General features: G+C 37.3%; 2 protein-coding genes and 1 long non-coding RNA gene across 3 annotated transcripts in view; 1 reads left to right on the forward strand and 2 right to left on the reverse strand.

Annotated features, from left to right (window-relative positions):
* Positions 1-17,367: 17,367 nt before the first annotated feature.
* On the reverse strand, positions 17,368-44,638 carry LOC118492487. The gene is made up of 3 exons (XR_004893987.1): positions 44,551-44,638; positions 43,716-43,834; positions 17,368-17,412 (listed from the first exon to the last, which is right to left on the reverse strand). It is a non-coding gene; the product is annotated as an uncharacterized LOC118492487 (long non-coding RNA).
* A 416-nt stretch (positions 44,639-45,054) lies between these two features.
* On the forward strand, positions 45,055-55,311 carry LOC110941060. The gene is made up of 5 exons (XM_022182665.2): positions 45,055-45,220; positions 49,495-49,616; positions 50,561-50,955; positions 51,638-51,923; positions 53,847-55,311. Exons 2-5 carry the CDS (start codon positions 49,509-49,511, stop codon positions 55,038-55,040), a joined length of 1,983 nt encoding a protein of 660 aa, XP_022038357.1. The 5' UTR covers positions 45,055-45,220; positions 49,495-49,508; the 3' UTR covers positions 55,041-55,311.
* A 15,539-nt stretch (positions 55,312-70,850) lies between these two features.
* Positions 70,851-72,089, reverse strand: part of LOC110941059 (cytochrome P450 77A2) — a 1,733-nt gene continuing 494 nt past the window's right edge. The window contains exon 1 of the mRNA XM_022182664.2: positions 70,851-72,089. This exon is cut by the window's right edge and continues 494 nt beyond it. Coding sequence (XP_022038356.1) covers positions 70,972-72,089 — 1,118 coding nt within the window. The 3' untranslated portion in view covers positions 70,851-70,971.

Consider the following 72,089-nt stretch of genomic DNA (forward strand, 5'->3'; position numbering starts at 1 on the left):
TATTATTACCATTATTAGTTTAATTTAAAATGGAATTTAATAATATAAATAATGATGATAATAACAGCATATCTTAAAGATTTTTCTTTAGAGAACATGTGTATATAAAATCTTTAATATATTAATTATTATAAATGTTGATTTTATACATAATTCAGAATATTACATAATTTATCAAATTTTGATAAATAATATTTAATATTTAATGATAAAGAATTATAAAGTGATTTACAAAGTATTTTAAATTATTATGTTTAAATAATGTTGAAACATTATTTTTTAACATAATTAATATAATTGTATGTTTTATCAAAATTTTGACAAATACATATATTTTAATTTGAGTAAAATTATATCATAAATTATAAAATATATTGCTTTCATTAATGATATTTTAGGGGTATCATACCTAAGGGTATTATTTATGTTTAAGATATTAATGCCAATATCATAATATTATTATAATTTATTTTGAATTGTATTCACATAAATATGTGGATACAGGATTAAATATTATATTATGAATATATTCTTCTAACATATTGTAAGATACAATAGGAGTTACATATTCGGAGAAGTTATAAAATCATTTAGGTATAACATATATTATCTAAATATTTATATCATGATATTTACAAAGTATCATATCTGAATTGCATTTATCTTCTATTAATATTAAAATGCTAATATTAATATTCTATTATTATTATTATAAAAATTATATTGTATTATATTCTCACATATGGATATAATAGATATATAAGATGTCACGAAGTTTACTAAGACATGATATTATTAATATATATATATATATCATTTATATATATATATATATATATATACTGTAGCATAAGTGTAAAACACAGATATAGGTAACACATATTGGGAATTTAAGATTCGTTAAATGGTATAAAATCATAATAAACACATTAAGATTTTTATGTTCACAAGGTAACACATAAGATATTAATTTCCTAACACAAATGGTTAAGGGTTTAGGTATTAGAAGAACACCTAAATGGCTTAAACCAGTGGCATAGCTCTGATACCACCTTCTGTCACAACCTCTGACCCCTGTCCCAGGGAGCGGGCGGCCGTGAGCCAGATTAAGTGGTATCGGTGTTTATCAATTTGCCAGCGGAAATTTCATCAGGACCGTAGTTAGGAAATATTTTTATCAGAGTTAAACACCAAAAATATTTAAATTAAAGAAATGGGATAGACCCAAGTCTCTTTGATAATACATTTATAAGTGGGACAAAACCCGATTTTCATTTTGATACATCTATAGGGAATGACCCCAATTATTGAAAATAACTCTCATTTTTAATTAGGTAACTTTATTGCCACTTTTCTAAGACTTCAGTGCTCTCCAGCTGGCTTTTATTGGCTTCACACTAAGTTACCTAAAACACGTGTTTAAAACATTTTATCAGCAAGAAATACTGGTGAGTGAATCTCAGTTTAATCAAGTTTTAATAAAAACCATTGTATAGTATTGAGGGCGCATCTTCAATTACATTTGTTTCCAAGATACAACAATTAACATCCGTGGTACTGTCATACTCAACTTGTGGAAATGTTACCCCTCCAGTAACAAATTTCGTATACAAAACCCCAACATACCCACGATAATTGTATTCTTACAAATACTCAATAACTGCTTAGTATATATTTAGTTAAGTGAGGTTTTGTAAAAACAATTTACAAAAAGGAGATTACTCACATTGCTATTATAGGGCTTTCCTTTGTGATTCCCTGGTTATAATCTAATTAAATAAACAATGCACACGTGTTAGTATAATAACCCATTTTAACATTAGTAATACCCTCCCCGAGACGGCATTCCAACGACTACGTCGGGCAGAACCACAACAGCCGTTACGGAACCCTAGATCAATCGGTCAGAGTATCTAATATGTATCCAGGGGTTATGATACTTACAACGAGGCAGAGCTTCGCTAATTAGGGGGGTATAATGCCCGGGTATAGGGCCTACACTACAGAAATTGAGAGAGAAATTGAATTCTGAACGAATTGGAATGGACAGCCGATGCCTCCTATTTATAGTTGCTGATTTCGAGTTTTACGCGGCCCGCGTAAGATGTAGCTAAGGGCTACGCGGCCCGCGAGAGATGGTAGGGCGGTTTCAGTGTGCTGAGTCATCGACACGTGGCGGCACCAGGTTTTCGCTTATCGTTGAGCTGTCGCGGCCCGCGTAAGCCGAAGGCTATGCCTTCGCGGCCCGCGAGCGACCCCTGAAATTTGTTTTATTTGTTTTTTAATGAAATAAAGGTTATTCGGGGTCGGTTTTCGTATACGGGGTGTATTTTAGGACATATAGGGGTATTCTAAATATATTAGGGGTATCAGAAATATTTTAGGAGGGTTGATATATCTTGGTATAACTCCTGGTTAATAAAATATATAGTGCACTCACATTAAGTATAGTAACCCAATTCCACTTTATCCCTACGTCATGAGACAGAACCCCAACGAATTTAGGCAGAGCCTTGGCATACGTTACGGGGCCCTACGTCAGTCGGACAGGGTATTAGTGATCAAGGGTTAAAATACTTAAAACGGGGCATGGATTTATTATTATTATTATAGGTAAATTATTAATAGAAGTTGAATCATATATAATGAGAGAAAGGGGCGTGTGGGAGATGGAGATAGGGGTTTGAACAGTTTGCCTGAAGACTGTGCATCTTATTTATGCTATATTCAAGTGCCTTTAGAGGCCTACACGTAGCCATCATAATAAATGTTGAGAACACGTAAGTTTGCATGAATGTACACTTCTTCAATTCATAATCATCATGCATACATAATGGATAACTTTTGATATTGGTTATTTGATTTTTATTTTAATGTTTATTATGACAACCATAAATACTAACAAACATGAAATGTTTTGTTAGGTTTTTAATTATTTCATTATTATTATATATTATAATTAATTCAGCTGCTTCATTTATTTGACGCGTATAACTTCTAAAATATGACGTTTTATAAAACAATAAATATGTCTTTAGAATGAGAATAATGTTATCTATATTTTAAACCAAGTTTCACTAAAAAAGGAGTGGGTTCAAATATAATGTATTTCTGTAATTAAATTATTAAACGGTTCCTACGGTTGCCAAAATACCTTATTTTCTATTGGTCAACTTACGCATGATTTACTCGGGTAATAACTTTATTTAAAATTTTGGGAATGTCACAAAACTACTCTATTTACACTTTCAATTTGTTCCTGCTTTGTTGTCTATGACCTTCAGAGATTAGCCGGTGGGTTTGAACGCCAGCCAAAACCGAACCCGGCCATCCGACCTCCATCGTCAGTATTTCTCTTGTGCGTTCATGAGATTTCGAGTAGGGATGGTGCAACTTGGTTGCAAATGGGTCATGGGTTCAAGATGAGACGGTTGGACAGATCAATGTACAGGCATTATAGGTTCGATTAGGCGATCATGAACCCGGTTAGTTTAGAGACTAGTTGCAGGTTTTGCTCCGGTGGTCGGAATATCGCAGGAGTGGTCTGAACAACGCCGGAGAAGACTACTTTAATAAACAGGGTGAAAACGTGTCAACGGAGGTAAAGTATAAGGTGTGAATGTGTTGTTTACTCTAATTCTTTTTTATTATCAGGGGCAAAAAACGTCTTTTCACATGCTAAGGGGGTACATTAATGCAATTAGGCAAATGTGGGGGATAAGACATCAAATTTTTTTAAATAGAGGGTAAGAGTGTAAGCACCCCCAAACCACATGGGGTAAAATTGCAGTTTACATTTAATATATGGGTTCATATACCAACACATTTAAAGGTTTATTTAAACGTTTTTATATGTATCTTTATGATTATAAAAAAATGTTAGATCTAAACTCGGATACCAATTTTTAGTTTTGATATAACTGTTCATTTCCGTTAACGAAATTATTTTTCTTTTGAACTTTTTATTGACTCTTCATTTAAGTGTTAGGACCATATACAAACTAAACTAATTCTGAAAACTATAAGAACCAATAGAATAGTAACACATGGCATAACTCAGATTCAGGGAGGGTATAGATTGCAACTGATGGCGGAAACATCGGAGTGAGACGAAATAGATTGCAAGAGACTTCATAACACTATTTGTGACAAGTATTTAAATAATAAATTTTCATTTCATTTCTAAAGAGTCAATTACAAGGATTTGAAACAATTACAACATGAATGATGAAATACAATACAATAAGAATACAAATTTAAAGTGTGTATCTAAGCATCCTACTAGATTTCATGCATCACCAATATCATTGCTAAACCTGCAACATGTTTTAAAAGTGTAGTTCAATACAAAAGGTATTGGCGAGCATACAAGTTTGGTGCGTAGAATATAAGTATAAAAATAATAAGGAACAATCCACATGGCAAACCTAGTTATCAAGAGTACCGTATAAACTGGCATGCGATTTACAAGTCAACCATCTGTTTATGCAAGTATGAATGAATAAACCTAACATGACCTCTCGTTCACGGGTGGTGCGTTACTCCTATAGCGCTGTACATGTTAAGTGGAGGCTTGTACGAAGCTAATGACAAAGTCATCACATAAGAATCACCCAGAAAACACGAATCAGACATAACAAATAGTAAGCATGTATTGGATTGTTTGTTTGTGTATTTGCATAAGAATATGTGTACTAAGTGTGTTTTGTATATAAAAACATGTTACACCCAAAAGTGTAAAAACGGTAAAATGGGTCAAGTATACTCACAATATTGCTAATTCTTCCGATTATCCAAGTGTTGACGAGTGTATGAGATTGGTAGGACAAATGTATACGGGTTAAAGTTCGAGGTATGTTTAGAGTCGAGATTCAGAATTTAAAAGGAATATGGAAAGTACATATGCAAAAGTAATCATCTTTAACACATAATGTTTTAGATGATGTAATCAAACACCTTGACAAATGAACACAAATTCGTCATCAAAGGTTCGATTATTTGGAATATACATATAAGTAGTATGTAGTGTATATTATATCATATAGGTCAAGTAGGAGATAGGAGGATAAATCCACCATTTAGGAACCTCTTTGTATCATGGAAGTCATGTAGGAGGTAGGAAGAACAAGTCTTCCATTTAGGTACCTCTAGATGTTCACCACTACACTTGATGTTATGAACATTCAAGGAGGGTCATGAACTTACAAGTAATAATGGAATAAGAACAACTAATCTAAGAGAAAACATTAAGCAATGTGTGGATTTTCAAGTAGGATAGCCCAAGCTAATCCTAAATCACACATTCATCAAGCTTAAGGCTTGAACATCACTTGTAGGTTTAAACCCTTGACCAAAACAGAAAGTTTGTGAGGTTTGCACCTCTGATTTTACATGTCTCAACCTTGTTTTTAAGCCTAACTAACTATAAATGTGGTTATAAGCATAAGGACATAGGTTTGAGATGAGTTTCCTCAAGTTTAATCAAGTTTATCAAAGTTTGAATCAAGAACAGAAAAATCAGTCAACTTTGGAGCCCTTTTGGCGACATTCTAGGGCCTGGTTTTCTAGGAAAAACCAATGGAAACGTAGCTAAGGTCAATACAAAGAAGTAGGAAAAAGAATCGAGTGAATCGAATAAGAAATGAGTGAGTTATGCTCACTTTTGTGAATGTTGGTATTTCTACTCGAACTTATGGAATCAGCTACGATTTGGAGAGAGTTTGAGAGTGTTTTAGTGTTGCAAAAGTGGTAGGGAGACTGGTTGTAAGTGGTATTTATAGGGGGAGGATTAGGGTTAAGTTGGGTTGGCATTTAATACAAGTAGGTGAGAGTTTAAGCAATAAAAAAGAGATATAATTCAGCAATATATGGCTGAATTGCAAGGGCTGTTTGGCAGCTTTTTTTTTTGTTACTTAAATGATGTAAAATGTATAAACAAGATGTATTTTATATATGGTTAACATGTCCTACAATGTCTAGTGTGTATTGAACATGTATCAAGGCCTAAAGGTATATTAAAGATGAATTAAAGTAAGAATAAAAAAAAAATATGTTATGCATAAGTATGTGTAACAAACCAATATAACAAGTATGTACGACATGTGACTTGAGGTATCAAATAAGCGTAAAGAACATGAATTTGCGTCTTGCAAAATGTGACCAAATGTTTGTTTAAGAATCACAAACACATGGTAGTTGTTTGCGAGGTAATCTTCGTAAGTATGCATTAAGTATAAACAACATGAATTTCATATAAAAGATCAATTTTTTTTACTACAACCGAAGTCTCGGATTTACAATGGCTTGAAATGAATTACGATTATAAAGGAGACGGATTTCCGAAAGTAGAAATATACGACAAGTTTTCTAATTAGGGAAAGTGCGGAAAAGCAGGGCGTTACAACGACCACCGCCGGGATGGTAGGGAAGAAGAGCAGCGGTGGTGAGGAATTTAACATTAGTGCGATTGGTATGGGGCTAGAGGATAAGAATATCCAGGATATTGATGAGAATCTGCATAGCAGACAACTTGCTGTGTATGGTCGTGAGACTACGAGGCGACTCTTTGCGTCTAATGTGCTGATTTCTGGGATGCAAGAACTTGGTGCTGAGATAGGTAAACATGTCACTTTCTTTTGATATTGTGGTTATAAAGTAATAATTTTTATTTCCTGCTAGGAGTCTGCGATTGTGGCAGTAATTGGTTTTGTGTATGTCGAATATGAATATATTTTTGATTATTTGATTGTGATTACACTGATTTTTCGATTGCAGTTAGTTCAAGTGTTCTTGTTTATGAGGTTGAAGATGATTGTGAGAGGGTGAGGTGGTGGTGATTTTCTGGCGGGGTGAGGTGGTTGTGGAAGGTGGATGTGGTGAAGATTGGGGAAGGTGAAGAAGATGGGGTGGGTGGTGGGTCCCACATGAATTTTTAAATATTAACTATATTTCTTTTAACATTTTTGTTATTTATTTAACAGTAAGGGTATTTAGGTCATCTCACACCCACTAAACAATGAAAAATACTAAGTTAGGGATAAATGACTTAATGTGTAGGGGTTTGCTGTAACACCCCGTGTTTCGGAGTCAAAGTCAAAGTCAAGATTGAAGTCAAAGGAAGAAAAGATTGCTAGTTTCAATCTGTCTCTCCTTGCTCAATCCCTGTTTTGACTTCTTTGACGTATAGTTAGTCTAATTTATGTTTCGCGTTAGTTGTATTATGTGGATTAATTGTAATCGCAGTAATCGATGAATATTTATTACTATGAATCGCTTTACGAGTGTAAACAATAGGAAGTAACAATGCGATAAAGTCAATTAAACGCTAATCAATCTAATCTAATCAACATCGCGCTCGCAACTCGAATTACGCATTTTTTGGTGATTATTATACGTGTGTGTGTGCCTTATGTGTTACTTGTGCATGCTTAATTATGTTATGTGTGGTAATCAATCGAATCGCAATCGAATTCAATCACAATCGAATTGCAAACGCTAAACGAATACGAAATAAGGATGATTGTATGTTGATATAGTATGATAATTAGTGGAGAAGAGATAACGCGAGATATGAGTAGATGGGATTAAAAGTAATTTGATTAGGAAACTCTATTGCATCGCAACACTCGCAATCGAAATCGAAACAACAAAACTCGTCGAATCGAACACTCGAACCAGGCGACCGATCGATCAGGCAACCAGCCGATCGACCAGCCGTCCGATCGGACAGGCTGTCCGATCGAGCTGCATGGCCAATCGGCCAGCCCTTTCCTCTTTTGGAACTCTATAAATAACCATGTCACTTTCATTCTTTCTACTTTCGGAAACTCTCTGACCGACCAGCTCGTGCTCCTCGCCTTTTCCTCGATTTCTCTCAATTCCGGTAAGATCTCATCCTAAATCTTGTACTTTCTTGATCTATACACACTCCTACACCATTCTATCTTTTGAATCTTAACTTCTAACCGTGAAATCACCAAGATTCAAGGTGTTCTAGGATGACGTCATCATGTGTTCTTGAAGAACTTCATGTTTTGGCCTCAATCCACCAAGAACAACTTAGATCTAACCGATTTCCACATAAACAACAAAGATCTTTCATAGATCTAAACATATTCACGGTGAAAAGGATTGAGAGAACATTTTCCAACCCTCTTTCAACTCTTTTACACTCAATGCACTCAAAAACCGATAGAATCGGAGCTTGTACCGACTTCCTACTCATTCTTGTGGTTGTGTTGGTCCAAGATCCGGATCCCATCGACGAGGGTTACCGATTACGGGATAAACCTGGAACACCGTCTTGAATGGTTAACTGACCGGATTTGGTGATTCCTGTCCGACCAGGAATACCAAGTATTGACAAGGTTTCTGTTGCTTAACACGTTATCAAAAACATCTCGATAAAACGACAAACAACCAAAACAACCAAGTGTAAGACGACAAACAACCAAAAACATCTCGATAAGACTGTTGTCCGAACGGACAGTCACCCGAACGACCGGTCAGCCGAACGGCTTGCACCATGGGACCCACACTTCACCACTTTTGCCAAACTATGAAGTTGAGTGTTGAACGAATCGCTGTCCGATCGGACTACCACCCGATCGAACTGCCGTCCGTACCATGAAACACCTAAGCTTCCACACTTAAACAATTTTCAACATGTTCAATGCACTAGGAATGCCACCCGATCGAACTGCTGTCCGATCGAGTGACATCCTGCTGAGAACTTGTTCTCGCTGAACTGCCCAGCCGAACGGGTTGCCGGTCGATCGAACGACCGTCCGATCGACCGACCTGAAAGGCAGAGGTACTTCAATATTTTCAAAATACAACAACAAAAACTTCAAAATTCAAACCATCATACACAAACGCATCCTTCCTAAAGGAAGAAACAATCCACTCGAACGGCCATCCGACCGGACAGCCGTCCGAATGGACTGTCACTCGCACGATCAGCTGTCCGATCGGACTACCATCCGATCGACCAGCTGTTCGACCCACCAACACTTGTTATCGTTTTACGCGACACTTATCGTTATGCTATCGAACTATTCAGGCTAACCTTACTCTCAAGCGCTCCCTTCAATCCATCAACCGCTGTAAGTATACTCGATCCCTTTTTGTTTTATGCACTTTTGGGTGTTACATACGTTACTTATACGAAATCACATCGAACACACTCCGCAATACTTTAAACGCTAACCGTTACCGCATGTTATACGTGACTTAATGAATGCTTGTTTGTTATGTTTACACATGGGATGCTGTCTACCTGCCTTAACGATGATAGTACTATAGTTTGGACTCAACACCCGTTCACACGGGGGTTGTTAAGGACAATTACTTGCATGGATTACAATGGTGATCATGTATTGCAAACTGCCTTGGGCAGTCAACCCGCAGTCATTGGTATCGATAGGTTCATGTCGATAACTAACATGCTTCGTTTTCCTCTGTGTACGTGTTGGTTATGCGTAAACGATTTCGAACTCTATATGCTATTATCAAACTTGTATACTCGCCTTCACACTATGTGTATTGACTTTATTTTAACGTATGTGACAGGTGTTTAGGATGCTTATCTGCTAGGAAAACGAGGCTAGAATAAGGTCCTAGAGGCCAACAAATAGTTGTCTGTACAAATGAAATCTGAGTTGTCAAAACAGAACTATTTGCCTAGATTTTGTCTGTAATAATTGTACTATCTTTTATGACATGGTATGGGACATATTGCTTTAAGTAATTGATAAATATAATTGTTATGGAAACTTCTGGACAATCTGTTTCGCTCAGTGTCACGCCCCGATGTTTCCACCATCGGTTGGGGTGTGACAGATTGGTATCAGAGCCATAACTATAGGGAATTAGGCAAGACTCGACCTAGTCCGGGTCGATGTCTTAGAGACCTAGTCTATAGTTAGGACTCAATAGACCAACTCGTGCATGTCCAGTAGGGATTATGTATGAGCTTACTAGCTATTCTTCGCCATTCTCGCCTACGCTACACTATCACTGCACTCGAAATTTCAATTTTGGATAGGCGATTAAGTCGAGATTAGGTGTGAAAACCGCAAACTCTCGATTAAATTGCTTGTTTAATCTGTATTTATCTATAAAACGCGAGAATTCGCGTTGAACCAGGAGTGAAATCCATACTTTAGCGCGGATTTTCGTCTCTATTTTTAAGAAAGAAGTTGTTAAGCCAGGGGTGAAACCCTAACCTTGACGACTTGTTCATAAGTTTTACAAAACTCTCACCAAAGTCTTGACGGACTCCAACGACCTGAACTCACAATATGACTAGAGGGATGTGTGCTGGATGCCTAAGAATCGAGGCAGAGGCCCGATCCTGAAAGTCGAAATGTGTACGACAAGTCCTTGAGAATAGTCGAATCGCTTTGGGTAGTCAATGTCTAATAGCCGCAGACAATCTATTTCTCGATTTTTATATGTTTCGATTCTGAGCCCGCAACTGCTGACTCTGATGACTCGTTGATTTTATGTGTTTGTATGTATCTACCTGCTTATGTGTTTAAATTTTGGAGACTTATTCGATTTTTGCTTTCACTTCGATCGACACACATGACTCGCATTGCTTGCCTATCTCAAAACGTTAACAAATCGCTACTACCATAAGGAAACGCCGTACGCTATGATGCTCGCTATACTATACGCTTATGCTATACTAATCGCTATGCTAAACGCGATCGCTATATTCGAACGCTCACGGATTTTAAATGATAGGTTTCTGTATTCTGACTGCCTCTGTGATTACATGCGTATGTGCTTCTGTGATGCTGTGCCTTACGTGCTTATGTGCTTTTGTGATGTTGTGCCTTACGTGCTTATGTGCTTTTGTGATTCTGTGCCATACATGTTTATGTGATTCTGAGAATTTGTGTTTTCATGACTATATGTTTACGTGATTATGCGTGTTACTGAGCTTTAGTAAGTGTTAGACGTGTGAGGTGAGATTTGATTATGACGTGTCTGAGACCTATGACGATGTTTGTTGCAGACAATGTCAACCGGACCATCATCAGGACCTCGTCACCCATGACTCACTTGTCACACCCCAACCAATGGCGGAAACATCGGGATGAGACGAAGTGTGAAGATTGCTCGAGACATCATAACGCTATTGGTGACAATAATTTAATAATCCAAATTTCATTTCCAAACTTCAAGTAGTCATCAATACAAGATCCCAAATAACCACAAGTTTAATCAAAATAACAAACCAACATAACCAAAATTCGATACAACATATTAAACCTAACGTCTAAAGTGTGTATCTAGGCATCGTGCTACCTCTTTCATTTCATCATCATCAACCTGTAACATGTTTAAAATACAATTCAATGCAAAAGCAAAGGCGAGTATACAAGTTTGGTACATACATAGCATAAGATAAAAGTGTGAACAATTCCTCATAGCAAGCATGCGATTCAAGATAAACATTAAATATGGCATGTGTCTAACATATCAAACCAAGAAAACGCAACTTGCTCATGACATAACCAAAGTTTCAGTAGAGGCGGGTCGTTAATCCTATAGCGCTACATATGTCAAGGTTTGGCTCGTACGAAGTTAATGATAAGTTCAACACATAAGAATCACCCAAATTTAAAGTATCAAGCCATCACATATACAAGCATTGTTATAGGAATGTTCGTGTGTTTAGACAAAAGTTCATGTGTAAGTTTCAATAGGTAAACATGTTACACCCCAAAAGTGGTAAAAGTAAAAGGGGAAAAGTACGAGTATACTCACAAAGTTTGCATATGTTTTCCGATTATCCAATTGTTGACGAGTAGAGATTTAGAGTCCGAATGTATAAGGGTTCAAGTTCAAGTATGCTTAGAGTCGAGATTCGGAATAAAACAACATGAAAGTATTATATCAACATAATCATCTTCAACACATAACACTTGTATGACACTTGGTAACCACGAGGGTTATAATAATGTTTTCATGAGTTGAACACTCATAAGAATCATAACAAGGTTTAGGTTCTAGATGATGTCCTACTACTTTGACAAATGAACATAAATTCAACATCAAAGGTTCGAATGTACATAAGTATTATTTAGGTTATGAAGTATATATAAATAAGTCCTTACTACAAGTATTTCAAGCATGAGGTAGAAGATTTAATCTTCATTTAGGTACCTCAAATGTGTCATAGAAGTCATGTAGGAGGTAGGAAGAACAAGCTCCCATTTAGGCACCTCTTATGTGTTCACCACTACACTTGATGTAAAAACAAACAAGGAGGGTCTTGAACAATATTAAGACAATAATAAGAACAACTATACTATGAGAAATCATCAAATCATGTGGGGATTCTATGTTGGATAACCCAAGTTGATCCATAATCACTCCTTCATCAAGCTTGAAGCTTGAACATGACTTGTGGGTCAAAAACCCTAAACAAAACAGAAAGTATTTGAGGATTATCCTCTGATTTTGTATGTCTCAACCTTGTTTTTAAGCCTAACTAACCATAGGAGTGGTTATAAGCATAAGGACATAGGTTTGAGTGAGTTAAACTCATGTCTAGACAAAGATTAATGAAAACAAACTTAAACAGTGGACTTTGAAGCCTTTTTGCCGGAGTTCCAGGGACTTGTTTGCTGTGAAACACCCCTAGAATCAAGGCCAAGGTCAAGCCAAGCGTTCTGGAAAAAGAATGGACCAAAACGGATAAGAAATGAAGAAGTTATGCCCATTTTCGTAAAGCTTGATGAATCTGCTCGAACCTGAACTTTCAGCAACGATTTTGAGTGATTGAGAGAGTTGTGAGGGTGTTTCTAAAGTGAAAATGGCTTGGGGAAGCTTGGGTTTATATAGGGAATGAATTAGGGTTGGGTTAGATGGCATTTAATATAAGTAGTTGAGTGTTAAATAAATAAAAAAAAGAACAATTAAACACAGCTACTAGCTGCGACCGTAAAGGCTTTAAAGCCATTAAACACTTTTTTTTTGACATATTATTGGTGTATATTTAGGAGGCATGATATGCATTTATCATTTTTATAAGTAAATCGAGGTTGGATTCTAAAACAAAACAACTAAAAATTAGTCCCAAGACTTGCGATGGGACCTGTTGTCCATTTTATATTTTTTTTAACTAATATTTTTAACACTTGTTTTCTTGTTTGACTCGTGCATAAGGGATACCAAGCAACAATTATTTAACTCAATACATAAAAAAATACTTTTTTTTTCTATTAGCATTTAAATATCGTACATGAGTACAGTGAATTTAGAAACATTCATATGTGATTTGTTGTTCAAAAATAAGCATATTTTATTAAGAATAATCAAGAGAAGATCTTGTTATTGTGTTATTTACATGATTTAGTATGGTTTTTAATAGATATTATTTATAACTATTATAAAATAGTCTCATTAGTCAACAACAGCTCGTGCATAACGTTACTCATTAGCAATCATTTGTTATATTCCTATAATTGATACATTTTATATGAACACAATGCATATTCTATCAAATGTAAGTGTTACAACTAAACGGCTATAGTAATTGCTACATACATATTAAAAAAAGGAATCAAATGTATGCAAATATTAAATGTTTAAGCGTGTAAAAACAAACGAATTATAATTCGTATGAAGTAGTTAGTTTTATTACGATCGAAGTCTCAGATTACAATGGTTTGAAACGAAATATGATTACAAGAATACCAGTTTTTTTTTTCCGAAAATAGAAATATACGAAAACCTTTCTAATTACGGAATGTTACAAAGAGCGGGACGTTACAGTCTCCCCTCCTTTAAGAAATTTCGTCCCGAAATTTATTAAAGAGAAAGACCTTGTAGAAGACATTTGGACTAGAAGATTGACTAGAATAGAAATTTGGGAGTTTGAGATGTGTTGAAAGGCCTAAAACTATTTTTTTGGAATTTAAGGGTAGGTTTTTAAAAGAATTGGTTTGATTAAGACGACTTGAGGCATCTAAACGTGCATGTGTGTGTATAGGCCAGCGAGCTTAAACAAGTCTGAATAACTCAATGAAGAGGTATTTAAAATATGTTACCTAAAAAGGAAAACTTTCGTATAAAATGGTTTGTGTTCTGATGAAAAGTGGGGTAGTTTATAGGGGAAGTTTTCGTAAATATTGTTTATTGAGAGGAACGGAAAGGTTTGGTAATTTGAATAAAGCGTTAAAGGTATACTAAGTACATTTACACAAGAATAAAAAAAATAAGAAGACGGTTTTTAGAGGTAATGAGATAAGTTAGGATTTGAATGTTTAAACAAGCTTGATTGTGAACGGGGTTCGTATGAGAGAAAGGATAATGGAGAATAATAGGAGTATGGGGCGAACGATTGACTCTAAATAAATGCAAGTATATGAATGATATAAGTATTAGATAGACGAAAGTAGCATGTTAAAGATGAAGTCTCGTCCTGGATAATCGGATATAATACGTTTGTGAGTTGTTTAAAGTTTGTATTAGGTCAAAAGGTCTGCAAAACACTGAATTTCTCATGGCACGTTTTAAGAACGTTTGGTAACATGGTGAAAACACTTATATATAGGATGTACCAGCGGCGTATCCACCATGTTTTGACCATGTTACGTTCGTTTCGTGTTCGGTGTCATGTTACGTTCCGTGTCTTACCATACACAGTAGTACACCCTATGGTTTTTCATGAGCCAATCACTATAATCCCGTGTGCACCCGCGATTATCTTGATCGTCGCATGATCCGCATAGCTTGTACTAGTTGTGTATGAATCGGGGTATACATAAAAAGTTTAGAATGTGTACGTACAAGAATATGGTATATAAGCAAGTCCATGTTTAAGTATGTGTGGGACCCACGCAAGCGAATCCCTCAGGTTACGCTCGCGTATAGGTACGAATGTATGAATCATGAGTATAAGCAAAATTATGAGCATAAGTTTAAGTATGAATATGCATGTAAGTATGAGTAAAAAAAACATAAATCTTATGAGTAATATGAGTATAAATATAAGCATAAAAGGTATGATTATAAGTATGAAGCGTATGAGTATAAGTGTAGGCACGATTAATAAGGCTACGTATATAGTGTATGTTGGAGTATAACGAATTCGGCCATATACAATGCTTGAGAATTTGAAAATGTAAACCGAATGATGTAAGCGAACTCGCCGCAAGGTGATGATTAAAACGTGTTATATGATTTACATGTATAGTTGTTTGAGTTTATCGAATCAAAATAGATTGAGTTGATGGGGAAGGTAGAGTATAGTTTGTATAGGTAAGGGAACATAAAGTACCCATTGGTCAAGCATAATGTATTTTGTAATGAATGGAATGCCACTTTTGTTCCAAAATAGTTTACGTACACCGAAGATGATCGGTCCCATGAAGTCTTCTTGCCCACGTGGTTTGTAAATTGGTGTAGGAAAAGGCTTTCGATAAAAAGTAAGTCCGTTTCATTAAACAAGAAATTATGAATTTAGGAGGTTCTTTGTGAAATCGAGGATCCTTAGAAAATAAATTTAGCAAAAGGGCGTAGTGATTGTTAAAAGTTTTATCAAATGATTCGTTCATATTGAAAAGAGTATTTGGTAAAACGACCATATAACATCTATGAGGTCTTATAAGTAATTGGGAAAGGTTAGTTTGATTTCGATTAAGAGTGGAAGTCTCTAGTATGATGATATAATGTGAACGTGTTTTAGTAAATAAATTGGATGTGAAGTTCATGGGCAAGAGATTTGTTAGACCGATTAAATTGATAGGTGACATTTCGTAAGGTTTGGAAATTCGTGTAGTAAAATGTTTAAGACATGATTAAGAATCTCGTGTATATGGTTTATGTGAAATATATAATGGAATAAGGAATACGTTTGATAAAATATTAAATTTTGAAAGTCGCATAAGTAGTGATTTGATTAATGACAAGCAATTTAGGTATAAAATATGATCGAGTTTGCATAATAAGGTATTTGGAAGAGACGTTTTGGTAACGATCACCTAGGTAAGGGAATCACCCCTAACTCGTTGGTGAGGTCGTTTTAAGGGAAGAGGGGTGGAGTCAATCGTCAAGGTAAGGAAGTCACTCCAATCTCGATGATACCTCTCCACTAGTTGTTACAAGGAATATGAATTTAAGTTATATGAAAATCATGCATATATAAATGTATCGAAAAGGTTCGATATGTTGTGCGTGTGAAAAGAGAAATCAAAGGTAAACTCGAGGTTGAAAGATTGCATCGTATAAAATGAACAATAGAAACACATGTTTGACCAAAGTTTGGAGTGTTCCAAAACGGAACTTTGACTAACCAAAGTGGTCGAAAAGTCTTTTGAATTTGAGGAGCATGCTTTGGCCTAATAGGTAAAATACTCTCGCCGACAAGTCGGTTAACGGTATTTACCCTTCCGGTTACTACATGTCCCAAATCAATCGAAATTTCGAGACTTGGCGGGATTTATGAAAAAAAATGCCAAGGAGTGGAACTAGTCGACAAGGTGCGGGTTTCACCCCTAACTTGACGATTTCGTATCCTAAGTGTGGTTGGTACTCGTCGGGTCAAAATTTAATTTCGACCTGTTGACGAGGGTCCACTAGAATTTGAAATTCGAATTTCTCCATCAAGGTGAGGATTTCACTCCTAACTTGGTGGTGAATTCCGTGTAAAAAGAAAGGTAGAAGGATTGAGAGTCATTCACCAAATTGTGGGTTTCACGCCTATTTTGGTGGACTCGTCTCGTTTGTGCAATATGTGTGTTGTCGGATTTAGAATAGTCGAGTAAAACGCGTGAGGAAAAGTGTATATTAAAGATTAAACAAACAAGTATAACATGTAAAGAATATCACAATAAAAGTGAAATGATGAAACGAATATTAATGCATAAAAAGTATGTCAAGAACACACATAAAGGATAAGACGATGAAACAGGTATTAACACATAATAAAAATAAGTATAGCATGTTAAGTGTTAACGCATAAGTGACACATATGCTTACAAGATCAAGAGAATAAATAAAAGCAAATAAGATAGCATGCAAGTAGTTTTTAGTAAAACGTACGAATAAGGCTCTAGAACTATAGACTAGGTTAAAGCATTCCTACTTTTCCTAATTCCCTATAGTTATGGCTCTGATACCAATCTGTCACACCCCAACCAATGGCGGAAACATCGGGATGAGACGAAGTGTGAAGATTGCTCGAGACATCATAACGCTATTGGTGACAATAATTTAATAATCCAAATTTCATTTCCAAACTTCAAGTAGTCATCAATACAAGATCCCAAATAACCACAAGTTTAATCAAAATAACAAACCAACATAACCAAAATTCGATACAACATATTAAACCTAACGTCTAAAGTGTGTATCTAGGCATCGTGCTACCTCTTTCATTTCATCATCATCAACCTGTAACATGTTTAAAATACAATTCAATGCAAAAGCAAAGGCGAGTATACAAGTTTGGTACATACATAGCATAAGATAAAAGTGTGAACAATTCCTCATAGCAAGCATGCGATTCAAGATAAACATTAAATATGGCATGTGTCTAACATATCAAACCAAGAAAACGCAACTTGCTCATGACATAACCAAAGTTTCAGTAGAGGCGGGTCGTTAATCCTATAGCGCTACATATGTCAAGGTTTGGCTCGTACGAAGTTAATGATAAGTTCAACACATAAGAATCACCCAAATTTAAAGTATCAAGCCATCACATATACAAGCATTGTTATAGGAATGTTCGTGTGTTTAGACAAAAGTTCATGTGTAAGTTTCAATAGGTAAACATGTTACACCCCAAAAGTGGTAAAAGTAAAAGGGGAAAAGTACGAGTATACTCACAAAGTTTGCATATGTTTTCCGATTATCCAATTGTTGACGAGTAGAGATTTAGAGTCCGAATGTATAAGGGTTCAAGTTCAAGTATGCTTAGAGTCGAGATTCGGAATAAAACAACATGAAAGTATTATATCAACATAATCATCTTCAACACATAACACTTGTATGACACTTGGTAACCACGAGGGTTATAATAATGTTTTCATGAGTTGAACACTCATAAGAATCATAACAAGGTTTAGGTTCTAGATGATGTCCTACTACTTTGACAAATGAACATAAATTCAACATCAAAGGTTCGAATGTACATAAGTATTATTTAGGTTATGAAGTATATATAAATAAGTCCTTACTACAAGTATTTCAAGCATGAGGTAGAAGATTTAATCTTCATTTAGGTACCTCAAATGTGTCATAGAAGTCATGTAGGAGGTAGGAAGAACAAGCTCCCATTTAGGCACCTCTTATGTGTTCACCACTACACTTGATGTAAAAACAAACAAGGAGGGTCTTGAACAATATTAAGACAATAATAAGAACAACTATACTATGAGAAATCATCAAATCATGTGGGGATTCTATGTTGGATAACCCAAGTTGATCCATAATCACTCCTTCATCAAGCTTGAAGCTTGAACATGACTTGTGGGTCAAAAACCCTAAACAAAACAGAAAGTATTTGAGGATTATCCTCTGATTTTGTATGTCTCAACCTTGTTTTTAAGCCTAACTAACCATAGGAGTGGTTATAAGCATAAGGACATAGGTTTGAGTGAGTTAAACTCATGTCTAGACAAAGATTAATGAAAACAAACTTAAACAGTGGACTTTGAAGCCTTTTTGCCGGAGTTCCAGGGACTTGTTTGCTGTGAAACACCCCTAGAATCAAGGCCAAGGTCAAGCCAAGCGTTCTGGAAAAAGAATGGACCAAAACGGATAAGAAATGAAGAAGTTATGCCCATTTTCGTAAAGCTTGATGAATCTGCTCGAACCTGAACTTTCAGCAACGATTTTGAGTGATTGAGAGAGTTGTGAGGGTGTTTCTAAAGTGAAAATGGCTTGGGGAAGCTTGGGTTTATATAGGGAATGAATTAGGGTTGGGTTAGATGGCATTTAATATAAGTAGTTGAGTGTTAAATAAATAAAAAAAAGAACAATTAAACACAGCTACTAGCTGCGACCGTAAAGGCTTTAAAGCCATTAAACACTTTTTTTTTGACATATTATTGGTGTATATTTAGGAGGCATGATATGCATTTATCATTTTTATAAGTAAATCGAGGTTGGATTCTAAAACAAAACAACTAAAAATTAGTCCCAAGACTTGCGATGGGACCTGTTGTCCATTTTATATTTTTTTTAACTAATATTTTTAACACTTGTTTTCTTGTTTGACTCGTGCATAAGGGATACCAAGCAACAATTATTTAACTCAATACATAAAAAAATACTTTTTTTTCTATTAGCATTTAAATATCGTACATGAGTACAGTGAATTTAGAAACATTCATATGTGATTTGTTGTTCAAAAATAAGCATATTTTATTAAGAATAATCAAGAGAAGATCTTGTTATTGTGTTATTTACATGATTTAGTATGGTTTTTAATAGATATTATTTATAACTATTATAAAATAGTCTCATTAGTCAACAACAGCTCGTGCATAACGTTACTCATTAGCAATCATTTGTTATATTCCTATAATTGATACATTTTATATGAACACAATGCATATTCTATCAAATGTAAGTGTTACAACTAAACGGCTATAGTAATTGCTACATACATATTAAAAAAAGGAATCAAATGTATGCAAATATTAAATGTTTAAGCGTGTAAAAACAAACGAATTATAATTCGTATGAAGTAGTTAGTTTTATTACGATCGAAGTCTCAGATTACAATGGTTTGAAACGAAATATGATTACAAGAATACCAGTTTTTTTTTCCGAAAATAGAAATATACGAAAACCTTTCTAATTACGGAATGTTACAAAGAGCGGGACGTTACATCACTCGCCAAGAACAACGAGACAAACGCCTTGCTGCCATCCTTGCTAAACAAGTGGCCAAGGTTGTGCCCCAGATTGTGAGTGAAATTTACGAGAACGTTAGCAAATCATCGGAGGAGTCTAGAATCGAAGCTCCTAAAGTTGCTACCAAGACTGCTTTCAGCTTCAAGCAGTTCAAGGCTTGCGGTCCAAAGGAATTCACTGGAGAAGATGGCCCAACGGCTATGTTTCAATGGTTTGATTCCATCGAAGTCACTCTGTGCCAAAGCGGTTGTCCTGAAAATCTCCGTACCCTAAACGCAACCGGCGTCTTCTAGTCCTGCGCACTAGACTGGTGGACGGCCGAACGAAACAAACGCGGGAATGATGCAGCTTATGAGCTGACCTGGGAAGAGTTGAAAGCCATCATGATGGACGAATTCTGCCCTCCTCATGAACGCCAAAAGCTCGAGGACGAGTTTTGGAACATTAAGCAGAAGGATGGAGACGACGCTGCCCTGACTGCTCATTCTAAGCAGCTCAGCATCATCTGCCCCGATCAAGTGAAGACGTCTGATATGGCAATCAACAAGTACATCCGAGCTCTACCTGACTGTGTTGCTGATTTTGTTCATGCCGTAAAGGAAGCAACGATCGAAGAAACTTATCTGCTTGCCGCCGAGATCAACGACAAGCGGGTAAAAGCTGGTTTCTGGGATAAAGCTTCCAAGTCTCTGCATCAAGCTACTACCACACCAACCACCGAAACCGCCGCCGCTCAACCGTCAAAGTCCTCACGCCGCAGGAAGAAGAACAACAACAGCAGCTCCAACAACAGGAACTGTGCTGTCACCACCACTGCTGCTCCTCTACAAGCCGTACCGGCTCAGCAACAGTCCCACCACCGTTCCGCACCAGTTACTTATGCACCGCCCGCAAAACGTGCATACACACGCCCCCACCCGGCTTGCCCAACATGTTCTTATCATCATCCGGAGGGTCTTGCCTGTCGTTTCTGCGCGCACTGCAACATGTACGGCCACTTCACTGTCAACTGCCATACTGGTCCCCGCAACACCACAGCCCCTGCCACTGCTCATCAAGCTCTGCTCCCAGCCCCGCAAGGCCATCAAGCGGCTCAGGCACCCACGATCAACGTCAGAGTCTACTTCGCATGTGGTGATCCCAACCACTTTGCGAACATGTGCCCGAACAGGGTGGTGAAACAAGAGCCCCAGCAGCAGCAGCCTCATCAGCAGCAACAGCCTCAGCAGCAGCAACAAGCAGCACACGCCAGAATGTTCAACATCAATGCGCGCCAAGCTCAGGCTGACAACAACGTGGTCAATGGTACGTTCCTTGTGAATGGTATTTATGCATCGTGTTTGTTTGATACTGGAGCCGATAATTGCTTTGTGTCGTTTAAATTCGAGAAGCTCCTTAGTCGTAAGCGCTCCTATCTCCCATCGGCATTCGATGTTGAAGTCGCCACCGGAAGAACTGTCGCCGTTAATTCTGTTCTCCGTGATTGTACTCTTGAGCTCAACAATCACATTTTCCCAATCGACCTTATTCCGATGCAACTCGGAAGTTTCGACGTCATAGTAGGCATGGACTTTCTTCGCGAAAACTATGCTGAAGTTGTATGCTTCGACAAGATGATACGATTCTCGCTCGCGAATGGTGATTTATTGTGTGTTTATGGCGAAACTGCTTCGAAAGGCCTCAAACTCATGTCATGTGTCCAAGCTAGCAAGTATCTCCGCAAGGAATGCAGAGCTTTCTTGGTTAACATTGCAGTAGCGGAGAAGGAAAAGAAAGAAATGGCGGTAGACCAGGTGCCTGTTGTTTGTGAATTCCCTCACGTGTTTCCTGATGATCTCACAGGACTCCCGCCAAGTCGTGATATCGACTTTCGTATCGACCTCATCCCTGGAGCCAACCCTTTTGCCAAAGCTCCTTACCGACTCGCACCGTCCGAAATGCGTGAACTCTCGAATCAGCTTCAGGAATTACTTGAGAAAGGCTTCATTCGCCCGAGCACCTCTCCTTGGGGCGCGCCAGTCCTTTTCGTCAAAAAGAAGGATGGGTCGTTCAGGATGTGCATCGACTACCGGGAATTGAATAAGCTAACCATCAAGAACCGCTATCCCCTGCCCCGCATCGACGATCTGTTTGATCAGCTGCAAGGTGCTATGTGTTTCTCGAAGATTGATCTACGCTCAGGCTACCACCAGCTATGTATTCAAGAGGAGGATATACCCAAAACCGCTTTTCGCACTCGTTACGGCCACTATGAGTTCGTTGTTATGTCTTTTGGTTTAACCATCGCACCCGCGGTTTTTATGGATCTGATGAATCGCGTGTGTAAGCCATATCTCGACCGTTTCGTCATCGTATTCATCGACGATGTCTTGATCTATTCCAAGTCGAAAGCCGAACACGCGCAACATCTACGTTTGGTTCTCGAGCTACTCCAGGGGAATCAACTTTATGCCAAGTTCTCCAAATGTGAATTCTGGCTAGAGGAGGTTTAGTTTCTGGGTCACATTGTCAATAGATAAGGTATTTATGTCGACCCCGTGAAGATTGAAGCAGTCAAGAGTTGGATTACGCCAAAGAACCCGTCCGAGGTCCGTTCTTTTCTCGGACTAGCGGGCTATTATCGACGATTTATCGAAGGATTCTCAAAGATCGTTGTGCACCTTACCGCTCTCACGCATAAAGACAAGCCTTTTGTTTAGGGAACCGAACAAGAGTCTGCTTTCCAAACCCTCAAGCACATGCTCTACAATGCTCCTGTTCTCACATTGCCTGACGGAAACGACGACTTCATTGTCTATTGTGATGCTTCCAACCTTGGTCTTGGTTGTGTTCTTATGCAACGGGACAAGGTTATAGCTTACGCATCTCGTCAGCTCAAAATCCACGAGAAGAACTATACAACCCATGATCTCGAGCTAGGCGCGGTTGTTTTTGCGTTAAAGATTTGGTGACACTACCTGCATGGTACCAAGTGTACGATCTTCACCGATCATAGGAGCCTACAACATATCTTTGATCAGAAAGAACTTAATATACGTCAACGCCGATGGGTAGAACTTCTCAACGATTACGACTGTGAGATTCGTTATCACCCAGGCAAAGCAAATGTCGTAGCCTACGCTCTCAGCAGACGGAGTTATTTGCTCAGCATTCGCAATACTCAAGCCCAACACGGTCTCGAAACCCTCATCCGCGAAGCCCAGCATGCCTGTTTCAATGAACGCACTCTGAAGAAGGAGAGAATCTACCACGATGGAGCTCAACTTGTGAGTAAATCCAATGGGATTTTCTATTTTCTGGACCGAAATTAGATCCCTAAGCGGACCGATTTACGAAAGATTTTGATGGAGGAAGCCCACAAATCCCGGTATTCTATTCATCCCGGTGCCGATAAGATGTACCAGGACCTTTGCTACAATTACTGGTGGCCGGGTATGAAAAGGGATATTGCTCTCTACGTAGGGAAGTGCCTGACTTGTGCAAGGGTCAAGGCTGAACATAAAAGGCCCTCTGGCTTGCTCGAACAACCACCAATCCCTATGTGGAAGTGGGAGAGTATAGCTATGGACTTCATAACAAAGCTTCCGCACACGTCATCAGGTCACGACAGCATTTGGGTTGTTGTTGACCGTTTGACCAAATCCGCCCACTTTTTGCCAATACGGGAAGACTACAAGGTAGAACGATTAGCCCGAATCTACACCGACGAGATCATTTGTAATCATGGTACACCTCGTGACATCATCTCTGACCGTGATGCTCGGTTTACCTCGCGACTGTGGGAAACATTTCAAGCGGCTCTTGGTAGTACGCTTAATCTGAGTACCGCATTCCACCCTCAAACCGACGGCCAGACTGAGAGAACGATCCTTACTCTTGAGGACATGCTCCGTTCGTGTGTCATAGATTTTGGTGGTAATTGGGATAAATACCTGCCGTTAGTCGAATTCTCGTATAACAACAGTTATCATTCTAGCATACAAATGGCACCATTCGAGTCTTTATATGGAAGAAGATGTCGATCGCCTATTGTATGGCACGAGATCGGTCACTCGCAATTAACCGGTCCCGAGCTCTTGCAAGAAACGACTGACAAAGTCCTCCAAATTCGAGACAACTTGTTGAAAGCTCGAAGTCGACAGAAAAGTTACGCCGATAGACGACGCAAGCCCCTTGAATTTGACGTTGGTGACTACGTACTCCTAAAGGTATCACCTTGGAAGGGTGTGGTCAGATTCGGCAAGAAAGGGAAACTAACGCCTCGATATGTTGGACCTTTCAAGATTCAGGAAAGGATCGGAAAAGTCGCCTACAGACTCGAACTACCAGAGGAACTTAGTAACGTCCACCCGACTTTCCACGTGTCAAACCTCCGAAAGTGCCTGGCTGAGCATGGTTTAATTGTACCCCTCGATGACCTCCAAATAAACGAAACACTACACTTCGTGGAGAAGCCCGTCGAAATCATGGATCGCCAAACCAAGCAGCTCAGACGCTCGTGCATTCCCATCGTGAAAGTCCGATGGGAAGGCAAACGAGGCGCAGAGTTCACTTGGGAACTCGAAAGCGACATGAAGACGAAGTACCCACAGTTGTTTGTTACGGCTTCGGCCTAATTTTGGGACGAAATTCCCTAAACAAGGGGAGGCTGTAACACCCCGTGTTTTGGAGTCAAAGTCAAAGTCAAGATTGAAGTCAAAGGAAGAAAAGATTGCTAGTTTCAATCTGTCTCTCCTTGCTCAATCCCTGTTTTGACTTCTTTGACGTATAGTTAGTCTAATCTATGTTTCGCGTTAGTTCTGTTATGTGGAGTAATTAATTGTAATCGCAGTAATCGATGAATATTTATTACTACGAATCGCTTTACGACTGTGAACAATAGGAAGTAACAATGCGATAAAGTCAATTAAACGCTAATCAATCTAATCTAATCAACATCACGCTCGCAACTCGAATTACGCATTTTTTGGTGATTGTTATACGTGTGTGTGTGCCTTATGTGTTACTTGTGCATGTTTAATTATGTTATGTGTGGTAATCAATTGAATCGCAATCGAATTCAATCGCAATCGAATCGCAAACGCTAAACGAATACGAAATAAGGATGATTGTATGTTGATATAGTATGATAATTAGTGGAGAAGAGATAGCGCGAGATATGAGTAGATGGGATTAAAAGTAATTTGATTAGGAAACTCTATCGCATCGCAACACTCGCAATCGAAATCGAAATAGCGAAACTCGTCGCACCGAACACTCGAACCAGGACACCGATCGATCAGGCAACCAGCCGATCGACCAGCCGTCCGCCCGGACTGCCGTCTGATCGGACAGGCTGTCTGATCGGCCAGCCCTTTCCTCTTTTGGAACTCTATAAATACCCATGTCACTTTCATTCTTTCTACTTTTGGAAACTCTCTGACCGACCAGCTCGTGCTCCACGCCTTTTCCTCGATTTCTCTCAATTCCGGTAAGATCTCGTCCTAAATCTTGTACTTTCTTGATCTACACGCACTCCTACACCATTCTATCTTTTGAATCTTAACTTCTAACCGTGAAATCACCAAGATTCAAGGTGTTCTAGGATGACGTCATCATGAGAACTTTATGTTTTGGCCTCAATCCACCAAGAACAACTTAGATCTAACCGATTTCCACATAAACAACAAAGATCTTTATAACAACCCTCGGTAAAACCGACGTCCTCATAATAATTCTGATACCCTAATATATCTCTAAATATATCTATGTGTTTTTATATGTACCCCTTATGTGAAAACCGAGCCCTCGAAATAGAGTATATTATATAAAATAAATAAAAAAACAATAATAGTTAAGTTGAGGCGGGCCGCATAGACCTCACCTCAACCTAACGCGGGCCGCGCGAGTAGTAACCAGGATTTGCTAAAACCCTAAGCCCAAGCGGGCCGCGTACATGGTGGATTAAGTCCATGCGGGCCGCGAGTGTCCGGAATTGTGGCGTGACCCGGAGCGGCCACGTGTCCAAGTCGTGTCGAACCTATTAGATGACCCGGATCAGCTAAGCCTAGGCCCTAGGCCAGGCGGGCCGCGTAGAACCAGGCCCAAACTCCACGCGGGCCGCGTGGGGACGCGATTTCACAACTATAAATAGAGGGCATCGGGCCTTCAGTCTGATCGCTCAAATCTTTTCTTTCTTTCTTAAATTCTGAAGTAGTATACACTATAGCCGGGCATTATACCCCCTAAAATAGCGAGGTTCTGCTACGATGTAAGTATTATAACCCCTGGAGACGTATTAGATACGCTGCCCGATTGATCTAGGGTTCCGTAACGGCTGTCGTGGTTCTGCCCGACGTAGTCGTTGGAATGCCGTCTCGGGGAGGGTATTACTAATGTTAAAATGGGTTATTATACTAACACACGTGCATTTGTGTAATTTATAGATTATCTCCAGGAAACCATTACGAAAAACCTAAAACAGCAATGTGAGTAATCTTCTTTTTGAAAACTGTTTTTACAAAAACCTTGAATATCTTTCCATGCGAATGACAGTTATTGAGTATTTGTAAGAATACAATTACAGTCGGTAAATTTGGGGTTTTGTATACAAAATTTGTTACCACCTGGTAAAGGAGTAACATGACCATAAGTCGGAACGACATTACCGTGTGGTGGTAATTGATATAACTTGGAAACAAATGTAATTGCGGATGCGCCCTCAATACTGTTCACTGTGAATTTTTATTTAAACCTGATTAAACTGGGATTCACTCACCAGTATTTCCCACTGACAAAATATTTTTAAAACGCGTTTCAGGTAACAATATGTGAAAGCCAAATAGAAGCCAGCTGGACAGCACTGAAGGCTTGGAAAAGTGGCAATAAAGTTACCTAAGAATAAAATGGATGTTTTTATTCAAATAAATAGGATGTATTCCTATGAAACGTGTGTATTGAAAACTTGGGTTTTTACCCATATGTTTAATGTTATAAAACATGGTGGTTTACTCTGATTAAAATATTTCCTAACTACGATCCTGATGAAAATTTCCGCTGCCAAATTGAATAAATAAATGTGATACCACCAAAACTGGTTCACGGCCGCCCGTTCCCGGGAAATAGGGATCGGGGGCTGTGACAGAAGGTGGTATCAGAGCTATGCCACTGATTCAGCCACAGAAGTGTTCTGCTGACATCAAAATTCAAAGTGTTAGGAAATAAATTATGGAAATACGTGTATAATTGTATTTCTTGCTCTGTGTTATCTGACTATTTGTTAGTTTACAGTATGAGTGACCAAGGACCTTCTGACGCCTATCGTCAACTGTCTGGTTCGCCTAGGAGCGAAGGCACCTCCTCTTCTCAGCCTGCCCTCTCAGGGTATTCTGCTGACACAGAAGAAGGAATCTTTGTGTTTAAGGCTCAGTCTGAAGAGCCATTTCCTCAGAAAAAGAGGGGATGGTTCAGTAGGGGAGCGCATGAACGTAGGAAAAGAATGAAAAAGTTGCAGGAACAGCGAGTGTTAGCCGCAGCAAAAAGAGAAACTGATGCTTATAATCAGGATATGCTCAATAGGGGTATCGCTAATATCCATATTTTAGCAACCACTGCTGCTGACCCAAACCTGGAACAAATGCTAGCACCACAACCACAAAATCCTGATCAACCCATGGAAATAGAAAACCAGATAGAAATGCCTGATTTCAACCCGGAGGAGATACCTAGGGTACCTGCACCTGATCCTTTAGACCCAAACAATTACGACCCCTGGTGGGACGATGTTAGGGACTACGTGCAACAAAACCCAATTCAGGAAAATGTGCCAATACCCAACTTAGGAGCTTACCCAGGGTTAGATCCTCAAGATCCCTACAACATTAGTGACGCATATGTTAGGGAAATTTTAGAAAATCCATACCCGTACCAAGCCCCTATGCCTCCGTATCAGGAACCCGTACCTCAGTTTCCAAACCCAGTCCTAGAACCTGCACCCCCAATGAGTGCAGAAAATGTCCAGGAACTTAGGACTTTTGGGGAGGAAATTTTAGAAAGCAGTGATCGTATGCGACAGGTGGGAGAACGCCTCGTATGGAAATACGATGAGCGTAATATGGATTTTTGGATGAATCCATATCAGTGAAGGTGATGGTAGAAACAGTAATAATAATAATAATAATAAAATAATATATGTGTGTATGTGTTAGAAAAAAAAAAAACACTACGGATGCATACTATTAGTATTGTAGCTTTACAATTCAGTCGGTACTGTAAATTTTTATTTCTATACTAGTGTGTATTGATGCATACTATATAAATAGAGTAAAAGTCGCAATGCTCGACGTTTTTGGGTAAACGTGCGTGTTATGTGATTGGATATATTCAAATATTAATTGTGATATTAATATTTGGTAAATGTCTAAAATTCAGATGGCCGACGCGGGAAATCAAGAAAATCTGAATAACGATAACCAGAGTAACATTAACGTGGTTAATGAGAATTCGGACAATAATAATAACGGAAACCAAATGGATAATAGTGCCGTTCAGCATATTGTGGCACAAGGAATTATAGATGCGATGCCATTTATTATTCAAACAGTTCAGGAAGCGAATAATAAAAGTAAGCATAGCAGTAAGCGACCAACTGAACCAGAAAACAGCGTAAACAATGGACCCATACTTCAAGCGCCCATTCCCAAAAGAAGAAGAACCATGCCACATGGTTGTTCTTACAAAGAATTCTGGTCCTGCAAACCAATAGAATTCTCGGGCAATGAAGGACCCATTGCAGCTTTACGCTGGATAGAGAAAACTGAGGCAGTTCTGAAAATAAGCAAGTGTGCTGAAGAAGATAAAATAATGTTTGCTTCAAATCTGTTTAAAAATGCAGCCTTAGAATGGTGGAACACTATCCTCCAATCCAGAGGAAGTGATAGGATTTATAATATGGAATGGGAAGAATTCAAGAACATGGTAGAAAGGAAATTCTGCCCTCCCAATGAAAAAGAACAGATAGCAAATAAGTTTCTGAATCTAAGAATGACCGGGGTAGATAGTAAGGGTTACACTACCACATTCTTTGAATATGCTAGGATAGTACCTACCCTTGCATCACCTGAACCGGTATTAATCTCCCGTTACATCTGGGGATTAATTGGAGAAATTAGACATGTAGTCAAGGCCGCTAGACCCCAAACCATAGAGGAAGCTGTAGAACTAGCCAATACCTTGACAGATGAGTTAATCCGTACTAGAGAAGAAGACCAGAGGAGAAACCTAACCCAAAGGCTTACTCAAGAATTCCGTTCTGGGAATTCCAATCGTAGGAATGTAGGTTCTACCTCTGCACCATACTGTAAGGCCTGCAAAAAGAAGCATTCTGGAAGATGCTCTACTTACTGTAATTTCTGCAAAGCACCAGGACATAAAGAGGAGACATGCAGAAGAAAACCAACTAATGGGATGTGCTTCAATTGTGGAGAAAAAGGTCATATCAAGCCAAACTGCCCAAAAGTGACCCCAGCTGCAAATAACAAGAACCCTAGAAATGCTAGAGCATTTGTTTTGACTGCAGACGAAGCCAAGATGATCCCAGACGTCATTGCTGGTACGTTTTTAGTTAATGATATTTTTGCTAAAGTATTATTTGACTCTGGTGCCAACCAAAGTTTTATTAATACTTCATTTTGCAAACTCCTAAATCAATCATTAACTAAACTACCACAAAAATGTCTAGTGGAAACCGCAAATGGAGAAACTGTTAGGATTTCTGAAATCTTGCAAGGGGCAAGAATAGAAATTTTAAATCAAAAATTTATGGCAAACCTTTACCCAATGAATCTGGTTGGATTTGATGTAGTATTAGGAATGGATTGGTTAATAGCCAATAAAGCCAGTATTTTATGTGATCAAAAGACAATTCAATTAAAATCACCAAGAGGTGAAAAGATCTCAATTAAAGGAGATAGACCATTTAGATCCACTAAATTTATCTCTGTGATGAAAACTGCAAGTTATATAAGAAAAGGATCTATAGTGTATTTGATTTCTATAATCACTAACACTAAAGGAAAAGAAGTAAAAGATATCCCAGTGGTATCCCAATTTTCAGACGTCTTTCCAGAAGAATTGCCAGGACTACCGCCAGACAGGGAAGTTGAATTCAGAATTCATCTGTTACCAGGAACAGCACCGATTGCCAAAGCACCTTACCGTTTGGCACCCGCAGAAATGCAAGAACTGAAGAAACAATTAGACGAATTGTTGGAAAAAGGATTCATACAGCCAAGCTCATCGCCATGGGGAGCGCCGATTTTATTTGTTAAAAAGAAGGACGGATCAATGCGTATGTGCATTGACTACCGCGAATTGAACAAAGTCACGATTAAGAATCGGTACCCATTACCAAGGATCGATGATTTGTTTGATCAACTTCAAGGAGCTCGATTTTTCTCTAAAATCGATTTAAGATCAGGATATCATCAATTAAAGGTACAGGAAGAGGATATTCCTAAAACCGCATTCAGAACAAGGTATGGTCATTATGAATTTACTGTCATGCCATTTGGTTTAACCAATGCCCCAGCCGCATTTATGGACATGATGAACCGAATATGTAAGCCATATTTGGATAAATTCATAATTGTCTTTATAGATGATATTCTCATTTATTCTAAAAGTAGAGAAGAGCATGCTAAGCACTTGCATTTACTTTTAAGTTTATTGAGAAAAGAGAAGCTTTATGCTAAGTTTTCAAAGTGTGAATTTTGGTTAGAATAGGTACAATTTCTCGGACATTTAGTGAATCATGAAGGAATTCATGTAGATCCAACGAAAATCGAAGCAATTACCAAATGGAAAAACCCAGAATCACCAACTGAAGTTAGAAGTTTCTTAGGATTGGCCGGTTATTATAGAAGATTTATTCGAGATTTTTCTAGAATAGCCATTCCTTTGACTAAGTTAACCTGTAAATCTGTTAAGTTTGAATGGGGACCAAAACAAGAAGAAGCTTTTAGAATCCTTAAGCAAAGATTAACCCATGCACCCATACTAGCATTACCAGAAGGAACTGAAGACTTTGTAGTCTTTTGTGACGCTTCTAAATTAGGTTATGGATGCGTATTAATGCAACGCCAAAAGGTTATAGCTTATGCATCTAGACAGCTTAAGAGTCATGAAGGAAATTATTCAACCCATGATTTGGAATTAGGAGCTATAATTTTTGCCCTTAAGATTTGGAGACATTATCTTTATGGTAGTAAGTTTACCATATTCACAGATCATAAGAGTTTAAGATATGTCTTCGGGCAAAAAGAATTGAATATGAGACAAAGACGCTGGATGGAATTGCTTAGTGATTATGATTGTGATATCCAGTATCATGCAGGAAAAGCAAATGTGGTGGCTGATGCTTTAAGTCGAAAATATCACGAAAAGCCAAAAAGGGTACATTCTCTTAAATTAAATCTACAAGTAGATTTAAACAATCAAATTAGAAAAGCACAAGAAACAGTAATCAAGGAGGATACTGAAAAGTTAAAGGGAATGATTAAGGAATTAGAACAAGGAACGGATGGAATTTGGAGGTTCCATAAAAAGAGAATGTGGATACCTAAATTAGGAAATTTACGTCACCGTATATTAGAAGAAGCCCATAAGTCTAAATATACGATGCACCCAGGAAGTGATAAAATGTACCAGGATTTAAGGAAAAATTTCTGGTGGATAGGAATGAAAAAGGATGTAGCAGCTTATGTTTCTAAATGTTTAACTTGCTCACAAGTTAAAGCTGAACATCAGAAACCCTCAGGTTTGTTACAGCAATTAGAAATACCAGTTTGGAAATGGGAATTGATAACAATGGATTTTGTTACTAAATTACCCAAAACAAGAAAAGGTAACGATACAATCTGGGTGATTGTAGATAGGTTAACCAAATCAGCTCATTTCTTACCAATGAAAGAAACTTTTAGTATGGAACAATTAGCCAAATTATATGTAAATGAAATCGTTTCATTACATGGCATTCCTTTATCAATTGTTTCTGATAGAGATAGCCGTTTTACTTCTCATTTTTGGTCAAGTTTCCAAAGAGCAATGGGAACCAGGCTAAATCTAAGCACCGCGTATCATCCTCAAACAGACGGACAAAGTGAAAGGACAATTCAGACAATGGAAGACATGCTTAGAGCTTGTGTAATTGATTTTGGAGGTAATTGGGATGAACACTTACCTTTGATAGAATTTTCTTATAATAACAGTTATCACACAAGTATCAATGCTGCACCATTCGAAGCACTTTATGGAAGAAAATGCAGAACCCCAGTCTGTTGGGCAGAAATTGGGGAAAAACAATTATCTGGACCTGAGATAGTACAAGAAACAACTGACAAAATTATTCAAGTCAAGGAACGACTGAAAACTGCACGTGATCGCCAGAAGAGCTACGCTGACAACAGGCGTAAACCCTTAGAATTTCAAGTAGGAGACAGAGTATTATTGAAAGTCTCTCCCTGGAAAGGAGTGGTAAGATTTATCAAAAGAGGAAAGCTAAGTCCCAGGTATATTGGACCTTTTAAAATCATCAGAAGAATAGGACCTGTAGCCTATCAGCTACGACTGCCAGAGGAAATGGCAGGAATACATGATGTGTTTCATGTATCTAATCTTAAAAAGTGTCTAGCCGACGAATCACTCATAGTACCTCTTAAGGATATAAAGGTTAATGAACACCTCAAGTTTGTAGAAAAGCCTTTGCAAATTGAAGATAGGAAAATTAAGAATCTCAAGCATAAAAGACTAGTTTTGGTCAAAGTGAGATGGGACTCCAAAAGAGGACCCGAGTATACATGGGAGCTTGAGTCAGAAATGAAAAAGAAATATCCACACTTGTTCCAGTAGATCTCGAGGACGAGCTCTAAAACAAGGTGGGGAGAATATAACAACCCTCGGTAAAACCGACGTCCTCATAATAATTCTGATACCCTAATATATCTCTAAATATATCTATGTGTTTTTATATGTACCCCTTATGTGAAAACCGAGCCCTCGAAATAGAGTATATTATATAAAATAAATAAAAAAACAATAATAGTTAAGTTGAGGCGGGCCGCATAGACCTCACCTCAACCTAACGCGGGCCGCGCGAGTAGTAACCAGGATTTGCTAAAACCCTAAGCCCAAGCGGGCCGCGTACATGGTGGATTAAGTCCATGCGGGCCGCGAGTGTCCGGAATTGTGGCGTGACCCGGAGCGGCCACGTGTCCAAGTCGTGTCGAACCTATTAGATGACCCGGATCAGCTAAGCCTAGGCCCTAGGCCAGGCGGGCCGCGTAGAACCAGGCCCAAACTCCACGCGGGCCGCGTGGGGACGCGATTTCACAACTATAAATAGAGGGCATCGGGCCTTCAGTCTGATCGCTCAAATCTTTTCTTTCTTTCTTAAATTCTGAAGTAGTATACACTATAGCCGGGCATTATACCCCCTAAAATAGCGAGGTTCTGCTACGATGTAAGTATTATAACCCCTGGAGACGTATTAGATACGCTGCCCGATTGATCTAGGGTTCCGTAACGGCTGTCGTGGTTCTGCCCGACGTAGTCGTTGGAATGCCGTCTCGGGGAGGGTATTACTAATGTTAAAATGGGTTATTATACTAACACACGTGCATTTGTGTAATTTATAGATTATCTCCAGGAAACCATTACGAAAAACCTAAAACAGCAATGTGAGTAATCTTCTTTTTGAAAACTGTTTTTACAAAAACCTTGAATATCTTTCCATGCGAATGACAGTTATTGAGTATTTGTAAGAATACAATTACAGTCGGTAAATTTGGGGTTTTGTATACAAAATTTGTTACCACCTGGTAAAGGAGTAACATGACCATAAGTCGGAACGACATTACCGTGTGGTGGTAATTGATATAACTTGGAAACAAATGTAATTGCGGATGCGCCCTCAATACTGTTCACTGTGAATTTTTATTTAAACCTGATTAAACTGGGATTCACTCACCAGTATTTCCCACTGACAAAATATTTTTAAAACGCGTTTCAGGTAACAATATGTGAAAGCCAAATAGAAGCCAGCTGGACAGCACTGAAGGCTTGGAAAAGTGGCAATAAAGTTACCTAAGAATAAAATGGATGTTTTTATTCAAATAAATAGGATGTATTCCTATGAAACGTGTGTATTGAAAACTTGGGTTTTTACCCATATGTTTAATGTTATAAAACATGGTGGTTTACTCTGATTAAAATATTTCCTAACTACGATCCTGATGAAAATTTCCGCTGCCAAATTGAATAAATAAATGTGATACCACCAAAACTGGTTCACGGCCGCCCGTTCCCGGGAAATAGGGATCGGGGGCTGTGACAGAAGGTGGTATCAGAGCTATGCCACTGATTCAGCCACAGAAGTGTTCTGCTGACATCAAAATTCAAAGTGTTAGGAAATAAATTATGGAAATACGTGTATAATTGTATTTCTTGCTCTGTGTTATCTGACTATTTGTTAGTTTACAGTATGAGTGACCAAGGACCTTCTGACGCCTATCGTCAACTGTCTGGTTCGCCTAGGAGCGAAGGCACCTCCTCTTCTCAGCCTGCCCTCTCAGGGTATTCTGCTGACACAGAAGAAGGAATCTTTGTGTTTAAGGCTCAGTCTGAAGAGCCATTTCCTCAGAAAAAGAGGGGATGGTTCAGTAGGGGAGCGCATGAACGTAGGAAAAGAATGAAAAAGTTGCAGGAACAGCGAGTGTTAGCCGCAGCAAAAAGAGAAACTGATGCTTATAATCAGGATATGCTCAATAGGGGTATCGCTAATATCCATATTTTAGCAACCACTGCTGCTGACCCAAACCTGGAACAAATGCTAGCACCACAACCACAAAATCCTGATCAACCCATGGAAATAGAAAACCAGATAGAAATGCCTGATTTCAACCCGGAGGAGATACCTAGGGTACCTGCACCTGATCCTTTAGACCCAAACAATTACGACCCCTGGTGGGACGATGTTAGGGACTACGTGCAACAAAACCCAATTCAGGAAAATGTGCCAATACCCAACTTAGGAGCTTACCCAGGGTTAGATCCTCAAGATCCCTACAACATTAGTGACGCATATGTTAGGGAAATTTTAGAAAATCCATACCCGTACCAAGCCCCTATGCCTCCGTATCAGGAACCCGTACCTCAGTTTCCAAACCCAGTCCTAGAACCTGCACCCCCAATGAGTGCAGAAAATGTCCAGGAACTTAGGACTTTTGGGGAGGAAATTTTAGAAAGCAGTGATCGTATGCGACAGGTGGGAGAACGCCTCGTATGGAAATACGATGAGCGTAATATGGATTTTTGGATGAATCCATATCAGTGAAGGTGATGGTAGAAACAGTAATAATAATAATAATAATAAAATAATATATGTGTGTATGTGTTAGAAAAAAAAAAAACACTACGGATGCATACTATTAGTATTGTAGCTTTACAATTCAGTCGGTACTGTAAATTTTTATTTCTATACTAGTGTGTATTGATGCATACTATATAAATAGAGTAAAAGTCGCAATGCTCGACGTTTTTGGGTAAACGTGCGTGTTATGTGATTGGATATATTCAAATATTAATTGTGATATTAATATTTGGTAAATGTCTAAAATTCAGATGGCCGACGCGGGAAATCAAGAAAATCTGAATAACGATAACCAGAGTAACATTAACGTGGTTAATGAGAATTCGGACAATAATAATAACGGAAACCAAATGGATAATAGTGCCGTTCAGCATATTGTGGCACAAGGAATTATAGATGCGATGCCATTTATTATTCAAACAGTTCAGGAAGCGAATAATAAAAGTAAGCATAGCAGTAAGCGACCAACTGAACCAGAAAACAGCGTAAACAATGGACCCATACTTCAAGCGCCCATTCCCAAAAGAAGAAGAACCATGCCACATGGTTGTTCTTACAAAGAATTCTGGTCCTGCAAACCAATAGAATTCTCGGGCAATGAAGGACCCATTGCAGCTTTACGCTGGATAGAGAAAACTGAGGCAGTTCTGAAAATAAGCAAGTGTGCTGAAGAAGATAAAATAATGTTTGCTTCAAATCTGTTTAAAAATGCAGCCTTAGAATGGTGGAACACTATCCTCCAATCCAGAGGAAGTGATAGGATTTATAATATGGAATGGGAAGAATTCAAGAACATGGTAGAAAGGAAATTCTGCCCTCCCAATGAAAAAGAACAGATAGCAAATAAGTTTCTGAATCTAAGAATGACCGGGGTAGATAGTAAGGGTTACACTACCACATTCTTTGAATATGCTAGGATAGTACCTACCCTTGCATCACCTGAACCGGTATTAATCTCCCGTTACATCTGGGGATTAATTGGAGAAATTAGACATGTAGTCAAGGCCGCTAGACCCCAAACCATAGAGGAAGCTGTAGAACTAGCCAATACCTTGACAGATGAGTTAATCCGTACTAGAGAAGAAGACCAGAGGAGAAACCTAACCCAAAGGCTTACTCAAGAATTCCGTTCTGGGAATTCCAATCGTAGGAATGTAGGTTCTACCTCTGCACCATACTGTAAGGCCTGCAAAAAGAAGCATTCTGGAAGATGCTCTACTTACTGTAATTTCTGCAAAGCACCAGGACATAAAGAGGAGACATGCAGAAGAAAACCAACTAATGGGATGTGCTTCAATTGTGGAGAAAAAGGTCATATCAAGCCAAACTGCCCAAAAGTGACCCCAGCTGCAAATAACAAGAACCCTAGAAATGCTAGAGCATTTGTTTTGACTGCAGACGAAGCCAAGATGATCCCAGACGTCATTGCTGGTACGTTTTTAGTTAATGATATTTTTGCTAAAGTATTATTTGACTCTGGTGCCAACCAAAGTTTTATTAATACTTCATTTTGCAAACTCCTAAATCAATCATTAACTAAACTACCACAAAAATGTCTAGTGGAAACCGCAAATGGAGAAACTGTTAGGATTTCTGAAATCTTGCAAGGGGCAAGAATAGAAATTTTAAATCAAAAATTTATGGCAAACCTTTACCCAATGAATCTGGTTGGATTTGATGTAGTATTAGGAATGGATTGGTTAATAGCCAATAAAGCCAGTATTTTATGTGATCAAAAGACAATTCAATTAAAATCACCAAGAGGTGAAAAGATCTCAATTAAAGGAGATAGACCATTTAGATCCACTAAATTTATCTCTGTGATGAAAACTGCAAGTTATATAAGAAAAGGATCTATAGTGTATTTGATTTCTATAATCACTAACACTAAAGGAAAAGAAGTAAAAGATATCCCAGTGGTATCCCAATTTTCAGACGTCTTTCCAGAAGAATTGCCAGGACTACCGCCAGACAGGGAAGTTGAATTCAGAATTCATCTGTTACCAGGAACAGCACCGATTGCCAAAGCACCTTACCGTTTGGCACCCGCAGAAATGCAAGAACTGAAGAAACAATTAGACGAATTGTTGGAAAAAGGATTCATACAGCCAAGCTCATCGCCATGGGGAGCGCCGATTTTATTTGTTAAAAAGAAGGACGGATCAATGCGTATGTGCATTGACTACCGCGAATTGAACAAAGTCACGATTAAGAATCGGTACCCATTACCAAGGATCGATGATTTGTTTGATCAACTTCAAGGAGCTCGATTTTTCTCTAAAATCGATTTAAGATCAGGATATCATCAATTAAAGGTACAGGAAGAGGATATTCCTAAAACCGCATTCAGAACAAGGTATGGTCATTATGAATTTACTGTCATGCCATTTGGTTTAACCAATGCCCCAGCCGCATTTATGGACATGATGAACCGAATATGTAAGCCATATTTGGATAAATTCATAATTGTCTTTATAGATGATATTCTCATTTATTCTAAAAGTAGAGAAGAGCATGCTAAGCACTTGCATTTACTTTTAAGTTTATTGAGAAAAGAGAAGCTTTATGCTAAGTTTTCAAAGTGTGAATTTTGGTTAGAATAGGTACAATTTCTCGGACATTTAGTGAATCATGAAGGAATTCATGTAGATCCAACGAAAATCGAAGCAATTACCAAATGGAAAAACCCAGAATCACCAACTGAAGTTAGAAGTTTCTTAGGATTGGCCGGTTATTATAGAAGATTTATTCGAGATTTTTCTAGAATAGCCATTCCTTTGACTAAGTTAACCTGTAAATCTGTTAAGTTTGAATGGGGACCAAAACAAGAAGAAGCTTTTAGAATCCTTAAGCAAAGATTAACCCATGCACCCATACTAGCATTACCAGAAGGAACTGAAGACTTTGTAGTCTTTTGTGACGCTTCTAAATTAGGTTATGGATGCGTATTAATGCAACGCCAAAAGGTTATAGCTTATGCATCTAGACAGCTTAAGAGTCATGAAGGAAATTATTCAACCCATGATTTGGAATTAGGAGCTATAATTTTTGCCCTTAAGATTTGGAGACATTATCTTTATGGTAGTAAGTTTACCATATTCACAGATCATAAGAGTTTAAGATATGTCTTCGGGCAAAAAGAATTGAATATGAGACAAAGACGCTGGATGGAATTGCTTAGTGATTATGATTGTGATATCCAGTATCATGCAGGAAAAGCAAATGTGGTGGCTGATGCTTTAAGTCGAAAATATCACGAAAAGCCAAAAAGGGTACATTCTCTTAAATTAAATCTACAAGTAGATTTAAACAATCAAATTAGAAAAGCACAAGAAACAGTAATCAAGGAGGATACTGAAAAGTTAAAGGGAATGATTAAGGAATTAGAACAAGGAACGGATGGAATTTGGAGGTTCCATAAAAAGAGAATGTGGATACCTAAATTAGGAAATTTACGTCACCGTATATTAGAAGAAGCCCATAAGTCTAAATATACGATGCACCCAGGAAGTGATAAAATGTACCAGGATTTAAGGAAAAATTTCTGGTGGATAGGAATGAAAAAGGATGTAGCAGCTTATGTTTCTAAATGTTTAACTTGCTCACAAGTTAAAGCTGAACATCAGAAACCCTCAGGTTTGTTACAGCAATTAGAAATACCAGTTTGGAAATGGGAATTGATAACAATGGATTTTGTTACTAAATTACCCAAAACAAGAAAAGGTAACGATACAATCTGGGTGATTGTAGATAGGTTAACCAAATCAGCTCATTTCTTACCAATGAAAGAAACTTTTAGTATGGAACAATTAGCCAAATTATATGTAAATGAAATCGTTTCATTACATGGCATTCCTTTATCAATTGTTTCTGATAGAGATAGCCGTTTTACTTCTCATTTTTGGTCAAGTTTCCAAAGAGCAATGGGAACCAGGCTAAATCTAAGCACCGCGTATCATCCTCAAACAGACGGACAAAGTGAAAGGACAATTCAGACAATGGAAGACATGCTTAGAGCTTGTGTAATTGATTTTGGAGGTAATTGGGATGAACACTTACCTTTGATAGAATTTTCTTATAATAACAGTTATCACACAAGTATCAATGCTGCACCATTCGAAGCACTTTATGGAAGAAAATGCAGAACCCCAGTCTGTTGGGCAGAAATTGGGGAAAAACAATTATCTGGACCTGAGATAGTACAAGAAACAACTGACAAAATTATTCAAGTCAAGGAACGACTGAAAACTGCACGTGATCGCCAGAAGAGCTACGCTGACAACAGGCGTAAACCCTTAGAATTTCAAGTAGGAGACAGAGTATTATTGAAAGTCTCTCCCTGGAAAGGAGTGGTAAGATTTATCAAAAGAGGAAAGCTAAGTCCCAGGTATATTGGACCTTTTAAAATCATCAGAAGAATAGGACCTGTAGCCTATCAGCTACGACTGCCAGAGGAAATGGCAGGAATACATGATGTGTTTCATGTATCTAATCTTAAAAAGTGTCTAGCCGACGAATCACTCATAGTACCTCTTAAGGATATAAAGGTTAATGAACACCTCAAGTTTGTAGAAAAGCCTTTGCAAATTGAAGATAGGAAAATTAAGAATCTCAAGCATAAAAGACTAGTTTTGGTCAAAGTGAGATGGGACTCCAAAAGAGGACCCGAGTATACATGGGAGCTTGAGTCAGAAATGAAAAAGAAATATCCACACTTGTTCCAGTAGATCTCGAGGACGAGCTCTAAAACAAGGTGGGGAGAATATAACAACCCTCGGTAAAACCGACGTCCTCATAATAATTCTGATACCCTAATATATCTCTAAATATATCTATGTGTTTTTATATGTACCCCTTATGTGAAAACCGAGCCCTCGAAATAGAGTATATTATATAAAATAAATAAAAAAACAATAATAGTTAAGTTGAGGCGGGCCGCATAGACCTCACCTCAACCTAACGCGGGCCGCGCGAGTAGTAACCAGGATTTGCTAAAACCCTAAGCCCAAGCGGGCCGCGTACATGGTGGATTAAGTCCATGCGGGCCGCGAGTGTCCGGAATTGTGGCGTGACCCGGAGCGGCCACGTGTCCAAGTCGTGTCGAACCTATTAGATGACCCGGATCAGCTAAGCCTAGGCCCTAGGCCAGGCGGGCCGCGTAGAACCAGGCCCAAACTCCACGCGGGCCGCGTGGGGACGCGATTTCACAACTATAAATAGAGGGCATCGGGCCTTCAGTCTGATCGCTCAAATCTTTTCTTTCTTTCTTAAATTCTGAAGTAGTATACACTATAGCCGGGCATTATACCCCCTAAAATAGCGAGGTTCTGCTACGATGTAAGTATTATAACCCCTGGAGACGTATTAGATACGCTGCCCGATTGATCTAGGGTTCCGTAACGGCTGTCGTGGTTCTGCCCGACGTAGTCGTTGGAATGCCGTCTCGGGGAGGGTATTACTAATGTTAAAATGGGTTATTATACTAACACACGTGCATTTGTGTAATTTATAGATTATCTCCAGGAAACCATTACGAAAAACCTAAAACAGCAATGTGAGTAATCTTCTTTTTGAAAACTGTTTTTACAAAAACCTTGAATATCTTTCCATGCGAATGACAGTTATTGAGTATTTGTAAGAATACAATTACAGTCGGTAAATTTGGGGTTTTGTATACAAAATTTGTTACCACCTGGTAAAGGAGTAACATGACCATAAGTCGGAACGACATTACCGTGTGGTGGTAATTGATATAACTTGGAAACAAATGTAATTGCGGATGCGCCCTCAATACTGTTCACTGTGAATTTTTATTTAAACCTGATTAAACTGGGATTCACTCACCAGTATTTCCCACTGACAAAATATTTTTAAAACGCGTTTCAGGTAACAATATGTGAAAGCCAAATAGAAGCCAGCTGGACAGCACTGAAGGCTTGGAAAAGTGGCAATAAAGTTACCTAAGAATAAAATGGATGTTTTTATTCAAATAAATAGGATGTATTCCTATGAAACGTGTGTATTGAAAACTTGGGTTTTTACCCATATGTTTAATGTTATAAAACATGGTGGTTTACTCTGATTAAAATATTTCCTAACTACGATCCTGATGAAAATTTCCGCTGCCAAATTGAATAAATAAATGTGATACCACCAAAACTGGTTCACGGCCGCCCGTTCCCGGGAAATAGGGATCGGGGGCTGTGACAATCTTTCATAGATCTAAACATATTCACGGTGAAAAGGATTGAGAGAACGTTTTCCAACCCTCTTTCAACTCTTTTACACTCAATGCACTCAAAAACCGATATAAACGGAGCTTGTACCGACTTCCTACTCATTCTTGTGGTTGTGTTGGTCCAAGATTCGGATCCCATCGACGAGGGTTACCGATTACGGGTTAAACCTGGAACACCGTCTTGAACAGTTAACTGACCGGATTTGGGTGATTTCTGTCCGACCAGGAATACCAAGTATTGACGAGGTTTCTGTTGCTTAACACGTTATCAATAACATCTCGATAAAATGACAAACAACCAAAACAACCAAGTGTAAGACGAACAGGACGACCAGGACGGGGTGCCGTCCGATCGGACTGCTGTCCGTACGGACAGTCACCCGAACGACCGGTCAGCCGAACGGCTTGCACCATGGGACCCACACTTCACCACTTTTGCCAAACTATGAAGTTGAGTGTTGAACGAATCGCTGTCCGATCGGACTACCACCCGATCGAACTGCCGTCCGTACCATGAAACACCTAAGCTTCCACACTTAAACAATTTTCAACATGTTCAATGCACTAGGAATGCCACCCGATCGAACTGCTGTCCGATCGAGTGACATCCTGCTGAGAACTTGTTCTCGCTGAAGTGCCCAGCCGAACGGGTTGCCGGCCGATCGAACGACCGTCCGATCGACCGACCTAAAAGGCAGAGGTACTTCAATATTTTCAAAATACTACAACAAAAACTTTAAAAGTCAAACCATCATACACAAACACATCCTTCCCAAAGGAAGAAACAATCCACCCGAACGGCCATCCGACCGGACTGTCACTCGCACGATCAGCTGTCCGATCGGACTACCATCCGATCGACCAGTTGTTCGACCCACCAACACTTGTTCTCGTTTTACGCGACACTTATCGTTATGCTATCGAACTATTCAGGCTAACCTTACTGTCAAGCGCTCCCTTCAATCCATCAACCGCTGTGAGTATACTCGATCCCTTTTTGCTTTATGCACTTTTGGGTGTTACATACGTTACTTATAAGAAATCACATCGAACACAATACACAATACTTTAAACGCTAACCGTTACCGCATGTTATACGTGACTTAATGAATGCTTGTTTGTTATGTTTACACATGGAATGTTGTCTACCTGCCTTAACGACGATAGTACTATAGTTTGGACTCAACACCCGTTCACACGGGGGTTGTTAAGGACAATTACTTGCATGGATTACAGTGGTGATCATGTATTGCGAACTGCCTTGGGCAGTCAACCCGCAGTCATTGGTATCGATAGGTTCATGTCGATAACTAACATGCTTCGTTTTCCTCTGTGTACGTACTGGTTATGCTAAACTATTTCGAACTCTATATGCTATTATCAAACTTGTATACTCGCCTTTACACTATGTGTATTGACTTTATTTTAACGTATGTGACAGGTGTTTAGGATGCTTATCTGCTAGGAAAGCGAGGCTAGAATAAGGTCCTAGAGGCCAACAAATAGTTGTCTGTACAAATGAAATCTGAGTTGTCGGAACAGAACTATTTGCCTAGATTTTGTCTGTAATAATTGTACTATCTTTTATGACATGGTATGGGACATGTTGCTTTAAGTAATTGATAAATATAATTGTTATGGAAACTTCTGGACAATCTGTTTCGTTCAGTGCCACGCCCCGATGTTTCCGCCATCGGTTGAGGTGTGACATTTGCAAACATCAAGTACGTTTTTTGTACTTTTTGAAGATAAAATATTCACTTTGCAATCTAGTGTCAACGTAAAGGATGATTTTTGTAATTTACTCTATAAAAAATACAAGAGTTAATTGCCAAAATCGTCCCTGAGGTTTGGGCATGTTTGCCATTTTCGTCCAAAATGACTTTTTTGTACCAAATAGCCCCCATGTTTGTAACTTTTTGCCATTTTCATCCAAATGCCTAACTGGGTTAGAAACAGCTGTTTGATGAGCTTTTTTTCTTTTTCTTTTTTTTTAAATTTCACAAGTACAGGGCCTGAAAATGTAATTTTTTTTTAAACTCTAACTTTATATAACATTGCAAATTACATAATATTGCAAACTATTTTGATCATGTAAACAGTATGATTACCTATCATTGCCTAATTTGCTATGAATATGATCAACAAGGCAAGAAACATGAAGCAATGTGAAAAAGGGTAAGAAATCACCTGCCATTTGTTGCACTCATAAACCAGATGCTTTTTAGCAGCAATTTTGTCACTTGATAGTCTAGCATGAAGCAACCCTAATTTGTTCATGAGTTCTCCGGCAAGGAGGACATTTCGACCTGCCAGAATAGGGTAACTTGATGAAATAGATTAAAAATTGTCATTTATGCATTAATATATGATCAGAAAATGCAATCCGCGTGACCCAAGGGTGGACTTGTAGAGTAATTAGCCGTAGCACGGGCTATGGCTCAACTTTGTATCGGTAGTGTAAAAATTATTTTTTTTCCCAGTTTTTATACAAAGGACATCTCTAAACAACTACGAGGACACCTCTAAAAATAGTGTAAGCCCAAACTGCAATTGTAAATAATAAGCCTAAATGAGTTTATTAAAGCCTAATTATGAAGAGTAAGCATTCATTAATGAAGATTGTATATAATAAGCCCATCCAGTTGTTATTAAAGCCCAGTTATAATGTTATACGTTAGCCCAACCAAATCAGTTTATATGCTATAAAAAAAGAGGAGGACAAATCTATTAGATATCTGTTTTACTTTATTTATTTATTGTCGTTTTGTTTTCTAATATTATATGATTACACGATGAATTTTTTTGATACCACTGAGTTAATATTCTAGTTCCGCCACTGGTGTGACCCTTTTGACACATTTGACCCATTTCCCTTTTAATCATATCTTCTGGTTTTACCCGTTAAGGATAAACCATAACCTAAATCGACTAAATCATAAGCAAACTGAGTCTGAACCACATCTACAAATTTTAAAAGCTTTTGCAGCTAAAGTGTAAATACTTTGTTCTTTAAATCTTATACCTGATTATCTGCCAAATTAACATGAACAAGGTTATTAGATCTCATCTTGTTAGCTGGTTTATGTAGTATCCCAACCTGCACAACAAACAACAACGAATAAATGCAATTATACATGATAATCAACAAATTAAAAACACAATTGTATCATCTAAAAACATGAATACAACAAAGTGCCATACTTACCAGATTCTGTTTCAATAACAAATCATTATTTTAGTATTCAAACTACAAATCACAAGCAAAAATACCCAAAACAATGAGGCACTGTACTTGTGAAATTTCAAAAATAAACCCTCATCAAACGGTTGTTTCTAACCCAGTTAGGCATTTGAACGAATATGGCAAAAAGTTACAAACCTGGTGGGCTATTTGGTAAAAAAAGTCATTTTAGACGAAAATGACAAACATGCCAAACCTCAGGGACGATTTTGGCAATTAACTCAAAATACAATTTAATTTCAGATAATTTATATTTAACTCCGTCCATAGTTATCATCACTCTTCGCTGTCGAAAGTCTAAACCAATGATATTTTTAATCCTTTTTGACTTTTAGCCACCACACAGAACCTTCATCAAAGCTCACTGTCACTGCACTTTCCACACAGAGACACAAAACCCCCAAATTCTCGTAATTAGGGTTCCTAATCTCCATGGAAATCCACGCGTAAGGTACAAATCCTCCACTCTCTCTTCATTTCCGCACTTGATTCAAATCTACTGTCAACTAAAATCACTTCGATTTCACCGATTTCGAGTTTTTAGCTGATCTGTTGTTTTTAGTGTAGGACCTATGGTTTATTCAACTGTTTTGTTTACTAGAATCACTTCGATTTTGTGGATTTCTAGTTTTTAGTTGATCTGTTGTTTTGATTGTAGTACCTAGGGTTTTTTTCGCTTCATTTTGCACTTATTTGATTTATAATTCAACTGTTTTGTCGACTAAAATCACTTCAATTTTGCCGATTTTGAGTTTATAGTTGAACTGTTGTTTTGATTGTAGTACCTAGGGTTTCTGATAACGATACCTAGTGTTTTCTGCTTAGATCGATGCCTCTGTGTGATAGATTTGCTGATGTTGTCGTTGAATCTGTTCTGGTTGTGTTTTGTGTGATTTCGCGAGTAGATGAGTTTGGATTTTGTGAGATTAGTATGTTCGATTTGATTTTGGCTGAATGAATTGTGGAGTTGAACTGGATTTGTTATGATCTATAGGCGTTTAATTCGAAGTGATGTGAATTGATACGGGTTGAGATTTGATGGATATTGTATCTAGATGTGGGTTTAAGTTTTAGATTTGATAGTTGTGTTGTGACTGTTTGTAGTGGAGACAGAAGATGAATAGGGTTACCATACTTCTTCAAAGTGTTTTGTAAGGGTTGAGTGATTACGTGATCATTGATACATAGTGGTAATGATGTTGTAGAAATGATTAAGTTATGAATTAACGGTGTTTGGAAGAATATTGTGAGAGCGGTCGAAAAAATAAAAATCGAAGGAGCAAAATTGAATCAAGTTCTTAAAGGGGAGGTGGGTAACGGCCAGCATATCAGGTTTTGGATCGATCCTTGATTATGTCCCGATCCTCTAAAGTAAGTTAAGATAAACGCTGTACTATTAAGGATCGATATAACCCAGTGGAAAACAGTTTTTTGGGTCAATGGAACTGGAAGCGACCACCGAGTTCGGAAACGGAGATTACCGAGTGGAATTCTTTGTTTGAGATGCTCGAAACACGGCTGTTTCGGTCTTTCGGATGCCAACGATAGGTGGGTTTGAATGGGAGGCAGTAACAGAGAATTTTCGGTTAAGGCAGTTAAAGAGTTTCTGTGCAGCGGCTCCGATTACAGTTAACAGGTATGTAATGAATTGGTCTAAGTGGGTTCCTAAAAAATGTAATGTTTTCATGTGGAGGGCGGTCATGGATCATATTCCGACCCTCTTGGCTCTTCAAGCTAGAAATTGTTAAGGGGAAGACGTCGTTTGTGTGTTGTGTGGAGAGGAACCCGAATCTGGCAATCATCTCCTGTGTACTTGCAGCGTTGCGTCTTCCGTAATCCGTATGGAGTCATATTGTGGATTGGTGTAAGGTCAATACGTTGATCCTTTTTTCTGTTAAGGATATTGTTGAATCATGTGAGCATTTCAATTTGGGGAAGAAGGCTAAAGCGGCCCTCCAAGGTATTATGTTTGTGGCGTCGTGGTGTATTTGGAAAGCGAGAAATAACAAGAGGTTCTCCAACATCGAAGCTAGACCAGAAGATATTTTATAGGATATTAAGTCTCTAGGGTTCTTATGGTATGTTAATCGTTCTAGAGATAGGAATTTGAGTTGCGATAGATGGTATAAATTTGATGTTTAGTTTTTGATGTGTTGTAGCTGTTTGCTGTTGCCGCCCTTGGTTTGAGGGTTTTGGCGTTGTCAATAAAAGTTTACCTTTCAAAAAAAAAAAAAAAAAAACTATCCCCTCAAACATAATTAGTGGTAATGTGACCATTAACCCTTTTTGAGATTTATATTTGAAACCTAGCCAAATTTAAAGAATATTGTATCCAGATGTAGGTTTAAAGTTGGATTTAATAGTTGTGTTGTTATTGTTTGTTTGCAATGGACACATAAGATTATGATAGAGATCTGAGATGTGAAGATTGTGATAATAAGAACAGAAGAACAAACTGATAGTATTGTGAAAAACGTAAAGAAGTTACAGGGACGAACCAGGGCTATGCCCTCTCTCGCTGCGTATGCAGGGGCCCTAATGAACTAACAAACTCAATCCTATCTCTAACACGCCTTATTCTCTATTACTTATACTAACCCCCATATTACACTTTAGCCCCTTAAGAATACCTATAACTCACTTCCCTCTCATAGCAGATTCCCATCAGATTAATACCATTACAACACGTCTTCATAGTGTTTTGTAAGGTTTGAATGATTGCCTGATCACTGATACATAATTAGTGGTAATGTTATAGGAAAAAGTAAGTTATGAATGATGGTTTAACATCTGGTCTAAATGTCTAATAACCATGCCCTCAAACCTTGATGGTGAGAGAAGTTGTGACCATTAACCTTTTTTTGAGATTTATATTTGAAACCTAGGTAGTTCTAAATTCAAAATTAACATGACTTCTATTTTACATTCAGCAACGTTTTGGTACTCGTGTCAGATCTTTTCAATGGCTAGATGTATTTATAGTAATATATCTGTTGAAAAGTAGTTTGTTTGCCTTCAAAAGTTGGAAGGTGAAAAGTGGAGGTAGGGGTATTTGGGTCCTCCTAGCATATATTTCTGGCTTCCAATTGGGGAGAATTTTGAGTCCTTCCTGGAAGGAAGACTGACTTTCAAGATTTGTACAAATATGAATTGCTCATGTAATGTATTTCATCTCTCATGTAAACATTCAAAAATCGATGAAGCTTGTAATATTCCCTCCATTCCAAGTTATAGTTATAAATTACTAGAGATGGCAAAATGGGTGGGTTGGGTGACGGGTTAAAAACTTAAAATTGTTAATTTAATACCAGTTAAAATGGGGTTTGGATTGGTTGACCCGCCAACACTTCTTTTTTCATATGTTATTCTATAAATTAGTAAAATATAAAATACAAATATATATATTATACTATTAACAGTAACCTATCTTTTTTTTTTTTTGGAAAGCGAAGGTTATAAGCATTTGAATACCACTTTTAGTGACTTTCGACCTGTTTGACACATTTTACTTTTAGGTAGCGTTCGTTTCATGGAATGGAATGGAATGGAATTAGGAAGTTTTTCTTTGTAAAATTGATCTTGGTTGGGGGAGGGAGGAATTTGAAATCCTATGAATTTCTTTAATCAATGAAATTTGTGACTATTTCAACATTCCATTCCATTCCTTCATTAAAGTGAAGGATTTCTAAGGAATGTTGAAATAGTCTCAAATTTCATTGATTAAAGAAATTCATGGGATTTCAAATTCCTCTCTCCCCCAACCAAGATCAATTTTACAAAGAAAAACTTCCTAATTCCATTCCATTCCATTCCATGAAACGAACGCTGCCTTAGTTAAATTTAAATTTTTACCATTTTATATGTTGGAGATAAAGTAATTAGTAACCCAAATCGACTGTGTGATGGAAATTCTCCTATATAATTTACAAGGAGTCAAGGAGTATCTGCATAATTTGTGTGATGGAAATTCTCCTAGCAAATAAGTATTTAAGACCTGTTATCTAGTTCTATAGCACATTTAAATTGTAAAGCATGTACTAACGTTATTTCATCCTACTATTGTTGCATTTGCATATGTAACTGTGTAACCTTCTTGAGTAATTCTGAAAGTAGTACATACTTTGTTAAGTATGTACAATATACAAGCAATAAAGCACCACGTATGAAAATCAGGTTCTGAGTTGCGGCTGTTTTTGTGCATTTTACTTTGCAATTGTTTACCAAAAAACCTTATTATGCCTTTTAACCTCCCTTCTACTTTGCTGTAACACCTTTGAATATTCTCCACCCCCACTCCTCTCTAAATACCTATAAGTGTTACATACATATAGGGGCTGGTTCAAATGAGAACCATTAAAGGGTTGAGATTTGAGAACTATGAGGACTTCAAAATTACGAGTTAACTCACATGTGATTAAGTCGATTCATATATGACTATTGATGGAGGTTTAAATGAGTGAATTGACTTCAATCACACCTCCTTTCATGGAATGAAAGTCATATTATAACAACTTATGAAATTGACATGCTATTATGTAATTTATGATCATCAACTAACTTCTGTTTTTTTAATTATGCTAAACGAATCTCAACTGTAGGCAATCTGTAAATTTTTTCACTCATGAAAAAATAAACAGTTACAAAGTTTCTAATATGTTATTATAATTTGTTTGCTTCAAAGGTTTATGTAATTATGTTCTTTGTACTTTTTGTATTTTTCTATAGGAACCAATAAAAACATGGAAGACACAACTGCCAAGACAATCGAGTTTCTTCGGGCACGATTGCTGGCTGAAAGAACTGTCTCAAGTACAGCAAGGAAACGAGCGTATGAGCTGGAAAAACGGGTTCGCTTTTTATTTTATTTAATGGTGGAAAACATACATGCACTCAAATACATTAATACATAGAATAATACCATTTGTTTCTTTTGCCTTTTCTTCCTCTCAACTCCTCATATGCCGTGTAAAGGTGGCCATTTTGACCCATTTACTTATGGACGGGTTGATTTGGGTTCTGTTTTAATCTCAAAAGGGTAAAATAAAATAACTTAGCCAACGGGTCAAACTGTTTGAATGTTTCTCAAAGTCTATATGGAATGTATTCAACCTCAATCATTACATTCAAAAATTAAGATTGATTTTGTAATAAAATCATAATTAACACATTGATGATTTATAAAAAGTAAAAAAGGAAGAGTAAAATGCCATTTCGTCCCTAAGGTTTGGCCAGTTTTGCGGCTTTCATCCAAAGGTTTGTTTTTCGCATCTGGAAATCTTGCCATTTTCATCCGGCTCGTTAATTCCATCCACTTTTCTTCATTAAGTCAGGGGTATTTTCGTACATGAAGTGAAAATGACCGAATTTACCTTTTAAGTGATTACTTGTACATTATGCTAAATGCTTGTACATAAAGTGAAAAAGACCGAATTGCCCTTTAAGTTAACAAAAAAGACAGAAATACCCCCGGCTTAACGGAGAAAAACGGATGGAGTTAACGAGCCGGATGAAAATGACAAGATTTTAAACTTTTTGGATCCAGATGCGAAACAACAAACCTTTGGACGAAATCTGGCCAAACCTAAGGGATGAAAATGGCATTCTACTCAAAAAAGAATTAGAAGTGTTTATGGGTCAACCTAGCAGTGTTGACCTGTCCCTAACCCGTTTTGATTTGTTACCCTACCTGCCTGACCCACCCATTCTGCCACCTCAACTCCTATGTCAATAAGAATCTTAAATCTTTTTAATTTACGATTATTTTTTTTTCCGCATTTTGTAACTTACAAAGGTAACTGAGTTGGAAAGGCAACTGCAACTTGTGTCCCTGCAAAGAAAGAAGGCAGAGAAAGCAGCAGCAGGTGTTCTTGCTATTTTAGAAAATCATGGCAAAAACGATATTACGGAACCGATTGATTCAAGCTCTGATGAAGAAATATCGAGTGATTTCATGGACGATAAACATGTGGAAAATACAGAAGGATATTCAGGTTCTGAGGTTGAATCTTCTTCGGTAAATGGTAAAAGTTTATCTTGGAAAAACAGTAAAAATACATCTTCTCGTTTTCCTGATAAGAAGAAGTACATGGATGCTTCTAGAAGAAGGCGTAATAGTTTCACATCAACCGGTTCTTCACCGAGACGTGTTGGTAAATCTTGTCGCCAGATAAGACACAAAGAACACCGGTCAGTTTTTGTTCTTTTGTCTATGCCTGATTTGGTGTTCGTGTTTTCTTTTATTTTCGAGGTAAATGTCATTTTCATCCCTGAGGTTTAGCCAGTTTTGCAACTTTCGTCCAAAGGTTTGTTTTTCCGCATCTGGATCCAAAAAGTTTGAAATCTTGCTATTTTCATCCGGCTCATTAACCCCATCCATTATTCTTTGTGAAGTCGGGTATTTTCGTCTTTTTTATTTACCAAGGGTATTTTGAATACTTGTACATTATGCTAAATGCCTGTACATAAAGTGAAAAAGACTGAATTGCTCTTTAAGTTAACAAAAAAGTAAGGGTATTTTGAATACTTGTACATTATGCTAAATGCTTGTACATAAAGTGAAAAAGACCGAATTGCTCTTTAAGTTAAAAAGAAGACGAAAATACCCCTGGCTTAATGAAGAAAAATGGATGGAGTTAACAAGCCAGATGAAAATGGCAAGATTTCAAACCTTTTGGATCCAGATGCGGAAAACAAACCTTTGGACGAAAGTCGCAAAACTGACCAAACCTCAGGGACGAAAATGGCATTTTACCTGTATGTAGTTTAATATTATTTTTCTTAGTTACTACTTACTTAGAGGTTTTGTTATATTTCTAACTTTTTTATGACTGTTAACTTTCTAACTAATGGAATTACATTGTGTTATCAGGTCAGGAGCTGATGTATCACAAAACGATGATGCTACAAATGGTCATCATGAAAACGAAGGTCAAACAAGTTCAGAAGGTATTCAAAATTCTGCTGATCTGGCAACCGAGACTTCACTAGAAGAAACCAATATGTGTAATGGGCATGCTGTACAAAATGACGGAACTGAAACGGATATGGAAAGAGCACTCGAACATCAAGCTCTATTCATAGCTCAATACGAAGAAGAGGAAAAGGCGCAGCGAGAATGGGAAGATAAATACAGAGAGAATAATGGGTCAACACAGGTATGTTCTCTCGTTTCTTACTCAATTCATAGCGCAATATGAAAAAGGACCTTTCGTGAATTATTGAGAAGTACAGGGATTTAAACATGTAAAAAATGACTTTTATGTTAATAATAAGGGTAAATTACTTTTTTGAGTCCCTGTGTTTTATAGGTTTTAACCACTTGAGTCCAAAAGCAAAAAGTTTAACGACCTGAGTCCTCATAAGCATTTTCTTTAACCATTTGAGTCCAAATTTCTAACTCCATCCACCAAGTTTGTTAACTACAAGGGTAATTTGGTCATTTACACACAAAGTACAAGTCTTATATGCACAAGAGTATAAGGAACAAGTCTTTAATGCAACCCTCCTCTCTTTCTCTCTACCGGACTACCCCTACCACCACCATTAACACCACAACAGATTCAAAACAATCCAATACAAGAAACAAATCCGTATCATTAACAAACGCGCATCAAAACAACCACAAATTCCAGTTACTGTATATCTAAGGTCATAACAATTAGATTGAATAAACACGCATCGAAACAACCACAACTTCTATATATTTAAGGTCATAACAGATTCAAAGAAATTAGATTGAATGAAACAACAAATGAACAAAACCACACGCATCATCGAAGCGAACACAGATTCCAGCTCTTGTATATTTAAGGTTGTTGTAACAGACTCACTCAAAACAATCAGATTGAATGAATGAACAAACAAATGATAGATTCCAGCTCCTGTGTATTAAGGACTCAAAACAATTAGATTAAATGAGCAAACAAACACAGATTCCAACTCCAAGGTCATAACAGCAGATTCAGAAACCAAACAAACATAGATTCCATGTGGTGATAACAGATAAAAAGAAATTAGATTACCTTTGAGCGTGAGTCCCCTTCGTAGGGCCTAATTTCACCTGAAGAAGAAGCGAAAACTAGGGGACTCAGGGATTGAAGATGAAGGAAGTGTGAAATGGGGATTGAAAAGGGGATTTAATTAGGTTAAAAAGAGAGAGAGAAATATTTTTTTTTTTATTTTTTAATTATAAGGGTATTTTGGTTATTTAACAATAGTTAACCAAAAAATTCTAACAGTGTTAGAAATTTGGACTTAAATGGTTAAAGAAAATGCTTATGGGGACTCAGGTCGTTAAACTTTTTGCTTTTGGACTCAACTAGTTAAAACACATAAAACACAGGGACTCAAAAAGTAATTTACCCTAATAATAAAGTGCGGGACTTTATTAGAGGGTATTCTTGACATCTGACAAATGCCCAAAAGTAAACATGGCAAAAAAAGAGAGATTATATTGTGAGTGAAATTTATAATTTTAGTAAGGGTAATTACACTTTTCGTCCTTTATGTTTATATCAAACTTTAGTTGTTCTTTATAACATTAAATATATCAAGAATCCTACTTTATACTTTCAAAAGTTTGCACGTTATGTCCTTTTCACTAACACGTTGCGTTATGTCCTTTTCACTAACAAGTGTTAGATTTTCCAGTTAAATTTGATCATGTGCAAGGCACATGGGGGCACATTCGTAATTTTACTCATAAATATAAAAACCGAAAACTCACTCTTTTTCTCTAACACTCTTTCTCATTCAGCACTCTCTCTCTTTTCCAGAATGTAGAGAGAGAGAGAGAGATGTTAATGATTATTCTATCTTTTATTTTTAATATACTTTAAATACATGGATAAAATGACTAAATTGCCCAACCTTAACTGAAAATTTTAATTGGGTTTGGGTCAAAGGACATACGGTACAAGGTTTTTAAAACGTTAATAATTTTCCTGACCCATGAGCCCACCCATTTTACCACATTTTAAATTAAAGAACGATCTTGGATCTATAGTTATGAATTATTAACGTCCACTGCCACTAACATTGCAATCGGTTTGACTTAATGTTAACATGAATAATTTCAGGAAAATTCATGCGACCATGGGACCCACTCAGACGTAACAGAAGAAACAGCAGAAACCAAAGCTCCATCTCCACCGCCACGTAGCGCGACTGAACAACTTACATCCGGAGGTCAATCAGTTGACCATTGTGTAGGAGATCCCAACTTAAGTGAAAACCCCAAAACCGACCCTGAACCCTTACCGGATCACAACACAAAAAATGAGCCGTTAGATAGTCAAAGTCAACCTCCACCTTTGCAAGTCACCCCCACAAATCTCAGCCAATCACAGGCATCATACGAACAACCCGACGTTGAAACTGAAAAAAATCCGGATAAATTAGGTTCTGTTCTCGAGGCACTTCAACAGGCAAAACTATCACTAAAACAGAACCTTGATAAATTTCCGTTAATAGAAATCGGGTCTTCTGTTCCTACTTATAGAGGCGGGGAAAAGTTTCCGGTTCCGTTTAGCTCGGCTGGGCTTTTCAGAGTTCCATCTGATTATGAATATGAAGTTTCACCGATCCGAGCTAACTCCTTAACGTATGATCCTAGATTAAGTTTGACTAGTTACCCTACCAACGACATTTCTAGCCCGTATAGAGAATCTTTTTCTAGATCAACTTCTTCTTTGGAAGACCGGTTTCGCATGGTCCCCACCTTCCCCTACAAAGAAACCATGACTGAAATTTCTAGACTACCCTCGTCTATGTTTAATCCGAGATCAGATATCCATCCGTCTGCTCGTGACCCAAGATTGGATACGGGTATGGGCTCACCCGCCCTTGACCCACGATTGGGTATGGGCCCGAGTGCCCTTGATCCGCGATTGGGTATGGGCCCGGGTGCCCTTGACCCACGATTGGGTATGGGCCCGGGTGCCCTTGACCCACGATTGGGTATGGGCCCGGGTGCCCTTGACTCACGATTGGGTATGGGCCCAAGTGCCCTTGACCCACGATTGAGTGTGGGCCCGTCTACATTTGAACCAAGATTGGGTGTGGGTCATACTACCATCGATCCACGAATGGGTGTGGGCCAGTCTGCTTTTGACCCGAGATTGGACACAGGTCCACCATTTACGGGTGATGGACGGCTCAACTCGAGTGCAAGACTCCCGTTGTCTAGTAGATATGGAACTCTTCCGGGTGGTGACATACCACTTCAAACCCGCTCGTACGATGATTATACGAGACCGACCAAATACGTATAAGTAAAAATGCATAAATTAGAGGTTGTATAGTTCTTTTTTATACATTTGGTAAGCTAAAAGGTGGTGTTGGCGGTGGCGGGTTTTTTTGTAAGGGTGTTAGCAAACCAATTTACTGTATACTTATATGATCGTAAAGAGACGCAAGGTTGGTGATGTGTCGGTGTCCTGTGGTAGGTTTCTTGGGTTTTGTGTTTGTTGATTTGACGGTTCAGTTATCATATGATAGTTTGACTTCAACAAATTGAAATTAGTGTGTGAATTATGCGGATAACTTTTATCGTCTCATGTTAGCATGAAATATTCTTGTTCATTGTGAGCGGCTCTTGATGAACCTGGCGTTTAGGCTCATTTTTTGGGTGCGCATCATATAGTGTAGCACCCTCATTGTTATAGCGTGCGTTTTTTATAGACGCTGTTAGAATCACGAGGCATTGAACAAGTCGATGCCAGCGTAAATGATTGATATTCTGCGGACTGAATCCTTTTATTTGTAGCATCATCTTCTTGATATCATCATAGCTAATTGTAAGATTATTCTCTAAACTGAAATAGTGGTAACATTACAAAGGATATAGGAAATACTCGACGAATCAACTTAGTTCTACTTATAGCATGCGTTAAGTGAATAAGACTAGTGTAGGAGGCAGTTGGATAGCGATTGTATTGATTTGATGACGTTGCTCTTTTTTTGCTTAGAATGCATTAGATATGTTAAAATGTCTTAAAGTAGCTCACGTCTAGTAGTTACTGAGCTTCAATGGTGTTGTGATAGCTACCCGAACGCAAAGTAAATATAACGGTAGGCAAATTCGATCTCAATGTGAGCGCAGTAAATAAGAGGTCTTAGTTGGCATGTAACATATAGTTCTAAATATTATGGTTGGTTTATTACAGTGATTTGGTAACACTCGACATGATGCTTTATATGAATGGCTTATGTACAGTCAAATCTTTAAAATCAACTTAAGTTGTCTGGTGCAAAAGGCCAAGCTGAGACCGAGCTCGACTAGGTTCGAGCTTGAGCTCGAGCTCATTTAACTCATGGAAGCTCAAGCTCGGCTCGTAGGTAGTTTTTCAAGCTTGACCTCGGTTTGGGCTTGGCTCGTTTATTATTATATATTAAATAACTTATATTAGTCATAGCTATTATTATATACCTATGTATGTATATAACTAGTTGGAGGCCCCGCTCGTGTTGCGGGGCGCTAAGCTGAATCTTTCTTAGTTTAATAACATATATGCATGTATTTTAGTTACTTGTGCATACTACTCATAACACGTCTCAAAAAACTATATCGACTCAACCAATAATTAAACCAAAACTGTGGCATAGTTTTGCTAAAAAAAAATGTCAAGCCTGAGCTGGGGGTAAAATAGTAAATTGTCATAAACAATGAGCGAGTGTCAGACACCTGCTTGACAAAAAAGTTAGATTGAGTAAACCAAGTAAAATAAAAGCTACTATAGTTTTGAAAAAAAAAAATAAAACGATGGCAAGACTCCAGATTTTAACTGAGGGCAAATTCGTAATTTTTAGCTGGGGGGGGGGGGGGCAAAACCAAAACTTTGTTTTGAATGGGGGAAATCATAGTTTTGAACTAAGGGCGAAATCGTAATTTTTAGCTGGAAACAAAAGCATAAATTTATATTGAACTGAGGGCGAAATCGTAATTTTTGAAAGGGACAATTATAATTATACTAACATTAATTCAATTATTAAAACTAAAAATGAAAAAAAAATTATAGGGCAAGGGCAGCTGCCCATTTAACCCAATCGAAGGCATGTACTCTTACCCTCATGGGTTTGTATACGTTGTGAATTTAGTTATTTTTTCATAATTTTATAAATATTAATTATTATTATTTAAATATATATGTAATATACTTACTAAAATTTTTATAAGTAATGGAATCGTTTAGGCTCGCGAACGAGCTCGAATTCGATAAGTAAAGCTTGGGATCATGCTTGTTTACTAAATAAGTTTAGTTTTAGGCTTGGAGCTTGATCTCGAGTAGCTCGGCTCGTTTACACCTCTTAATGTTTTTTGCAAGTACTTCTCGCTTTTAAAACATCAAGTAGAAAGTTTGAAGCTTTTAAAACATCAAGTAGAATAGTTACAAAAGTAAAGATTTGTGTTTGATATAATATAAAGTCATATCTTGTTTTTAATAAACCCTTTATTTCAAGTAACGTAATATAATAAATTTAACATAAACCAATCTAGTAAATGTAAATAGTCATTTTACAAAAACTTAACGGAGCTTTTAATGCTCAGAGGAATGAAAGTGTTACGAGTTACTACTTAGTGAATAATAAAAATTGTATTAGAAATTTTCTAGGACTATCATAATGTTATGCTAAATTTTCTATTTGGGTAGTTCTATAGATCTGTGTTTTGGTAAAATGGCGTGTGATACACCACATAACTTTTGCCATTCAATACTTATTACTTGAGTTATACCAAAAAAAAAAAAAAAAATTAAAAATAAAATTGATTGCTGAAAAATCAGTCTAATCCGTTGAATCATGACATTACTTGTACATGTTAAATATATTTTTGTTGAATTTAAAGAACTTCATTTGCACAAGAATCCATTAAAGTAATCATATTAGGTGAAGTTTAATTGTCTTGGTGATTGAATGTTGGGTCTATATTTAAGAATATAATTTTGATATATTACTTATTGATAAAACTTTGATTTTAAAGAAAACGATTGTATGGTTTTGTTAAAAACTCAGTTTGTTTTAAATAAAATATTATGTATTACATGTACAAGTGTACTCATCAACAATATTGCTCCCCATTGATTTTGATAGTTCACATCCTTGTACTATTTGTTTTGCCAAATATAAAACTAGTTAAAGAGACATTTACCATTTGGAAACATGCATTCGCCAAGAAAGGAAAAAAAACCTCACTGAACTTTTAGGAGTGATTAAAAAAAACGTAATCATGTTTATAACATGCTACATTTGTGTAATTTTATTATTAGATTTATTTTACTAATAAAATTATTTTATTGCCTAAATTTAACCCTAACGATAAAAATTTCTAGACACATAATCACATTTGTAAAAAATGTGTCCTAAAATGAGTACGATATTCAAGTAACCCGCTTGGAATTATCTGAATATGAACTCTAGTAAAATTTGCACGAGGTAGTTTGGCTTGAGCCAATTGACTTATACAAATTTTTGAGCCGATGTATGCTCCTCGTTGGTTCACTATAGTAAAAATAACCCGTGAAAAAGCCCAACAACACAGCTTAACAACTAAGTTTTCTTCGTCAATATCAGTCTTAAAAAAACAAAGACAACTCATCGAAACACAAACTGATTTGAAATGGAAGCGAGTATAACACTATTTAGATTCCGGCTTGTTTAAATATATCGAGTCGACTCGGCTCAGCTCATGTTAATGTTAAATCAAGCCTAGTTAATGGTGGGTCGAGTCAAACAATTGAACTCAGCTAGTGAGATACCTAGATCGCTATTTAATTTCATCGTGATATAACTATTTAATCTTTATCTAACATTCTAAACCATCTTTTAATGATGTATGATATTATTGTTTTTTTAGTCAATATATAGCATCAATAATTTCCTACATGGAAAATAATTTCCTACACCATAGTACTACTATAAAGTAGAATAATTGGTCGCCTTATTTAACACTCGAAATTTATTTCTCGTCAGTCTACCAACCGTAGTAGATCAAAGAAAAAATATATTAAACTCATTCTGCATATAAATAACTAGTTACTAATTTCTTATAAAGTATCATTGTTGTTTTAGGTTGTCAAAAAAAATGTTGGTCTATGAATGATTTTAATTTAAAAACAAAAGTTTTTTCACTAAACAATTAGCTAAAAAACTAATATGTTTATTAATTAGCTAAAAAACTAAATTATGTTTATTAATTAGAATAGAAAAGAAAAGCAAAAGAGTTAATGGATACGGACAATCTATCGATATAGTATTATTTTTTAGCATTATTTTAGAGCGTAGAACGGGTTTGCAACCAGCAAAACAAAAAGTTACAACTAGATTTGACCATGAAGAGGTATTTTTTTTCATTCAATAACCATTTATAAAGGTTAACTTAAATACTTTATTGAATTTGATACTTATTTTTTTTAGCTCACAGATCAAACTATCACTAGTGCTCTAGTAGTGGTGGCCACTGATATTTAAGTTCCACCTTTGGTGGGTCCGGATGAGTTTTTCCTTCTAGGTCTTAATTTCGAGTCGGGGTGATAGATGTTTCTCATTGATGGGTTTAAATTGGGGATCTATTGTGCGAGGGGACTCTCTAACGCGAACCCGGTTAAGACAACATATGCTAGACCTCCCAACATTCGTGAATAATTCACACCTTTCAAAAAAAAAAAAAATAAATAAAAAAAAACTTTGCAGATCAAATCTAACATGTTTAATTAACCTTTTCTAAGTAGATTAAGAAATCTCGGGGATTCGAGTTCAAGATTCCAGTGGCCGGTCGAAAAAGACTAGTACGCATTACATCAATATCTATATTTATATATCCATCTATATCTATCTACCATTATATTAGCCGCGCAGGCTACAGTTCAACTTCGTACGCGCAGAAGGGATATGCAAAAAAATTGGATATGCACGTCTAATAGGTTGAAACAAGAACATAGTGATATTGCGCGTCTAATGGTTGAAACAAAGGATAGATTTGCAAACTAGCTTCGGTTTTATACAAAGGATATTTTTGCAAACTTGAATGGAATAGGTGATCTTGCTCGTCTTATAGTTGAAACGGGAACACATAGTTCTTGTCCTTTGGTTTATCGGGTAGTGAAGCTAGCTTTGATTTTACGGATTGCAACCACAACCGTTGAAAGATGATTTTCGAAATTGAAGCTTGCGAAGACGGATTTACGCAATCGAATGGGTCAAGAATTTTTGAACAATGCCTTGTGCGATCGAATAAGATTTTTTAATAAAGTAAAAGACGACGATGTGATGGAACGATTTCAAACTATGAAAAAAAGAAGAGGACAAATCTATTAGGTATTTTTTTACTTTATTTATTTATTTATTTTCGTTTTTTTAATATTGTATGATTGCATGGTAAATTTTTTTTAGATACCCCTGATTTAATGTGCTAGTTCCGCCACTACTATATACTATATAATAAAGAAACTATTAGAGACAATTGTCATCATATTAGGTCATCTATCTTTTGGTTTTTCCGCCAATCTCTCATAGTTAATTATAGATAATTATTATTTATTAGTGCTAATACCCGCGAAGATCGCAGTTTTGACAAAATGATATGTATTTTAGGTTTTGACAAAAAGAAATTTACGTTTATTATAATCATAATAAAATTCTACGAATGAAATTATTGTGGAACTCTGAAGTTCACAAGTAAATACAACGAACCAACGTACTATTGATATAAATTAGGAATATTGGATTTTAATAATTCCAACTATTCGTCGTTGGCCGCCAACAGTCCTAACTTTAAAAATAACCACTGACAGTCCCAACTATTAACATATTAGCCACCAATGGACCCTGACTAACAGAACCTTAACGCCGTTAGTCTTCGATTGCCTGAAAAACGTATTTGGTCGGAAAACTCATTTTTGGCCCGAAAACTCCACATTTTTGTCTAAGACCTTTTTGTAACCTTATTACGGACCTTTAGGAACCTTCTTATAGTAAAAGCCCAAATTATTGAAGTTGTCTGGAAACTCCTTTTTCGTCGGAAAACTTCTTTTTGGCCGGAAAATTCAACTTTTTGGCCGTAAAACTTAACATTTTCGACCCAAACCTCTTTTTAACCTTAGATCGGACCTTTAGAAACCTTTTCTGGCCAAAAACGGTTTTCTGGCGACTGGAGACTAACGACGTTAGGGTTCTGTTAGTTAGGGTCCATTGATGGCCAATATGTCAATAGTTGGGACTGTCAGTGGTTATTTTTGAAGTTAGGACTGTTGGCGGCCAATGACGAATCGTTGAGATTATTAAAATTCATATTCATATAAATTAAACGAAAAGATAACAACAACCATAAACAGATATGTTATGATTTTTTTAAATAAGCTTATATATATTGTTAGGTCTTAAGGTTGTAGTGTTTCAAAATCGCTCCACCAAGTTTCTCATTCAACCCGTATATGTGTAAGATTAATCATTGAAAATAGTCATATTATATGATATCTCAAAGATACAATATACGTTTACATCACCTAGACTAATTATCGACCTTTTATACATAATTCATAAGATGAGCGAAATCAAAGTGCCTGCTCACAAAACAAACATAATATGATCCAATTGAGAGTTTTTGGTTCATTAAATTAATTAACATAATATATTTATGCAGATTGAACAAAAAAAGAAAAGAAAAAGAAACATATCAGTATGGATAGCTTCGAGAACTTGCATATTGCACCTTCAAAATCAAAGATCAATGAAGTTATTTGTCGATTCAAAATCAAATCAATGAACTTGCATATGGGCATCCCTTGCTGCTAAATCATGCACCAATAAAGAACCTGCAATCTGTAACATGAATTTCAAAGTCAAACATAACACTTTCTAAATTCAAAATTCTCTTTTATGATTTCATAATTTCTTGTCAATCTTTTCCCTAAAATAGTCATCTTTCATGAAGATCAATATAGAATAAAATACATATTTGAAAATACATTTATTCTCATCACTTTTGAGTGTAACGCTTCGCTTTTTTGTACTTTCCTTAATTAGAAAGTTGTGATCATATTTCTATTTTTGGAAACTTGTAATCGTATCATATTCGTAATTTATTTCCAATATTGTAATCCGAGTCTTTGATCATAATGAAAATTCATTTTTATACATATACTTGTTACATACTTGTGTTATCCGCAACCAAACGTTGAACATATGTTTATACGCAAAAATCGAGACTCGAAATACTTGGAATTACTAACCATGCATGCATACATTCATACTATACTTTATTACACTTTTAATACCTAAAAACAAGTTAAAATACAAGTTTATGGCATGAAATAACCTAAAAACCAAGTGCAGGGACCAAAAGTGAACAAAATAAACAATTTTTGAAAACCCTCTCCCTCATGCCACGTGCCAAACACACATGTTCCTGGCGCGTGGCGCGGGGGAGTTCGATCCGTAGCCAGCTATTTTCAGCTCGCGGGTTGGTCTATTTTTGTCACATTTTCACCTCCAATCACCTCCTAACTCATTTAACTCTAACCCTAATGAACCCCATTATAAATAGAAGCCTCCATACACTCCTAAACACTTTCCAAACACCAAATCCACTCTCAAATCCTCTAAATCTCTCAATAATTTCTGATTTTGGGCAGAATATCCTTGAAGTTCAAAGTGAGTTCTAACTCACTTCTACTACTTATTATTTGAGTTTTCTTGCTTCAAAACACTTGGATAACATCAAGGTTTGTTACCTAATGTTCACTAAGGTGTAACAAGGTGGTACAACTCCGATTTTGGTGTCCAAAGTGGGTTTAATTTTCTGCTTTCACTAAACTTTATAGATGTTCATCTTTTAGTTCATTTCTTGTGAAGAACTTGTACCCACCTTGTCCTCAATCAAACTCATGATTATGGGGCTTGTGTGTGGTTGTTTCCATCGAGTTTAAAGTCCAAGAACCTCCTAAACTTTCTGTTTTAACTAGGTTTAAGATGACCTACAAGTGATGAAACCATCCAAGCTCACCATCTTTAATATGGTGAGACTTGTGTTTTGGTAAAGGTGTGAACCATGGAAGCCTTGGCTTTCTAAAAATTGTTCCACCACCTCACTTGATGTTTTACTATATTATTCCAAGTAGTTTCCTAGATTCAAAGTAACATAACCCTGCCGCATCTCCAACAATTGCCATGATGGGTATGAAACACCCGGTTTGATCTTACTTGGCTACTTGATGAACTAGTTAGTTTGTCTTTATTTTATTATCATTCATGACCAACCCGGTCATCAACTAAGTTAGTTAGTTAGGTATTTTGGTAATTAACCATTCAAATGTTAAAAAGGGCATTATTTCCATGGCCGGCCCTGAGGGTGGGCGGGGAGGACCACCGGCCAAGGCCCGATATTTCGAAGGGCACGTTATTTTTAAAAAGAATCCGATATGTATATGTAAAAAAATAAATTAATAGGGTATACCCATACAAACACCAGCATAGGCCCACTTACAAAACTAATTTTATGGTTTAGATTAGTTATTAGCCCATTGACATTAGTTTTAGACATTTAGTAAGCCCAATACCCAAATTTGTTAACGCCTATAGGCACGTTTTTTCGAGTTCGAACAGGGTACACGAATTCTTAGGGCCGGCCCTGATTATTTCTTTACACTACCTGGGAGTATAATTTTATATTTATTGCATGAAACTTACATCTACAGATATAGTTCGTGCATGTGAATATGAATATTTTGTTTGTAAATTTTTTCTAATTATCACAGTTTTTATGGGTGAAAATCAGTTAGTTTTTACTTTTGAATAAAAGATTTGTGAAACTCCAGTTCAGCTCAGCTGGCCTCTGCTTCTACGACTTTCTATCCACGACGATTTTCATCATGATTATCGTAATGTCGATTTTAATTATTTTCAGGTTCTTGGCTTCAGTTTTTGGTATCAACGATTCTCGTAAAATTCATTTTGTATTTCACGATTCTTGTTGTTCGAGTATCTACACGATTGTGATTATGTCATTAACGATTTTACTAATCGGTTTTGTGGTTCAATGATTTTGCACGATTTTGTTGTTCAATTCTGCATAATTTTGTTGTTTGATTTTGTGTTGCCATTCGCTTTCGTTGATCTGATGTTGTGTGGTTCGTTTTTGTGGTTCAACGATTGTTGTTTGATTTTGTGTTGCGTTTGATTTTTTGTTCTTATTATGTTCTGATTTGTGTTGTTATTTGATTTTGTATCCTTATGTTGCTCAACGATCTGCATCAGTTTCTTGCGATCATGTTCTTGTTGATGTTGGAATTATTACTCACAAGTCTAAGATTTTACAAAGTTGATAGATTAAATATATTATCATAAAAATTGTTCAAGGTTATTATATACTAGCACAAATTATTAACAACTGTCAATTATGCGTCAAGAGAAGACGAAATTGGAGATGATATTATATGGATTACGAATTTGAAGATTGAAGAAGAAACAAGTAATAACGGGTTAATTGAATATAAAATAAAAAGAAAAGAATGACAAATAAATGAGTTAAAATAAAGAATAGTGTGGAAATCATATTTGTTTTCTTTGGTTAATTACTAAAATACTCAGTACATGCCTCTCATGTTACCACGAATTAACTATAAGTTGGATGAAGTTAACGTGGTGGACCAAAACCACAATAAAATAGAAATTTTGGTATGTAAATCGTAAGACATTTAGATATTGTAAAATATAGTAACAACCATTAAACCACATAGACTAAAACCGCAATTTACTCTAATTTTTAAAGACATGTCTTGACGACTATACATGTCAACAAATGACATATATTTTATTTAACACGTATAATACATGGGTTTATTCAGTTCGTGCGATACAAATGTTTTTTTTTTAAAACATATTTCTTTTTATTATTAAGTATATTATATTTATTTAATAAGTATAATAAAAGGGTTATAACCTAATATAAAAATATAAAAAACTGTGGGACCAGTTAACCCAACACCATATCCTTATATAGATGGTAGATGTTATAGAGATAGTAGTTCCGTCAACAAAGATTAAAGACTACCGATTGGTTATGGTACAAACCATATTTATCCTACAAATCACATTTCGTATAAACTGTAAGAAACATTTAAAAAGTTTAATGTGGCATTCAACTAATTATAGAGAAATGATAAAATAATAATCTAAATAATATCAATTATATTGAATTTCATATAATTTTGCTAACATGCAATTAATTCTTTATTTGGATCTTTCTTTTGTTTTCAATTAATGTGTTGATATAATTTTTTATTGTTTTAGTATGTGCTAATTTAACTTTTTTTTAAGTACTAGGATCTGTTCTCACAATTTATAGGATAAATATGGTTTATAGCGTAACTAACCTCATCTCTTTGTGATGGAGGTCCTCTCGTGTTGCGTCGATAAAGCGGTAGAGGTAGGAGCGGTTTCTCGGGTTCAGCTTCCTAAAAATGGGCCGATTCTTTCCCACCTTTTTTTATGCGGGTGATGCGTTAGTTATTGGGGGTTGGTCGAGGGAGAACATTCTTAATGTGGTCAGAATTCTTAGGTGTTTTTATATTTGCTCAGGTCTTAGAATCAACTAGGCTAAATCTAATATCTATGGTATTGGTGGTCCCGTTTTTGACATTGATGGTTTGGCTGCAGTGGTGGGTTGTAAGGCGGTGTCACACCCCCAAAATCCACCATGCGGAGTATCACCGCTTGGAGGCGTGACATGACCAGGATCGAGCCACCAATCATATTGAACAACGTATTTAAGTAAATAAACCAACCATAATACAATTGGTGACCAAAAGCTAGTTAACCAAGTTCAATTTAAACAGCGAAAGCATAAGACGTTAAACCAAAACATAAGTCCATAGTTCATAAGTTTAAAGTCCAAAACATAAGTTTCATAAGGTTTATTTATTAAGTACGGGACATATCAGTTCGCATCCCACAATGACCACCTCCATGTGCAAGCCCCATAGCATCTAGCGACCTGCAAAGCATGTAACAACGAGTCAACAACAAAGTTGAGTGAGTTCACGGTTGGTTGTCCATTTTAGAGTTGTTTCCAAAAACGTAGTTTAATCTCATTCAGCTATCCAGCCGTGGGGGTTACCCCATAGTTCGAAAACGTTTATTAGTTAACCATCCCATGTCCACCTTCCCTGGCTATCCAGCCCGGCACTCCGGCCGTGGGGGCTACCCCATTATTTAAACTACCAGACTCGTTTATCATATCGACTACTAACAAAAATAAATTGTGCCCTAGCGTCGGTGTCTATCATCACCGACGTGCCATAGTCCATTAGTACACATACGTCCCACTGGCACGGTGTGAGGTTTGTTAAACCTAATAGCGCTATTAACTAATGACCCGCTCGCCATAGCCTCGGCGATTAAGTCGATACAAAAAGGGAGGGTCTTCGCTGATAGAGTTCTAGTCCAGTAAGTCTCAGTACGTCCCAAGGACGAGGAATGCACATTCCTGAACGCGTCCCAAAGGACGAGGAATCCTTATTCCTGAACCCATTCCCATTCCCACCGGGAATTTACCATGCTTTGTAGAAAAGTGTGAACTCACCTCGGTTTGCTCGGTTAGATTCTCAAATATAGCTAACAGTCAAGGTCGGTCAATCACGTCCTAATATGATTACCAGTTAGTCATTTAGTGGTTTCAAATAGAGCACAAAGTTCCTACACGTATCTACTACATAACATGCATTCACTTTAATAGTTCACGCTCATATAAGCATTCCACCTATAGCTACTCAAGAACAAGCATACGATATTGCACATATTACTTTCATTGACATATAACATATTAGATCATCCTCAGATAACATACTCGACATTTAGACACGCAAATTACTACTTATGTCATTTCAACTTAAATATCCAAAACTGGGTTGTTTTCAGGCATTTTAATAAAATAGTTAACTTACTCCAAAAATTCCCAACTTTTTACAGAAGGTGCTAAACTATCCAAATATTATTGTGTAAAAATCTCGGGATCCGATTCATTACCAATATTTTATAAAAAATCATTTATCGGACTGCAATCAGATTCATTACTTTCTGACTGTAGTCCACGGAATAATTTATTAAAAATTCATCGTAAGTCCGATTGACGAAATTCCAGTGGGTGAATTACAATGAAATCAGTGTCCACCTACAGTACAAATTTCATGACCTAATTCTACACAGATTTCAAGTTATGATGAAAAACATAACACATATTTTCTGCAGTAAAAACGCAGGTTGAGCTGCTGTCCAAAAATAGATCTTTAAAAATAGTAAACGAAGTCCAAAAATTATGATTCCAGTGTCATTAGAACCGTATTTCGAAATAGTACGTTATAGACTCAAGAAAATCAGTTTTTCGTTAAATATTGACCTGTTTACAGCTAACTGAAGTTGGCTGTAAAAGCTTGGACATAAGCTGTTTTTCAGCTTTTGGTTTTCTAACTCGTGTTCGATTGATTCCGTTAACATGTTTAGTGATCACAATGACATCAAACATCAATATTAACAAGCAAATCATCAGGTAATCAACAAGAATCAAAACAACTTCATATTAACATCACTTTATCACATTTCAACAACATTTCATCATTAGGTTAGCTCTATGCTCAAAACTTTGTTTATGATCTTCTAGTGTTCTTAAGTTTTCATAATAATCTAACTATTAACCACTTAAATAACATGTAAAATGCAAGGATCTAAGTTCTTACCACTAGTTCAAGACTAGGGAAGTTCAAGTGGAGAAATGTGGTGGATAAAAGAAGATGAGAGTGGTCCTTCAACTTCCGAACACACCGAGCTTAGTTGTACGCCTCGTAGCACCTTTGTATGTTTGTAGAATGGAAGAAGGAGCTTGAATGATGATGATGGTGTGTGGTGTGGTGTTCGGCCGAAGCCAAGAGAGGGAAGAGAGGAAGAGTTTGTTGAAGTGTTGAAGATGATTATGAGATGAATGGTCTAGTGGATATATAACAAGTCTTCCAACACTCCCTTATCCTCTAGTCCATATGTCCCCTTAAGTACTTGCAAACCCATTAAACAAATCAAGGAAATCAAAGGGGTGTCCTTTTTGTCTCCTAACCGATTTGGGCGGAGGGGTTTGGTTTGGTTGAGTTCCAACTAGATGGTTAGTGAATTAGTTAGGTTTTAAGTGTCTAGTTAGTGCCATAAGTGTGTTATATAATATATTTGTGTGTTAGGGTGTTCGGGGACCCTAACTAGCTCAGAAAATAAGAACAATGTGTTTGACAATATTTTTTGTGTTCCGGGTAAAGTCCGGTTGTTCGGTTCGGTGTTGTTCCGTTAAAGTGCTTAATTAATCCGTAACGTGTCCTATATATATATATTTTTGTAACATTTTTAATTTTCAACACTCAGGAAAGCATAACGGACTATTTAGTAACTTTTCTGTACACTATTAGTTTGTTAACAAGCACATGCAAGTATAACACAGAAATCAGAGAGCAGTTAAATGATTCAGCACAGTCATCAAACACTTTAATTAACATTAATGGATCGTACGGAATACATGTAATTTTGAGGGTTGTCACATTCTCCCCCTGTTAAGAAAATTTCGTCCCGAAATTTAGCTCGTGGTTACTGAGGAAGCTAGTTATGTTGCGTTGGTTTCCTGGTTTTCCTGGGGTGTCACAGGCGGATCGGATCCCGTTCGTGTATATCGGGCTTACGGTTGGGGCCAATATGAATCGTATTGCGAATTGGAGACCGGTTTTTGACATCTTCGAGTCTAGATTATTGCTTTGGAAGGCCGCTGTTTTATCTATTGAGGGTAGAGTGACCCTTATCAAATCGGTTTTGGGGTGCCTTCCCAACTATTTTTTCTCTCTTTATAAGGCTCCGGTGGGGGTTTTAAACAAGTTGGAGGCGATTATTAGAAAGTTTCTGTGGGGTGGCTCGGGTGGAGATAAGAAGCTGAGCTGGGTGGCTTGGGACCGTGTGGCAGCGGTCTCGGTATTAGGAATTTTGAATCCATAAACAAATCTCTTCTTTTCAAATGGGCTTGGAGGTTCAAAACCGAAAAGGATAACCTTTGGGTTAAAGTTATCTCCGCGATTCATGATAATCGGAGGACATGGGAATTTCTTCCGGTTAAGGTTTCGTTGGGTGGGGTTTGGGGAAATATAGCTAAAGTGGTTTTGTGTCCTATTGTGGCTGGCGGCAGGTTCCGGAATTTTATGCGAGGAAGTGTTGGTAACGGTTCCGATATTGCTTTTTGGCTTGATTCTTGGCTGTGCAATGATCCGTCAAAGGTTTGCTTCCCGAATCTTTTTAGGTTGGAGATGGATAAGAAATACATGGTCCGTGATAGGATTGTGCGACCGATATCGAATCCAGATTCTAGATGGGATTGGAAGCAAATTCCGGCTTCTAATGTCGAATTGGCAGGATGGATGGCTTTAAATTTGAAGCTTCGCAAAATCTGTTTGTCGGAGAACAAAGATAAGTGGACTTGGTTGGGAGACGAATCGGGTGAATTTAGTGTGGAATCTGTTAAGCGTCCTTTAGATAAGAACATGGATTTCAGTTCCAGGTATGTTTGGGAATGGTGTAATTGGATCCCTTTAAAATGTAATTTATTTGCTTGGAGAGCCGAGATGGAAAGATTTCCAACCAAGGTGGAGCTTGGTAAGCGTAACATCCCTCTCTCGGATGATATCTGCCCGATGTGTGAGTCCGATTGGGAGTCAGCGATGCACCTTTTTACGGCTTGTCACTTCGCGTCGATGGTCTGGCTGAGGATTAGCCGCTGGTGTAAGGTGCCTTATTTGGTAGCTTTTTCAGTCAGAGACATTTTGGAGAACCATGATTTCTGCGGACTTAAAGGCAAGGCTCTATTAGCTTACAAAGGTATTGTCATCATCACTTGTTGGCAAATATGGAAGACTAGGAATGAGTTTGTGTTCTCGGGAAGATCGCGGAAGGTGGAGGAGGTTGTTAGTGCGATCAAATCTATAGGTTTTCTTTGGTTTAAAAATAGGTCTAAGTACAAAGATGTAACTTGAGACGAATGATGTAAATTTGTATAGTTGGTTTGGCCGCCCTTGTTTCGGGCTGTGCCTGTTTTTAATGAAATTTTTCTTTAAAAAAAAAAAAACTAACCTCATCTCTAAGTTCCGTCAATAAAGATTAAAGAGTAAGACTACCACATCTCTAAAAATGTAATAACCTTTGTTTTGATTAATTAAATAAGAAAATCCTTAAATATTGAGTTGGTCCGACATTAATTTCCTGTACTGCGCAGGTTGACTTGATAATGTTTGGCCTTACTCGGTTTCTCGGACATGACATTAATTTTCTTACAACAATAAACCAACAGAAAATCATGAACATATTTAGGGCAAAATGCCGAGATAGTCCCTAAATTTATGACTTTTGTCACTTCCGTCCGTAACTAAAACTTTTTTATCTCGGTCCTTAAAGTTTCATTTTTGTTTTCATGTTGATCAAAATCATTAACTCGGTTAAAATGTATTGTTAAGTCAAAGATGATTTTAAGAATTTACTCATTTATTCTTTTATTTTTTTTAATTTTCTTTTTTATCTTTAAATAAAAAACAAAAAATAATTATATTATAAATATGATATATACACATACATACTTATTTTTTTTAATTTTCTTTTTTACTTTTAAAATAAAATAATAAATTAATCATAATATAAATACACATACACACAAATTTATAATTTTTATATATACACACATTGACGAATCTTTATTGGTGTCATAGGGTAGCCCGACCCCTACCGATTTTTCGATTGTAGTGATAATTTTACCAAAATTTTCTGATTTTTTTTGTAGCGTAAAATATTGAATTTTTTAAGAGTTCGACTCCAACCAATTTGGATTTGAGAATCCGACCCCCACTGAGTTTTCGTTCAAACTCCGTCAGCGTATACAAACACCATACACAATTTTTCTCTTCCATCCTTCTCTCTTCTATGATACAATTTTACATGTTATAACAAATCTTTTCTATCACAATGTATAATGAAAACATAAATGTTGGGTTTATTTGACTAATTCGCTTAGTTATGCACATACAATATAACTTAACCATGCCTTCATTCAACTGTGTTTCGTAAAAACCACAAAATTCAAACTAATAATATGATAATCAACCAACATAACTAACACTAAAATTCTAAAAACACAATCATCAAACAAATTCAAACCCTAGATGTGATCATAGCTCTAAGAGTGTTCTTCATCACCACAGTGAACTCCGTTTTCTCACTAAAATCCACCTTGCTGTTCTGCGGCCACGACGTCCATTCGAACTCCTGAACCATCCGACCGATCATCAAACTCACATGCAACGTCGCCATCCCCAAACCCGGGCAGATCCTTCGTCCCACCCCAAATGGAATCATCTTTAACTCCGTCGCCCCGGTTATATCCGCGCTCTCACCCCCCGTAAGAAACCTATCCGGGTCGAATCTATCCGGATTGGTCCAAAGTTTCGGATCCTCACTGATCCCGGGTATATATATCTCCACATTAGCCCCCTTCGGTATATCGTAGCCTGCAAGTTTTGCAGGCTCCGTAACCGAATGTGTGAGAGAAAAATAAGTTGGAGGGTGTTTTCGTAATAATTCCTTTACCACCGCATTCAGATAGGGCATGTTTTCGATGTCCTTTTCATTAATTTTTCTCTCTCCTACCACGGATTTTATCTCCTCGTAAATCCGTGACTGAATGGACGGTGCCTCGATAAATCGAGCCACCGCCCATTCAACTGCGGTAGCAGTGGTATCCGTACCACCATTAAGAAACTCCGAACACAACGTCACAATCTCCGGATTTGACGGTGGATCGTTCCGTCCTTCCACCGTCAAATCAAACAGCGTATCAAGATACGCAAACTCCGCCGCCGTGGGATCGGATCCCAGACTTCCGATTGCCGCCCGCCTCCGCTCGATAAATGGAACCAACATCGCAATCTGCTGCTCCCTCACCTCCATCGCTCGCTTTCGCTTCTTCGAACAAAGCGGCCTTAACAAAGGCAAATAATCATCCAACCGCGGATCAAGCGTCAACAACACCAATTTCATCATTTCATCTATTTGTTCAATTGTTTTCTCATCCATCTCCACACCAAAACACATCGAAACAAGGATACAAAACACCGCAAACCGCGCGTTTTTCAGCACCCAAACCGCACCACCATTCGCCTCCGCCTCAGCCTTCAACCGGTCCACAAGCTTATCCATAGCTACACCTCTAACCTCTCTAAACGTACGTAACTTACTCGCACTCAACGCATTCTGCACCATATTCCTCCTCA

The sequence above is a fragment of the Helianthus annuus genome, chromosome 5 (assembly GCF_002127325.2).
Source record: "Helianthus annuus cultivar XRQ/B chromosome 5, HanXRQr2.0-SUNRISE, whole genome shotgun sequence".
Taxonomy (NCBI): Eukaryota; Viridiplantae; Streptophyta; class Magnoliopsida; order Asterales; family Asteraceae; genus Helianthus; species Helianthus annuus.

What these genes read in the sequence shown, in the direction of transcription:
- LOC110941060 (XM_022182665.2), top strand. Translation starts at nt 49,509, where the DNA reads ATGGAAGACACAACTGCCAAGACAATCGAGTTTCTTCGGGCACGATTG. An exon ending in ATAAGACACAAAGAACACCG is followed by an intron (nt 50,956 to 51,637) that starts GTCAGTTTTTGT and finishes TTGTGTTATCAG; the next exon opens with GTCAGGAGCTGATGTATCAC. An exon ending in AGAATAATGGGTCAACACAG is followed by an intron (nt 51,924 to 53,846) that starts GTATGTTCTCTC and finishes GAATAATTTCAG; the next exon opens with GAAAATTCATGCGACCATGG.